The 72,089-nt window shown below is 31.5% G+C and overlaps 1 protein-coding gene across 1 annotated transcript; it reads left to right on the top strand.

The window, feature by feature from the left end:
• The first annotated feature begins 7,666 nt into the window (after positions 1–7,666).
• Positions 7,667–30,888, top strand: LOC127699906 (uncharacterized). Its single transcript, XM_052203297.1, has 10 exons — positions 7,667–7,774; positions 13,593–13,784; positions 14,027–14,124; positions 15,118–15,220; positions 15,659–15,787; positions 23,546–23,725; positions 24,778–24,903; positions 27,523–27,588; positions 27,949–28,024; positions 30,094–30,888. The coding sequence occupies exons 1-10, from the start codon at positions 7,711–7,713 to the stop codon at positions 30,575–30,577; spliced, it is 1,518 nt and encodes a 505-aa protein (XP_052059257.1). The 5' UTR covers positions 7,667–7,710; the 3' UTR covers positions 30,578–30,888.
• Positions 30,889–72,089: the final 41,201 nt, after the last annotated feature.

Raw genomic sequence — 72,089 nt, forward strand, 5'->3', positions numbered from 1 at the left:
GGTCTTTAGTTTTCTTAGTAATGTTTTATATACTGTTGTTTGTCTCTTGGTCTATTTCTTTTTTTGCCATGGCGTTGTCAGTCAATTTTCGACTTATGAGTTTGAATGTCCCTTTGGTAGTTTTCGCCTCTTCTTGATAACATAACCGTTTGTGGCTCTACTTTATCACTTTGTACGATAATGTTTGCTCATCAATGCTTGCTCAGCTTCCCAAAAATTGTCCTGTTTTACACCAAAAGAAAGATGTTGTTTCAAAATAACCTTATCTTAATTTTTTAATCACAATAATTATAAGAATCAGTTTATACGCAAACAGAATTAAGATAACAATAATTTTCAACATTGGCCATATATATATTCATTTTCTTCATATTTTGCCGTCATATTTTTTTTTTAAATATTATTCAAATCAACAGGTGCAGTGATTGGTGGAATATTAGGTGCATGCTCTTTGATTATTGTGTTAGCTGTGCTTGTTGTATGTAAAGTGAGGTGAGTTACACCTTTTTAACAATAAAATTAATTACTTTCAATGTTTGTTATTGAAATGATTAATGATTAAGGTTTTGTTCAGATGAATTCTTTCAAATGATTTAAAGAAAATTGGGTCACTCTTAATCGCTTATTTTATTCAAATCCTCTGTAGAAGTTAATATATACATTCTGTGTTGACTTGAAGGATTATATGCTATAAAGTGCAGTTGTATATTGCAAGTTTTTTTTTCTAAATATTTAATGCATATAAAAATAAGAAGATGTAGTATGTTTGCCAATAAGACAACTCTCCACAAATGTTTTTCTGTTGAACACGAGAGACCCTCATTTTTATATCATATGGTGTATGGATTCCTTTACCTTTACCTATTACCTTGCTGTATATGGAACAGGACAAACACACAAAATATATGACAGATCTGGTTGTGATGAACGTGTTAAATTTGGTAGAAAGTCAGTCCAAATTTTGTATAATAGATGTTCCAGTCATCTGAGTAAAAATTCCGCAGACAGAAGTTCAACACAATTTCAAATACAATTTAACACTGTTTCGGATTGTATATATATCAAAAGAGACTTTTATATTTAAAATAAAGATAAAACTTGTCACATTGTACAGAAAATGTTATCCAGTGATTGAGATGCATTCTAAAGTTATCCTTGATTAGAAATAAGAAGATGTGGAATGAGTGCCAATGAGACAAGTCTCCATCCAAGTCACAATGTGCAAAAATTAAACAATTATCTGATTGTGCCCCTCTTCTTCCCGTCTTGTTTCTTTATTATTATGAGGCTGACTTCATACAGGAACTTTTTAGGAAGAAAGATAAGAAGTTGGCAATATCCTTTAACTCTACGTTCCGTTATATAGATGATATTCTCTCACTAAATAATACAAAATTTGGTGACTATGTTGAACAAATCTATCCCATCGCACTAGAGATAACGGATACTACAGATACAGTTAAGTCTGCCTCATATCTTGTCTTATATCTAGAAATTGACAATGAGGGTCGGTTGAAAACAAAACTTTACGACAAAAGAAATTATTTCAGCTTCCCAATTGTGAACTTTCCATTTCTATGTAGCAACATTCCAGCAGCGCCTGCATACGGAGTATATATCTCCCAATTGATACGATATTCCCGGGCTTGTGTTTCCTATCATGATTTCCTTGAAAGAGGATTGCTGCTCACAAGGAAGCTATTAAACCAAGAGTTACAAATAGTGAAGTTGAAATCATCCCTTCGTTAATTTTACGGACGCCATTACGAGTTGGTTGACCGTTATGGAATAACCGTTTCACAGATGATATCGGATATGTTCCTTATGTCGTAACTAAAATACCCTTCCCTATTCACGAATATGACTTACCGAATTAGACTATTTACCGGATTTGCAATAACATAAGCAACACGACGGGTGCCACATGTGGAGCAGGATCTGCTTACCCTTCCGGAGCACCTTCAATCACCACCAGTTTTTGGTGTGGTTCGTGTTGCTTAGTCTTTAGTTTTCTATGTTGTGTCATCTGTACTATTAATTGTCTGTTTGTCTTTATTTTTGGCCATGGGGTTGTCAGTTTGTTTTCGATCTATGAGTTTGACTGTCCCTCCGGAATCTTTCGTCCCTCTTTTATAGGTCAAAGTACGGCCTTCAACACGGAGCCCTGGCTCACACAGAACAGCAAGCTATAAAGGGCCCATAATAACTAGTTTAAAACAATTCAAACAGGAAAACCAACGTTCTAATCTATATAAACAACAAGAAAGGAGAAACATTTAAGAACTACATCAACAAACGACAACCACTTAAACAGGTTCCTGAATTAGGACAGGTGCAAACAAATGCAGTGGGTTTAAACGTTTAAACAGGCGCCAACCTTCACCCTAACCTGAAATAGTAGTGTAACATTACAGCATAGAACGACACAATATAAAATATCAATTAAAATGGCTTAACTCAATCAAAAAGACATATTAACATAAACAAGTAAACATACACTGAACGCATAAATTTGATCTATGACACAATGTCAAAAAGACAACTATAACCTTGGACAAAATGGCCTTAAATAAAATAATTAAATTTAAATATATTAATTTTGTTGTTAGGGGTACGGAGATATTTTTTACAAAATAAATCAATTTATTGTCATAGTAAGAGAACAGCAGTTAAATTTATCGTCATACTAAATACGTATCAAAGGTGATACATATTGAAAATAGTGAGACGAGATAAAACACAAAATAAGTAAACATTGAATAACAAAAATGCATTACAAATTGTGTAACAGGTCAAATTAACACGAACGTACGATTTGAGAGTATTCGCAGTTACTGGAAGCTAGTTAAAAGCCAAACAAAAATAATAATAAAAATCATGCATCAGAAACTAAAATCAATTAAAACACATCCCTAGGATTTAGTGTTTAAACGCCATGGACAGTCAAAGAAGACATGACTTGTGCAATGCCAAAATAAAAGTATCGACAGGCAGTAGGATAGTTTGGATTTAACCTTATAACAAATATGTATAATGTTATATATAGATAAAGCAATATTGAGTATATATGTGTTTCTGTTAACCAACTACTTCGCGAGATATTTATTTTCTCAACTTTCGCTTGTAGAAAAATAACGTGAAAATGTCAAAATTGGATCTTTTCTTAATTAACTACATAAAATTAATTTGAAAATGTAAAGTATCCGCGAAAATAAGTTTGTTTACAGTATATGTACATGTACACTGTTGAATAATACATGATACAGACAATACAAGTTTATAGATTCAAAATAGTTGGGTTTTTTTTATTTATCAGGCCATTAAGTTCTATTTTGTACCTTTATCATGTTTTTGTGCTTTTGGCTTACAGATCAAAGGGGATTTTTACAGAATTGAATACTCATGATTACGAAGACACTAGTTGTGTGCATTTTTCAACGACAACATACGAAGACCTTGACAAAACAAATCATAAAAGTTTAACAGCAACAACAGACCAGCCTTGTGACATTAATGAATCCAGTGCACCAGTATATGAAGAAGTAAATGAAAATAAGAAACATGGAAACATTATATCGAAATAAGAATATGTCCGACGTGATATCATCAATAGAAAATCATAATTTTTTCGTTGTCTGAATACAGCCGGATAAGAGAGATGGATGTTGGTCAGATATCTGATTTCCTCCAAAAATGAAAATTACGTTATATCGAAATTTATTGAAAGAACCGAAACCTTGTAACTTTAACTACTTTGAATAAAGTCAGATTCAAAAATCAAATCAAATCATTATTTAGTTTGTTTTATCACAATGTCCATCCATACAAAAAATAAGATACCTATAGTATTGAATGTCAAGTAATCATGGGTATAATAAATTAACTCAATTATCTCACCTTAAATCAATATAAATCGTTTAAATAGCGTTTGCAAACATTTGTGAGCAGTTAATTTATGTGTAGTGTAATACATTTAGATATGCGCGTCTGCTTTGATCCGCTAATGAACTATTGCTTGTCTTTCTCTGATAACGCGATTTAATAGTCTAGCACTTCAAATCAAATTTTAGAATACGTACGATTATGAATTCGTTCTCATGATACAATTGTATCTCGAATAGCCTTCAAACATTAGAGATCACCTTGTGAGGATACATATGTTTGCAGTGGTAAACTCGTGTTTATTTTTCATGACAAAAGCTAATCTGCATTGAATATAATTTCAAATTCTTATATTCGTATATATTCCCCATGTATCTATACATAAACCGTTGTCAATAATATCAGGTGTGTACATAAATACATTGGCTGCGTGTTTCGTCTACATTATTTGCATACTATCGCCACAATCAAACCAGTTGGAAGGTCATGTCAATACACCTCATCACTATCTGTTTACTAATTATAGTATATTTAAAATTACAAGGCTTAAAATTTAATAAGTGAAATGCGCTGTTTGGCCAATACAAGTCATCAGACGCACTCAATTCAAAACAGTTGGAAAGCCAAATCAATAACGAAATTTCAGAGCACTGAAGAAACAAACAATTAAACGTTCTCGTTGAATTTGAGGTCACAAGGAAAAATGTTTGACGCCATACAGCGAAAGTGATTGTTGTATGATGCTATATGTTATGTGTACTAAAATATCCAGTCAAGTGTCGCAGCATGACCACACAACAAACTTTATAGGTATCGGGTCATCGATAAACATATGCAGAAAACAATCATAATGCTAAAAACTTGAGCAACAACACTGATATATATATGCAATATATGTCAACGAAAAACATGAAATAATAGCATCGTCAAAGACAAGAATTGCAACACAACAACGGATTTGGTCAATGTGAATTTTTTTCTTCTAAATACAATAAAACAATCTGAAAATTCCTTGTAAAATTTTATATTTCTACCCCATTGTGGTATGTTCAGAGAGAATATGCCTTATTTTCTATACGTGTTCATCATTGAAATTTTTGGTTGTTATATGAAATTCATACATAAAGGAATTGATAATCATAATTAACTTGATCATAGTGCTCCTAAAGTGTTTAAGTATTTATCCTTCCTGGTTTTAAAATTTTAGGGGTTTGAGCGTTTCTGATGAAGGTAATTATAATGAAGCGCTTTAGACTCAGGAAATTTATTAAGATCAATTTGATTTTATAGACATGCGCTTTAAGTATCAAATTGTCCTAAGTCTTAAGTTCATGATTTAAGGCGACAGTAGTTTATTGATGCGAGTAACGATTAAAATATGAATTACTACATATCGATATGCACAAATACATTATAAGATAATATTACGAAAATGAATATAACTCTCAGATTTGACACAAATTGCTTTAATTTTATTTTATTTTCGTAGTCAACTTGTTTTTCAAATTGTTTAAGGTCGATATGGTGTGTATCATCAGATGTGCATGCATCCTTTTGACGCGATTCTAAAGTCACTCAAAATAATAAACAAAGTGCCAAAATATTTATCACAGATCTGGTACTGATTCCATATTGACATCCTAGCATTGTTCGACACGACAGAGGTAAATTATAACTAGTGACTTCAGAACATTCAAGATCTTTATAAAACCAACCTATTCCCGACAGGAACTGAAGAACTTGAAACATGATACGTTCAGTAATTTACCGTAATAAATTATTGCACCAGATGCGCATTTCGACATAAATGTCTCATCAGTGATGCGTGAGGCCAAAATATTTGAATATCCAAAACCATTGAAGAGTTGATAAAACAAAAATGGCCAAAAAGCAGAGCTGAACCCGGAAAGATATCAGAGCTATGTTATAATGCATACTTTAAGGCTTTATTTTTTATTTTCTTATAACTCACCGAAGGTTGTCCGGATTGATCAAATGAAAGACCGATAGTATGAAGTTTTTTTTTAATTATATGTCAGTACCTAAACAACTATGTAAAGGCCATAATGTATAGAGGCAGAAGATACTAAAAGGATATCCATAAGTTGATGACAATCTGACATCGCCATGGGCTAATTTTCTTTTTTTAAACGACCAATTCACAAACACCAGTATACATGACATAACAAAGAAAGCAATGGCAACATTTCTTTTTTTAAACGACCAATTTACAAACACCAGTATACATGACATAACATAGAAAAACATAAAAATGAGCAACACTAACTTCGCCTAAAACCGCTGGATCACTCCTATGAATTACTTTGATTAGTTATATCAAGTCATAAGGCAATACGCAATAGTACATTGTTAACATTATTTATATATAAGAAATCAGTTTTGTAAACTTGTCATGTAAGTTTTCTACACATGAAACTTGGCCGATTGTACGATTTTAAAATCTAAACGCGTTTTTCATGACAAGAGAGAGACATACTGTTTACGGTAAAAACAACATAAAAATTAAAAATATTAAAAAGCACAAAGAAGAACACTCAAAACTAAAGCAAGAGCAACACGAACTCCTTTTATTCAAAACCAGGGATGATCTGAGGAGCTCCGGAAGGGTAAGCAGATCCTAATGTACGTGTATTACAGAAGCACTGCTAATATGAGTACGAACTCGATGATAAGTCTAATAAGAAGATTTCACATTCAAAGAAAAAAGTATTAAGGAAACGACAATAAGAACATGTCGGTTGCCCTTTGTGAAACAGATATTCTATAACGGTCAAACAACGACGGCGCCCGTTAAACTTTTGAAAGAATGACTTTAACTTCATCCTTAGTTTAATAGCTTCATCGGAGGCAGCAAAGGAAATCATGATAGGGAATGCAAGCTCTGGAATATATTATCAACTGGGAGATAAATACTCTATATGCAGACACTGCTGGGATGTTGCTAAATGGACATGGAAAGTTAACAATTGGGAAGCTGAAATCATTTTGTTTTGTAAAGGTGTGTTTTCCACTGACTCGACATTAATAAGACGGTATGCTATACATAAAAACACACAAGATCGGGTAGCCGACAAATGAAAAAAACATGTTTGTCGTCCATCCGTAGGCGTGAATAAGCTAATCAAGATTGTGCACAATTTTGGGAGTTTGGTTTTTATATGCTCTTTTGTTTTGTCATTGATTTGATCTCCCATCAGTTTAAAATCAATCGCTTCTGGTGATTCTCACACAGACGAATATATACACATATGTCGTAATTAATGGTATATATATATTTCGTCGTTAGTAAGATGTGATTGTTATTCTGATCTACATGATAGATGGTTGCTGCTTACTTAGAAGCAAGGGTTCCTAAATGTAAAAGTGTTGACCAAAGTACAGTTTGTGTATTTATTTGATTTTGTTAAAAAAAAATAGCGCATAATCCGGTTTACAGGAAAAGCAAACTGCAATAGCATGCATTTATATATGCGTCAAGGTGCCTAGCAAGATTTTATGAGGTAGTCGAATGATCAAAGGGTTTTACAGTATACAGTGATTGACAGATCAAAATAGCTAACTTCGTTTGGGTTAAACTTAAATGATATGAACATTATAAATTGCAATTTTACTAGTATATGCTTCAGTAGTTTCAGTTATCAAAATATGTAACATACATGGGAAACCAATGAAAAGTTATTATAAAACTTCCTTAATGCGTAACCTTTTGTTAACACGAGATCTTAAACAATCGACTTGATTTGAATGACTTTTATTTACCAGATCTACTTCCGTGTTTTGTGGCTGGGGGTTATACAGGGGTTTTAAATGAATGAAAAAATGTTGTGGATTATCATATTTGCTTTTGTTATAGATATAAAGTGTGTGAATGGTAAGTACACAAAAATGTTTTATCATCAATCCAATATGATATTGTCAAAAAATGTGTATATCAAATACAATGCGCTGGTCTTTATTTATGGTGTTAAGGATATAGGTGAATAGTTTTGTAAACAAATCTTTTACGTATATTATTGAAATATGTTTAAGAAAAGTGTTGCCCTCTTCAGTGAAAATATTCAAACCAGAAATGGACTATCCTTATTTAAAAAAATGTTTTATTTTCATTGTTCACGAACATTTACTGATAGCCATCTGTTTACACCTTATGCAATGCTTCCTCATCTGTTCATGTTTTTATGACTACTCTTTTTTTATCAATTCAATACAAAATTAACAAATGGTATATTCAAATCAATGTCAATATATACTCGGAAATATTTCTTCCGATTATAAATAACTGAACAATTGATAATTGTCTGTAATATTCAAGAACTACAAAAGGTATATTAATCATTCCTTATGTATCCTGTGTCGCTAAGTTGCCCAACATCATAGTTTTTGAAAAATAGCCAATCGAATGTTTATTTCTGTTCCTGTAATTAATACTTTTGTCCCTGGATGCTTATGTATTTCTGTATTGCTACATCACAGATCACAAAAGATGTGTATAGCTTGCAGATGTAGAGATATGCATATATTTTATTTACGACTTGTACTGAACAGCTGCATTGTATAAAAACTTTCATAATTGACCATGTTTTATGATTACATAAATAAACGTGTATGCACTGATGAAATATTGATCTAGTAATGAACGTCTGCTGTGTTTAATAAAAAGCCCACCAGTAATAAGTTCGCTTTTGATCACAAATACATGTATAGTAATTCAAATGTTGTATTTCATAGTCTAGTAGCGTCGGCTTTCCAACGTTATTTGTAATGCAAACGCTATATGTATTAAGCATCAAACATAGCGGACGTCATCTTTTATCATAATTACATGTTAAGTTGAAACTATAAATCTAGCACCCTTGGTGGGTTTTATACTATGTTTTACCGCTGTCTTAAATGGTAAAAGTACTTAATAAAGCTCTGACACTTTAATGCAGTTGACAAGGAAACAAACCATGAATACTTATAAAAATGGTTGGTTTGACCAAACATCTTTATATCTACCACGGGCCTTGGAGTTTAGTTCGAACATACAATTTTTTACGGCCTCTCTGAAGCCACTGGCTAATTTTGTTTAAAATTTGACATAAGGAATGTAGCAAACGGCGGGAATATTAAAGAACAAGTAAATACTAGTAGACAGGTGACAAAAAATGTTTTCACGTCCAAATAGAAGGAAAATATTTTCTCATTACTATGAGATATTTTTATTAAATCTCCATCCAAAGGAACACTACACAAGACAGTCAATGGTTCTTTGTTTATTTTACAATGTAACACTACACAACAATTTGAAATGGAATAGATATTGATTTAGGCCAATCAGAATGTATTATTAGCACTAACGGCCATGTTGGATGTCCATCAATATAGCAAAACCCACAACATATTCAAGGATCATATGATTATGTAAGATTTTGTGTTTTATTGAGTGTGTGAGGCAGAAGGAGTTTTCAGATAATATGATTAAAAGATTGAAAGATAACAAATACAATTCGGTTGCACCACCCAAAACGTTCAAACTTAATATTGTTATTTGCTATAAGGTTTAGGTTACTTAGGTATGCATTTTATGTCATAGCTTTTGTTTTATGGAGTTATTTGTTCAAACTTTACTTTATATGTTTATGTAGGTTTCTATTGTTTTAGTTGTTGTAAAAAATAAGTATATGTAGGCTCCTGACTTGGGATATGCTAAGAAAGAATACGGGAGTGGGGGGGGGGGGGGCGTGGAATACAAGTTTGTGATCGTTTAACTCTCCCCTAACAGTGGACAGTAAGGTAAACAGCATAACATCTGAAAAAGATTTGAAAATCAGTTGTCCGTGTGACTTTTTATGTTTCTTTGATACATATGACGTGTTTCTGTACTTTAAACATCCCGCCATTGTGTTATTGTTCTATTATAATTATTGCATAGTTTGAACAACAAAATTATTTTATATTGCTACCTGTGTGACGTTTACATTCTGACGTCAAACACGCTATTCTACGCCAGAGTTAATTTTAAAATTACGATTCGGTCCCAGAGCTTAAAAATTCTCGATCCTTTATAGGTTGATTTGACATACATAAATAAAATAAAATTATATAAGTAAGTAATGAACGAGGTTCTTCAATGTAATATATGCTTTTTTGTGCTTCTTTGTTAAATATTTGTTCGTTTTTGTTGTGATTAAGATTGTGACATTCTGTTGACTGATATACCCCTATTTTACATGTTTACCTTTTATGTCTGTTTTTTTTCACGCATCGTTGTCAATATAATGGAATTTGATGCGACTGTCATACAAGTGAGAGGTTTAGCGCTATAAAACCAGGTTCAATCCACCATTTTCTACATCAGAAAATGCCTGTACCAAGTCAGGAATATGAAAGTTGTTGTCAATTCGTTTGATGTGTTTGTGGTTTTGATTTTGCCATTTGATTAGGGACTTTCCGTTATAGATTTCCTCGGAGTTCAGTATTTTTGTGATTTAACTTTCTTCAAATTACATTTTTTTTTATTGTTACTTTTGTATATTTTCAACTTCTGATATCTTTTTTGTTTGTTGTGATGTTGGATTGCTGCCTGCATGATGTAACTGGTACATTTTTAACTCTTACCAATAAATATGCAAATGAAACGTAAATGCTACCTCTAAAATCTAGACGCTATTTTATTTCTTTGAACAGTTTGTACTTCTTATATTACTATACGGTAATTTAAGATTACATTTTTATATATTTTTATATTCATTGTTAGTTTTATCTTTTCCAGTATTATACGTTTGTTCCGCCTTTGCCGTATGATCTCAATCCCTTTTCTAACAATATTTGAAATTTCAACACACACTTAATTTGTTTATTAGATAAACATATGTGAAAAAAATTGACTTATAAATCTTTCTAAAAAAAGAGATATAAAGTGCTCTTGCAATATGATATATAAAGCTTGTGAAATATATTTAAATCGTGTTTGCCGTTAAATGATCTTTATAGCGGTTCTTGCAATAACAGTACAAAAAATGTATAAATATTACCATCCTATAGACTATATGATTTTTTTTCAAACGATAAACGAATTTCGAGAAAGATTTCAATGAAAAACAACCCTGCACAAAATTTATATCCGTCGCTCTTAAATGCATAAGTCTTGTAAAGTATTACTTTTGACAATCCCCAAATAAATTATCTACATTGTATATTATGTTAAATATATACTTATGAATATAAAATATCAACAAAAATATAGGTGTAATTTATTTATTTGCTAACAAAACATACATAAAAACTTCCGTAGTCTGAACCTACATTCCCTATAACTTAATCAAAACAGTTGTACAGTATACGTACACCTCAAAAAGATAGCAACCTAAAAGCCTCTTAGGTTAAAATATGGTCTTCAATAATGTAACAGGTGATTATACAAAATCTTTAGACTACAACACTTACAAATCGGGATTTGCCATATTTTACAAATTCTCCAAATGACAAAAAAAAACACCTCAATTACCATTAGTAAATCTAATTATACATCAATTAGATTTGTATATGTAAGGTTATGCATCTTGTTCTCCTCTAAAAAAAGGCCTCTGATAAAGCCATTAAATCCAGATTACAACGTGAGGGGTTAAAATTCAAGACACTCACATGTACATTGTTATTAGGAAAGAGGTAATGCCAATTTCCCCTGATTTTAATTGAACTCAGGGTCATTTCAAAAAGTCACTCCCCATCTTAATTTAACTTCACAGTATATTAGCTATGACCTATTTGTAAACAGAACACTAAATTAAAAACGCCTGAAATTATCTCCAAATTCGTCCAAATGGTTGTGACGTCTTGAAGGGCTAATTTAGTTACTTTTTCTGTGAGGTTTACCTACGTCGTAGGAAGGTGTCAAGGAAGAGTGATTGGGTTGATCATTTGAGACTCATAATTGTTTGGACTAGCTTAATAATTCACCTCTGATATGAAGAAATGAGTACAAAATAAAACAGTATGAAATGTATGTATCAAATAGTTTACTAAAAAAAGGGCTCTATACTCTGAGCAGAAATTGATATAATTTTATAAAATTAAGCTGGTATTATTAATAGAGCTACAGAAAGTATTTTTGTTGTACATACATGTAGAAAAAAGAAGAGGCATGTGATGTTGTACATTGTACAATGTTGTTATTGCAAAAGTATGCATGTACCAAAGTATGTTCCTGTGGATAATTCAGATGAATTGGTATATGTAGACGTGTGTGTGATCTTTGAATATATTGGTGCTGTACTATGAACCCCATGTTTTAAATGTTTACAAACATTTGATAGGTAAAGGTCACGACACAATATTTATTTGGGTCAAATCAATAACGAATCTATTTAATAATTAAGTTGTAAACACAAAATTATATTAGTACAACAACTTACCTTTTCGAATCATTATTCCAAATTTTCAAAACATTAAATAATATATCCAAACACCAGGATTGAAAATTATGTATTCTCATTGAAAGATTGAAAAAAACGTGCGAGGTCACTGACCGCATTTCGTTTCTGATACATTACAGATAGTGTAAAAAACCAATTCCGGAGTAAAGAACAATTTCCGTAAAAATACTGACAAACTTGTGTAATTATAGATATTGGAATAATACAGATATTATTATAAATATAAATAATATACAAATTTTGTATTAATAAAGACTGTCTGTAACAGTAATTTATTTATTCAGATATTTGTACCAATGTTATTTATTGTTAATTCTACTGAATATTCTCCCTGGATATTTAGTAGTAAATTTAGCAGGGAGACTTGATGGAATGCTGTACACCAAGTTTTATTGTTAAAACAGCAATATGTGCAATAAAGAATCAATTTGAGTGTTAAAAAGAAATTATCTCCAAACGAATTTTTTTACTAATTTTGACAAATGTTTACTGCATTAATACAACAAATGAGTAATAAAGATATTGCCAAAAGCAAAATTTTGTTGAAAGTAAGCTACATATTGTCTTTCTGAGATACATTGGTTTTTTTTGTTATAGACGTATTCAATTATAAATGTTGTAAAACTTTCAACTGTGTACCAAGCTAACTTCAACAGCAACACTAAGTAAAGTTTTAATTTGACGGAATCATGTAAAATATTTTAAATAAATCGGTATATGACATATGCTCTTTTATATTGGACTTTCAGTAGGATAAGTTTTAGATTTCAACCCTATAAGTGAAACAAACACGGGGGTGTTTTGCCCTACCTCACTGGTATGGATGACAAATCTTTACATCTTTGATAACACATACATCTGATAGACTTTTGACTGTTTTAGAAAAAAATTCTGTTCTGTTGACGTTAACATTTGTCTGCAATGCGTATGTTGTCTGCTCTGTATAACCTCTTCCTCCAACACACTAGCATTTCATTCATGTATACACTTTAAAAATACGTAGACATCTCGTCATTAATCTTTTACGAACCAATTGGTCAAAGTAAGGGCAATCAATAGCTGCCGTCTTTTGTCATTCACTTCCAGCTGATTTCAAAGGGAATGTTTGTATTGGAATAGACCGAATTCTCAAAATTAACAATTTCTTCACTCTTGTACAAACACATTACGTCAACACGTAGAAAATGGAAAAACGAAAATGTAATTAACAGTCAATTCTGTATTTTTTTTTTTATCATATTAGTATACAAAGAATGTATGTTTTTATTCTAGCAAATAGTTTTCCATATGACCAAGCTTATCACACAAACAGAAAAACCTGGAAAGCTGCTTCTGACGAATGTGGCAGTAATGGATTAGAGTTTGACGAAAAGGTGCTGACAAATATTAACGTGCTGTATGATAATGAATTCTGGATAGGCATGGCCATTTATCGTGTAACTACACCGTGGATTGAAGTTTTGGGTACGTGATACAATCAAATTGATGGCATGATAATCTAAGCATGTCAAATTTCAAAATTATGAATTCTTACAATTCATTAAAATCTGTTGTATACAATTACAAAATCCATTGTATTTTAATGGCGATCGGTAACGCAGACATAAATAGCAAAAACAATTTTTTTGGGTAATCTTCCCGGGAAGTCAGATTATATTGTATCTTGACAGAATATCTTTTTTTAATTTCAACGTGTCTTTAAACAGGCTGTTATGCCGTGCCAGACGGACAGGATGTCAATAAAAGTCCTTCAATTGTAGTTTGCCAAAACCAGTGTAAATCTTATCATTTCTTCGGTTACAGTGTAAGTATTAAATACTGAAATGAATGCACGAAATTAACGTCCATTAGCATGTTGAACCATTGAATGAGACTGTATTCCAGTTATTTTTGGTTTTTATTGTCATCCATTGTTTTGTTGTTTTTTGTTTTTTTTTTGGGGGGGGGGGGACATGGTATTTTTGATATTTTGAAATCACAGTGCCTTTTTAGCTTATATGTACTACACGGTATGAATTTGCTCATTGCTAAAGGTCGTATAGGACTTTTGTTCGATAATTTTTTGAAAGATAGTGGTATCAATTTCAATAGTCTATTTGTCAATTATGAATTTGGTTCTAAAATTACACAATTTTAACACACGTTATTTCCCCTTCCCAATTTTATACCGGACAAACCGACTGTTAACTATGCAAAAAAAAGGCAACAGTAGTATACCGCTGTTGCATATATAAGTTGAAAGTAAAAAGTGAAATCACAAAAATACTGAACTCCGAGGAAAATTCAAAATCTCATAATATATACGTGTTTTTACCAATTTTTAGCTTAGCTTTACAAACAATCAAATGTTATTTCAAAAAATTGAAGATAACATATGACGCACGGATAGATTTGGTCTTTCAACTATTTATTCCATGTCAATCAAATGTACCACTCCTAAGGTAAACAACTAAAAACATGGATCTCTGATTACTTGGCCAAAGGAGATTTTTTGCCTTTGAGTTGTCAGTTTCTTTTCGACTTATGAGTTTTTAATATCCTCATGATACATTCCGCCTACTGTTTTATACGCGTATGCCCCACAATAATATGCTTTCGATGCAAATTAGATTTTTTATCATGTCATAACTGGTAAAAATTATATCTACACCAAAACATGCAAAAAGCTTTCTATTGACTAGTTATTTCGTATATTGCGGTTTTTGCATTTAAGTATTCAAGCTTTAGTTGTTTTAACTCAAATGTTTTTTTCTTTGTTTCCCTAGATTTTAGATAATATTTTTCATTATCTCTACAGGAGTCGACAGAAATATGTTCCTGTCTGCATAAAAAAGGTAGCTCCTACAATATAACGAATTGCATAGAAAAAAATAATTCAATATATTTCTTCGTTTATAAAGGTAGGTACAATTCACTGTAAATTACACACTTTAGCATAATCACGTACACGAAATAAAAAATATAATCGTTTAACCTGTAAATGTGAAAATAACATAGTCCCACTTATTCTAAACTTTACAAAGCAGTTTTACTAATTTGCAGTTTAAGATATACGATTTCAACAGTTAATTCCAAAGCAAATGCAGATAAATACATTAATTATCCTATATTTGTTGAACTGCATTGTTCTTTGCCCGGACTTTTATTACATTTTATATTTGCCTACTCAGTGCATATAAAATAAGGAAATGTTAATGAGACAACTATCACCAAATAACGTAGATGTTAGCGGTGAAAACCTTTCTGCAGATACCATTGTACATTGTATTTCTAGATTTAATTTACATTATCTTCGAAATTTAAAGTTTTATAATTTTGTAACATATTTCCATATTTAGTATTCAGTGGGAATGTTTCTGAAAATGACAATAGGAAATGCACAACTTTATACTGTAAGGAAGGCAATAATGGACTTACAGCAGCTAACTGTAATGATACTTTAGATAAGACAAGGGCCAGTAGATGTAGTAAGTATTATATAATCTTATTTTTAGCACAAAATATGGACTACTTTTATCTTCAAATCAACAAATACCACCTTAATGCAACATTTAGCTATCAACTTCATTAGGTTGTGTTTAGTTGTCCCTTTAGTAGAATTTAGTAATATATGACATTGGTTACACCAACAATTATTTCAAAATAAATGATAATAAAGGTTTCGTACTATCATACACTTATGAATATAAACGACAATATTAGAAAAAAAAATGAGCAAAATTTCAACTTCATCATGCCATCTCACAAATTTAAAATAACGACTGTTTAATGTTTGTGAAAAAATTAAGATATTTCGTCATTTGTCAACGCATTAAACAATGACTACAATTGCATAACGAAAACTCTCACAATGTTACTGTAACGTGAAGTGTGCGTATCAAACAGGATGATATTTCTTTTTATATATACTTGTAGTGAGAAATATAAAAATACGGATATTTTAGTATGATAGGTAAGGAGACAAATATCCAGCAAAAACAAGAGAAATATGACGAGAACAACTTCATGTCACATAACGGCTTTCAAAAGTAAGCAGAACCCATACCGTACAGTGCTATAAAAAGGTCACAGAATTGCAGAATATGAAATACACAAAAGACAAACCAAACCAACTAAAATAATAAACTTATCTTGTAACAACCTTCATTCTGTATTAAAAAGAACTTCACTCCAAAATATTAGTCTCATGTACGTTACCCCATGATAATGTATGCTTTTGAAAAACCATGTAAAGGAAATAACATACTGTTAAACTATGAAGAAAACAAAAAAACTCATAGTTAAATTGCAAATCTACAAGACAACGCCACTGCTCAGTTTATTGAATATGTTACACATGAACATTCAACAAACACATATGTATATATATACAAATATATACTTCACACAACATAATACCAAAAAGAAAAACAACCCTCCAGTCCTATCAATCTTATCTTATTTATAATTAAAAAAAAGGGGGAACTAATTAAAATAAATTAAAATTTACCAAGTAATTTGAGAACCGATCGCTTTGGTGCTGTCGTGCTGAATGACCGAAACCCCCGTTTTGGCGGTAAACTGGCCGTAAGATAGGTACGACACCTGTACATAATGAAAAAGACAAGAGAAAATAATTTCACTCTAATTCACCACGTTCAACCGTATGAAATTATATTTCTCTTGTAACAACCTTCATTCTGTATTAAATGAACTTCACTCCAAAATACTAGTTTCATATATGTCACCCAATGATAATGTTTGCTTTTGAAAAACCATGTAAAGGAAATAACATACTGTTATAATATGAAGAATACAAAAAACTCATAATTAAAGTGCAAAGCTACACGACAACGCCGCTGCTGTGCCAAAGAAAGGAAAAATCGTCTGAAAAATAGAGATTTATTCAAAAATATATCTAGAGACACAAATTTAGTGAAACCAACATTCTGTCGGAAAAAGAGTCCTTCACATAACTATATTTCGCAGTCTCCGATTTCCATCGTCCATGCCTTTTGAAAAGTCTATCATAAATTCCAAAATTACAAGCTGCAGATGCTCCACCGGCTCTCAGATTATAGAGACCAAATTTGATGTTAGACACAAACAGACTGAAAACTTTTATAAAAAGCTCCCTCATTCTTGTATATGATAGAGGTTTGTTGTCTTTACGGAATGTAAAACTATGCTTAGATTTCGTCAAATTCCGAAATAAATATAAATCACAATCTGTTTGATTATAACTCCATTCCAAATACCTCTCTAAATTCTTTACGGGGCACAATTTATTCCCGGTTCTATCGATAATTATTCTATCGCCATCTCTGTAATAATCAGTTTTACTTTTCTTCATAAAGACGGACATATGACTTTGAAAAGTTTTTAAGATTCAACAATTCGGACACACGTAAAAAGCGAATATACGATAACAAGCAAGCACAAATAGTACGCTGGTTATATAGATTATATTCACAATAAAACTTATCAAACATCTGCAAACGCACTACTGGAGTTATAGGCTCCTTCTTCTTAATCGGAACTGATAGACATCTCTTAGCTCCTTCCAGAATATTTTTCACCACATCAGAATCAATAGGAGAAATTTCACTTGTAATTTTATGTGCCCATCTAATGCTATAAAAAGCTTGATTGAAAGGACTGGGCGTATAATATTGTTGCACTAAACATGCTAGATATAAAGCCACATTAATTCGTTTGGCCTGTAAAAAAAATCACTAGATATTCCATTCGATAAAGCCCATTTTTTCCATCTTTAAAAACCACAATAATAATTTTGAACTGTGTTGCTAAATTTAATCTCCGTTAACAGATCAGGAAATAAGGAAAATTTGTCAACCAATGAAGCAGGTTATTCTAACAGGTCGTTTTCGAAAGCCTGCAAAAACATACGTTAAAATAAAAATACATTAGTACATTATACATACAAACAGTTTATGTAACTTAGTACTTATTTACTAATGTTTTATACACATCTTCTTTCACTAAAATGTCATTCAGACTGTCTAGAAAATATGAATTTAACACATTTAACACCGATATATAGCTGAAATAAACCACCACAAAATTGAAAGCTTTAAAATATTAGTAGCTGATAGGTTCAAAAACCATTTTCAAAGCCAACACCCTAAAGGGTAAATCAATATTTCCAAATACTGATTTATTTCCTTTACCGGGAGTACAGAATTCCTTGTTAAGTGGGTAAGTCAATACAGGCCTTCACCTCTTTAACAAACCCATCATCAGTGGGAGATAATATCAGTCAATATCTTGCCGTTTTCCATAAAGGCAAAACAATTGTTCCATGCGCCATACATAGCTTCATGTAACGAATGACTTTCGATACTAAACTGACGGGAGATACAAACCAGCCGTTCACACCATTCCAGTTAATAGTGAATGAATCAATACCAATCGACTTCACCGTCCAATAATGGGAATAAAATACAGGTAACTTGTGATTGTCATCTCGTCTATCTCGTGGGGTCCCCACAGGCAATCTAAATACGTAAACAAATGTTCCCTAATACCCCAATCGTCGTAATTAATAATACGACTAATGTAATCCGCTTTCTCATTGAAAGATCTAGAAACCTATTCCGCATCGATAGATATATGATGTGTCAAACAATTTTTTTCAAAAATGCACAGAGCAATATCCTGTAATTCAGGTTTTATACTACCTTTGGTAACAATATTGAATACGTTCTGGTTGTCACTGAACCATTTGATTCGTTTAGTCTTCAAAATATCTACCACAGATAAAAGAATATGTTTACCGGCATTGAGCTCTTTCCACGTAGAACTCTTAGTAGACTTAATAGGCGTTTCTACAATGTAACAGCCATATCCTGTAGTACTAGCATCGCTGTAAACTTCAGACTGACATGCAAAATCAGAAGTAAATTTTTAATATTTACTCTCCCTAAGTTTTCTTTCAAGAAATTAATTTGTACTAAACTTGCTTTTGATAACACGATACAACTATTCCATGAAGTCTTCTCTAAAATATCAATACTTAAATGTTTAGACATATCATAGGCAACATTGCATATGACATTGATACTATTTGTCTCACCAAAGAGGCAACCAATTTAGCGTGAGCTTTTCGGTATTTTAATGTGTAATATTTAATGTCAATAATAGTTTTTAGAACCTTTTGAACTCTGTTCTCCGGTATTTTTACCATACCTGGTAGCTGTCAATTAAATAACCCAAGAATACCAAATGTTTCATAGGTGACCAAATATCTTCGTCTGTGTGAGTACCTTAACCATCATCTAAGTACATTAAAACAACTTGTTTACCTTCACCTCTCCATTTCTTAATAAGTGGTTTGGTGATCTTGGTAAATATATAACAAGCTGAAGATAGCCCAAAAGGAAGGACTAAAAATGTTTACCACTTCACAGTGTTTTCATACTTCCAAGAAAACCCCAAAAAATCTGTATGTGGTATAAAAATATTTATATATGGATATGCTGACACAACATCAAACTTGAAACAGAAAGAATTGTTTGTAATAAATTACAAGGCTATGCGAATATCTTCAAATTTTACAATAGTTTTCCAAAGATATTTATTTACATGTCTGAGATCTAAAATAAGACGTTTCTTTTTACTGTTAGACGCAGAAACTGTAAGTGGATTTATAATACGTAGTTGAATGTCACATTCTTCAATCAATCCCCTAATCAAAGATCGTGCATAGCTTCTGTGACAAACTCGCTATGGATGATTGCCGATCGATTGTTTTGTAAACATATAGATGGTGGAGTACTGTAAAAAGGAATTTTGTAACCGTTCAAAATGGTGTCCAAAATAAAATCATAGTATCCTATACTTTTCCAAAATAGATAGTGATTTTTAGCCTGTCCTTAACAATGATTTTGCTTGGCCTTGTTCATACTCGTAATAATCATTAGCTGAAATTATCAGATTCATTGATCGAAAAACCTGACGCAATATTATCAGGTAAAAAATTCAAACTATACTCATCTTTTAATGAATTTTGGTTTCGACATGGTGCCGGGTCTTGGGTTGAAAGGACATTGGTTTATCCAGTGCTGGAACGGTCCACACCTATAACAAGCTCATTGGTGTTGATTTCGTCGCTGATTACCACTCGTGCTGGCTTGAGCATGGTGCAAGGCTTGTCCGTTGTACCATGACTGGGGGTCAAGAAAGGGCTGATTTTTTGCTGGAAAAGTAGCATAAAATTGAGAAGGAGCGCTCGATACATAATTATTGTTAGGCTTAGCAGTAGCCTGTTTTTCCTTTTGAATTGCGTTTACGTAACGCCCTGTTTTCTGCTTTATTAATTTTGCTCTCATCGTCAGAGTCGCTTGCTTCTGGGTTAGTTTCATATTGTCAAACAGTCTCCCATCCCCCTTTGCTGCTACTGTATCGGTGATTTTGATTAGTTTGTTTCGCCTTTTGATCTGTCAATAACTTCCTTGATTGTATCTCGTGCGTAATCAACTTTTCAGTTATCAATTGCCTTTTTTTACTTGGGAAGTAACAGAAACAGTAGCCCCAGAACTTCTTGTCTTAAATCTGAAATGTCTTTCCTTAAACTAGTGTAATATTCACCTTGGTTTGTTACAGCTTGCATAACATCTCTAAGCGAAACCTCATGGTCATCAATTTATAACTCCTCATTTTCAGCCATTACCAACACATTTTTACCAAGTAATTTTAGAACCGATCGCTTTGGCGCTGTCGTGCTGAATGACCGAATGCCCCGTTTCGGCGTGAAACTGACCGTACGATAGGTACGACATCTGTACATCATGAAAAGACAAGAAAAAATAATTTCACTCTAATTCACTTCGTTCAACCGTATGAAATCATATGAATCACGTGTGCATAAAGCAACCAAAGAAAACCAATAGATGACAAGCTCTTGGTTTTGTTTTTCTTTGTTGACATAGTTGTTTGTTTTAAAAGTGATTAAGATTATAACACAATGTTGACTGCTGTACCCCTAAATATTGACATTTTTACCTATTATGTCTGTTTGTTTTGTTCACACATTGTTGTCAATATACATGTAATTGATTTTTTTGTGCGACTGTCATACAAGTGAGAGGTTTAACTAGCTATAAAACCTGGTTTAATCCACCAATTTCTACATCAGGAAATGGATGTACCAAGTCAGGAATATGACAGTTGTTTTCCATTCGTTTGATGTGTTTGAGCGTTTGATTTCGCAATTTGATAACGGACTTTCCGTTTTGAATTTTCCTTGGAGTTCGGTATTTTTGTTAGTTTACCTTTTGCCGTGGACATGCATTTACTCCGTAAAGTGTAAACGTCCCCAACATTAAATTAAACTTTGCTACGTTCCCAGTAAAAAAATCCATGCTTACATGTAGTTTTAATCACGTTTTGATTAAAAGCAGTATATAATCAATGTAAGCCAGTTAAGGGTACATAAACAAGATATTCAAAACATGAATTTTAATATGAATGATCTAGGAGGAAACATTTGTAAAAAAAAATGTTATAATATTATTAATAATTAACTTTTATACTAATTTATTTGGCGTAAACTCAAAGTATAACTCAGGTATTAAGAATAACCTTCAGATAGTCTTTTTATCCGCATTGAGTGACTCAACAAGAAACTTGGCCATTAATAAATTTATGACAGCAAGTCCATGTGCTGAAACAATTTATTAGTGTGTGCAATGAAAAAGGCTAATAAGGAGAAAATAAAAAATCTGCATCACGGCAAAACTCTTTGACACTGCTAAAATGATATTATAATGTTTAATCTAGACTAATGTTGATTTAGTTTTTTCTTGATTTGTCTCCGCACTATATGACACTACTTTTAAAATTTTTCTACTGTACACGTGTGAACAATTCGTATGTACATGTATTTAAAACCAATGTGCAGATGAGATCAAAGTTAATGTGAAATAGTGTTCATTACTTGATGTGAACACAACCATAGCGTAGTCGCAGTTACTACGGTATGGAATTTGATGCGACTGTCATACAAGTGAGAAGTTTAGCGCTAAAAAACCAGGTTCAATCCACCATTTTCTACATAAGAAAATGCCTGTACCGAGTCAGGAATATGACAGTTGTTATCCATTCGTTTAATGTGTTTGAGCTTTTGATTTTGCCATTTGATTAGGACTTATATCTAGAAATTGACTATGAGGGTCGGTTGAAAACAAAACTTTACGACAAAAGAGATGATTTGTGCTTCCTAATTGTGATCTTTTCATTTTTAAACCAAGAGTTCCAAATGGTGAAGTTGAAATCATCACTTCGTAAATTTTACTGACGCCATCGCGAGTTGGTTGACCGTTATGGAATATACTTTATACAGATGATATCGGATATATTCCTTATGTCGTAACTACAATCCCGTTCCCTTTTCACGAGTGTGACCTACCAAATTAAACTATTTACCGGCTTTGTAATAACATGAGCAACACGACGAGTGCCACATGTGGAGCAGGGTCTGCTTGCCATTCCGGAGCACCCGAAATCACCCCCAGTTGTTGGTGGGGTTCGTGTTACTGTTGTATCCCTATTTGTGAAATTTTTACATATTGTGTCTGTTTGTTTTGTTTACGCATCGTTGTCAATGTAATGGAATGTGATGCGACTGTCGTACAAGTCAGGGGTTTAGCGCTAAAAAAACCAGGTTCAATCAACGGTTTTCTACATAAGAAAATGCCTATACCAAGTCAGAAATATGACAGTTGTTGTCCATTCGTTTGATGTGTTTGTGCTTTTGATTTTGCCATTTGATTAGGGACTTTCCGTTTTGAATTTTCCTCGGAGTTCAGTATTTTTGTGATTTAAATTTTTACTGAAAGTTTGTTTATAGCCCTATTTTAACGCATAAATAGATGATGTTTCAAAGACTAAAACAGAGATAAGTGCAACAATCTTGAGTGACTACTAAATAAGCAGTCTTGGTAAAGTATGATCTTGTTTATGTCAAAATAAAGTATATCGACAGGATTAGGGGCCACAAGACTAGTGTTCATAACTGTAAAGCAATATTTATTAAAATGTGTACAATCATTACACTATATTTTCAAAATCAACTGTTAAATTCGACTAAACATAAGGTGTTATGAGATCCAAAAACAATTTGATTTACCTAATACTATATTTAGTGTTTCACCTTAAATTCTTTGAATTGCATAATACTAACTTCAGTCATATATTTTATCTCCCTTGCTTCAATTTTTTCCAAGATGACACACATATTTCCTTTTGGGGCATATCGTATTCAAAAAGCAAACAACTGTGCCTGGATAGACAGCAGCTTTTACTATCACCAGAAACTTATTGCCAAATTCAAGATAATGAAAACGAAGGACATCCTTCATGGACAAACGTTTTTAAAGCGGAAACCGAAGCTAAGTTGACACAAGGTAAATCAATAAATATGTTATAGATAATGCATTTGTAAGGTTTTTCTTGTCTTATAACATACCTTGTGGTGTCAGGATTGATCAACCGACATACCGGCTGTAGGGAGGTTTTTTTTAGGGCAATCCTGACATCCCAAAGTGTGAAATACGACATGAAATACCTTAAAATACGCATTTGCTGGCTAATATACCGTAAAAATATAAAAATATTTCAGTCAAATAAACGGAGTACAGGATTTTTTGTGATTAAATCCTTTATAGACTAATAAAGATGGAAAAGTGTACAGTAAACCCCGATAGGCAACAACACACGGTTATTATCAAATGGTTTAAATGTTTTAACTATAGTTTGCATTTTAATCAGGAAATATAATTACCTTACACAGTCCATTATTGTATGCCTTAAAACAGATTTTATTGAAACTTGGTTTCGTCCGGGATGAACTCCATAAAAAAAAATTATATGTATATGATGAATATTTGAGTCATTTTTGGGGATTCAGATAACAAGGGCATATTTCTGTAGTATGATAGTAACGGATGTTACAATGTTACCTTCATTAGAAGTTGGTGGACAGTGAAGACAGAAACAATAGTATTAAAACATTTGACATTTCTACCCTTTTCACAAGTACAAACAAGTACCACTACATACTTAAAGACAAATTGAAAAAGTTAGTCTTGCTTTGTTTAATGAAAAAGAATAGTCATCTCGATACATGTATCTTTTCATAGGGAGAGATAAATCGTACTTTGTGAAAAACATTCGGATTCAAACAAATAATTATCCGAAACTGACAGTATCATTCTGTTTGATTCTTGATTGACAACATATTTGTTACATTTGGGCGGCTTTTTCAACAAACAGTCCGCGTTCGCATGCTAACTCGTTTCTTTATTGGCATGATGCAGACTTCTTGCAGGAGCTTCTTTAAGAGAATGTAAAAAGTTTGATTATCCCTTTGGCAGAAATGCCTCTTAAGCAATAGTTATTCTTTATTAGTACATATTAAATAGATATAAATATATGACAAATTTTAAATTATTTCCAGCCGAAGCAGGTACCAGACTACCGCTTTACTGTTTAGCAGGCTCGTTTACAGGAATGGTTGAAAAAAGAGTGCTTAATATTACTAGAAGAGTTTGTAATGACCAGTTAGAGTTTCTGTGCAGAATAGGTATATAAAACACGTTCACTAGTTCATTGCACTGTTATATGGACAACATTACAGAACACATATGGGTAAAAAGGTACACTTCAATTCAGGTATTAGGTGATAAAAACATGGTCTTCAATTCCTCTGTCTATATCGTAAACCTGGATATGTGCATGTATCATAGCTCGTTTTAAAGCTGGAAAATTTTCATATTATATGTGATTCGGGGTATCATTATAAGATTATATATACCCTTCATTTAAAGGATCAGGAAGAGCACTTTGTTATAATGTTTCGCAGAGTAAAAGTTAAATTTAAGTACATAAATGCAAATATGGACATTCGTTTATTGAAACCAATTGTGCTCATTTATCTTCCGGTACAACTTCTTCAACAATCCAAAAGCAAAGTTTGATTGATATAGAGAGACAGGGGAAGTTTCAAGCGCAACTTTTCATAAAGGTCCCATTGTTTTCGTTTTTGCTTGGTTTTTGCTTGTTAGAAAGGTACTATTTTTTTCCGTCCAATATTGTATACTATATGCTACATGTGTCATTTGGATAAATGATGCAAACAAGAGAAAATTTGGCTCATTCGTTTTCTAACCAGTAACTCAACGATAGAAAAAGAGTTGTAAGAAAGACACAGACAGGTCGTATCGGTCATGATGTTGACATTATAACTTTTAAAGTTTTGATTCTAGTCGTTCTTCTCCATAACCCTGATGGAGTAGATTTTACGTTACAAGCGTCAATAAAGTTGGTGTACAGGTAACATTATTCCTTAAGATATTTAAATCATACGATTAGGCAAAAGGTAAAATAACAAAAATACCGAACTCCAAGGAAAATTTAAAACGGAAAGATAAATGGCAAAATCAAAAGCTCGAACACATCAAACGAATGAAAAACATCTGTCATATTCCTGACTTGGTACTGGTCTTACATACTAGAAATATGACAATTGAAAAACTGATAATTACGTATGTCATGATTCTATTATGAAGTTGTCCGTCTGTATAAAAGCAAGGATAACTGTTATGATTGCGTATAAGACATCACTTAACCAATGTTCGATTGAAGTGGATATTAGCATTTAAAGGTAGCCGCACGGCCTTCAAAAATGAGAAACATATGACGTATAGTAAGCTGTAAAAGGTACTGACATGGAAAATGTGAAACAATTCAAACGAGAAAACTAACTGTGTCAATTTCGAGAAAAAGATTTAGATATGAAGCCGACGTTTTAGTGTCGATAGTATTTTCAACGTCATGTTTACTGGGGTTTATGAGATATGAAACAACTCGGAAAAATAGTTTCTTTTTTGAAGATAGGTGTAGGTTCTGTATCATATGAACTGTTGTCAATACAAAATTGAAGCATTCAGTATAATACTTTATAATGTTTTAGTGTATATGTTGATGGAATGAGTGTAAATAATCTCAAAGTATGATTTTTGTTACCCCAACCAAGAAATGTGTGTCTATGGTTTTCATTTTTGCAAAATAGGCAAAAGGTTTAATATTATTGCAAAATCGTAATTATCTAATTTGTTTATTGATAAGCGAGTAGTTCTTTAGAATTTTAAAGAATCCAAATATGATAAACCCCACTGGTTGATTAAACTTTGTATCATTATTTTTGAAGGCCATCTGTAACTATAGACAGAATGGTTCTCAGGATTATAGAAGATGTTTTGTAAAACTGTTATATAAGCAGTCTGCGATAAATCGTTCTTTTTAAAAATGTTTGTGCAGGCTTAGTACCCAATATAAGTACGGCTGGTTTTCATCATCCTGTGGCATCATGTTCATGCCACAACAGGGGACGACAGATTGTTGATTGTTTAGACCTTGTGAATGTGGGCAATGGTGTACCATTATGTGTATAAGCAAAATTTCTAGATTTGCTGTGAATTCTTATGTCTTGTGTTTGTTTATTCAAATATTACTTTTGCAGATAGCATGAGTGTTTGAAAATATAACAACTGTAAATCGTCCAAAACCTAAATAAAACGGAAATAAAATGACTTTTACATTCCAGAAAAGCCCTTCGGACGCACAAAAAAAAACTAAATAGTTTATTTCTTTTTTTTGAGACAAATATGCATCAAAAAACCTCCCAAATTGCAGGAATTGGCCGTTTGGTGTTTTGTTTTAAATAAAAGTATGCGATCAAGATAAAAGGGATCTTTTTACTTAGTGAGATGAATTTCTTTATTTTTATAATTTTTAACCTCAGTAAATACAGATCTACTTCCAAACATTTTAAGGTGCATGGGGTACTACAAAAACAAAGATATCACAGGATAAGAATGGAAAAAAAGCAGTCGTGTACAATTTTAAGTCAGAATTTTTTCGGTTTACAAATCCTTTTATGTTTCTCCGATGTAGCAAAAAAGTAATAGACGATTACTCAATTTAAAGATACAAATCAAGCTGAATGAAACAAAAACTGAAGGAAACACTACATAAACACATTTCTGAGCATATTTGAACACATTCTCACTTGTCTTTGGGTATAACAAAATTAATAATGCTTTACACGAATAAAGTAAACTAAGAGAAATCGACATTGTAGTAACATAGAAAAGTGAAAACATGATATTTTGTATACAAATTTGTTAATCATTTTTTCTAGGTGAGGTTTCTGCTACAACAACTACTATTAAAATAGAGAAAGACCAAAACGCCAGTTTTGATATAGGTATTTTATTCTTTAATTGCACATCTGGCTTCACCAGCTTGCTATTGTCTCTCATATAACCGAGTTCTTTTGTATAGTGGTACAAACTAGAAAGTTTGTTGGATTAACAGCTGCTTACAGTTATTAATAATAATCAAATATAATTTGCAATTCAAAACATAGACATCTGGGAGCACAATTTTTTGTGCAACTTAACTGAACATTTCAGAAGAACGAAAATGTATCAATGCCTAAGAAATAAGACCGTCAAGTTCTGGTTCATAACAACAAATTCTTATTCACCTATTTTTATATTTCGGTCGGGTATAAGTTTTACGTATTGTTCACATATGTGTCATAATTGTTGTCTTTTCTTGTTAGGTCCAGTAATTGGCGGCATTGCTGGTGCAATCGCAGTATTGGCTGTTTTGTTAGTGATGATAATCTGCAAAATACGGTGATATTATAAATATGTGCTATATTTAAGTATAGTGTTTTAATTTGCATAACATTTACTGTTATAAAAATAAATCTGAATTTGCTATTGGTAAATATATTTTTTATCTTGGTTTAGTTATTACCTTATATGTTGACGCACTATTGCACACGGATCTGTATTATCTTTTTACACAGCTGCAAACTGAAGTGCGTTGCTGGAAACCAGTATCCATTTAATTTTCCATTCTTAAATTGACTAGATTTAACGTCGTTTTAAATAATTTAATACGAACTGAAAAGTGTAACAGTTCATTTTAATACTTTCCTGTTAAGATTGTCAAACATGTGGATTTTGTAACTAGTGTGTTGTATTTTTTTTTTAATTTAATCCCATAAATCGTTCTTTTTAAGCAATCTGTTAATGGATAACGTAAAGTGTTACCGATTCGTAGGTGTTTTGATTTACACGGCCAAAATCATTGTCAGTATTTACGGTCGGGGAGGATTTGTGATTGTTTTTAAGGAGGAATATCGTAACAAACAAAATGATAGGGTCTTACGATATGTATGTGCACATTAAACTATATTTCAGGTTAATTGAGCTCCGATCCGAACGTCAGACATTAAACATTGTAAAAGTTTTATAGGCAATAAACACATAAAAAGAACCAAGGGACGATAAAGCAAGACGAATGGAGAACCTCTTTCATTCGACTGGAAAACATAGAGTAACTTTTAGTTTGAAAAGCAGATGTTTTTAGTATCAAATCTGATCAGTATATCCGAGAAATATATGATATCAATACACAAAGGTTGATATCTTACACCAAAATTATAACATGCACGTTGAAAATTTAACGGTTGAATTATCACTACCTTGATGTGTTGTACGCACTGTTACACATGTTTTCTTATCATTACTGCATTATAGTCCCAAATTACTACCTGCTTATTTAATGTAATTGATTCAACTTATCCATTTGACTTCATTTGCGTGTTTGAAGTATTCTTGTGGTAGCTGACGTTTGTGTTACGGTTGATACTTGCATCTGGTCCGCTGTGTTTGAATTAAATGAAGTATGGGTAATGGCCGGGAAGACAGCAATATGACTATAACATTAAAAGATTACAAAGACAAACAATGAATAGTTGTTGAACTTGAAACAGGAAAATGAAAAATCAACTTGTTTAAAGATCTTGTAACTTGACTATTTGTTTCCTTGAAACATGGCGTGGGAACCAAAGTCTGAAATACTACGCACATTTATATGCATTTCTTATTATATTTTGATTATAGGAACTAATGCTGCATAATAGCATAACACTGTATTGGATATTGTTAGTTACATGGTGTGCTAGTGACCTAATACGATATATATGGGGTCATTAAATTCCATATGGGGTGAGAGCGAAGCGTGAATCCCCATATGGAATTTAATAACCCCATATATATCGTATTAGGTCACTATTACACTAGTACACTGTTTAACGAATGTATCTTACCGACTATTGTAATATGTGGTATTTAGACCAGTAGCCTATCAAAGTGATTAAGTCTTCAATACTTAGTATTACGAACACACTTCCATTGTTTTATTCGAAAACAAATGCCATCAATAACAACTTGTTAGCTTTAGATTTGTTTTATGAATTCATTTCAATCGTTCATCATCAATTTCGACGTCTGTTGAAACATTAAGATTTTTCCTCAACACCGTGTTGTTTTTATAATGGGACGTAACACCACTCCTAACCGTGTATTGAAATAAGCCCCGCCTAATAATCCCATATGAAGTATAAGCTGTTGCTTTTAACTAATCATATTCCTGGAAATGTATAGGAGGTAAGATAATAAACTATACAATGATTTTCTGCACTCGTCGTGAACTTCGAGTGCACCGACATTTGTATGTGGCGTTTTGTTGCTAACTTCCAAGTTTTCCGTATAATATTTTATGGACTTGTCGATAACTTCCTTCTTTTTTTAATTGACATTATTGTCTGTTTGTGTTCTACCCAATGAATATCCCTTTTTTCATCATCTATCTATTTTCACAGATGCAATCTAACATTACATGTTATTTTTAGGTCATGTGGACTTTTCAAAACGATTAATACTGATAAGCAAGAAGTCCAATTCTCAACAGAGTTCGATGAGCATTCACAAAATCCAGCAGTTAGAACAAGTGTGACGCCGACATCTAACGAATCATATGAATTAGCTTCAATCAATTCTGTCCACACATATGCAGTCGTCAACAAAATCAGAAAAACGAATTCAAAATTACAAAAATCTGACAAAACTTACACTGAAACATCATACAGAGAATATGATCGATTAAATGGGGTATCGAAACAGCAAACAGATTCAAAGGAAAATTTATATGACAGTCATGCAGGGATTCGTAATGAAAATGACCCAACATACGACAGTTCCAACCATGGGGGAAGGAAACTTCAATTTGATAACGATGTTTATGATCATACAGACACAGTAACGACAGACGTAAATGACTACGGTTATTCGTCAACTCTCAAATCAGAAACTAGAAACGAAAATGATGTATATTAGAAAACCGTCTAGCGGCAACAGTTAACTTCCAGAAAAGGATACTGGTAATGCAGTACTGCGGAATATGAACACAATAATATATTTGATGATATGGATTTGCTTGTAACCCTGATTTCAAAAAGTGACAGATTTAGTAGATTTATATCTTCTCCAGGTTAAGTGTGCTCTTTATATTAACCAGGCATGACCTTACAGTCATCTTATACATTTTATCGTCATCATAACTAGTTTAAAGCAATTCAGATTCAGAAATTGAATAGTCATTATTTTCATTATTTTAAATACAATGTTAATTCTAAGATACTTTAGGCTGATACAACTCAGAGCATGGTAATTTATTTTTCTATCATGTTATTTTTTAACAGACATATCCTAAACTGCTTAAGATTTGTCTGTAATTTGACTATATAACTTACTTTTCACTTTATAGTAGTATTACTAAAAAATAAATATAAACAGAACTTGAACAAAAACCAACCTTTTTCGTGAAGAACAAACAGTTAGCATTTAATTCTTCAAATTTACAATTTCGAATAAGTTTGATTTTAAGACACTGGAGGCTACAATTAAGAGTTTTCCTAAGTATCGAAAAAATAACGCACTTGCAATTACTTATTAAGCTCTAATATAAGATATAAGATAAGATAAGAAAACATTCAAACCACAACTAACACTTCGTTGTAGATGAAACTTTTCAAAAGACATGGACAAACATTGTTTATATATACCTAGAGTGAAATGACTTTCTTTTGAGGAATTAACCCGAAAGATACCAAGTTTCAATGACATGTGTTTCGAGGTATACAATAATGATATGTGTAATGTCATAATTATAACCCTGTTGAAAAATATTGTTATCCTATTTAAACATACTTTAGCCATGTACATTTGTAGCTCCAAACGTTTATGCATCCCCGATTTTCAAATGTTAAGGTCTGGATCAATACAAACTACGACCAAGAGGTTATTGTTTTTAAGAAATATAATACTGATGAAACTGTGATTCACAAATTGAATTAGAACTTTCCAGCATGCTAATGTTTTAACACACATTTCCTTAAGATTTGTCTGTAATTTAACAATATTCACTTTATGACTGTAATTCTAACAAATAAATATACACATAACTTGAATAAAATACATTCTTTTTCGTAAACAACGAACAGGAAGCATTTAATTCTGCATTAATGTACAATTTCGAATAAGTCTGATCTTGAGACAATTGAGGCGTGGCTCGGTACTTATACATCCCGCCATATTGTCATTGTGCTTTGGTAATTTTTTGTATTCTTGTCTTTCATTTTTGCTTATGTGTTTTGTCTATATGGCTTTTTGTTTTTCTTTTTTGACATATTTGTTTGTTTTTACTGCTCAGAGTCTGAAAAGACCATATTTTGTGCTCGACCAGTAAGTCCAGCACAGATTTTACATGACAAGACTCGACATAATCTCGACAGTACTAAACTGTACTTAACTGTACTCGACTCTGGTCTCGACCTTACTTAATAAGTCTGATTCAGTACTTGAAAACCTTGGTATAGTCTGATATGGTCTTGACAAATGCTTGACCAGTCTCGGCCAGTCTTGACCAGTCTGGACTTGTCTTGACCTGTCTCGACCTGTCTAGACTTAGTCTTGACCTTTAAATTTAGTCTCGACTGGTCTGAATCAGCCCATCTAACTCAACTATATATTGATCTTACAAAATTCCAGGTTATTTGGTAGATTGGTTCATTGCTGTCAAATTTAAAGATTTAATTAATAGGTAAGACAAGCTAGAATTTTCAGTTTTGATTATATTCAGAAAGTCACCTTTAATTTTATCTATAACTTTTTCAAATCAACTTGGATTTTCATCAAATTTTAAAGCTATTTCAATTATACATTGATCTTAGAGAATGCCAGGTTGTTTGGTAGTTTGGTTTCTTGCTGTCAAGTTTAAGGATTTGACTAATAGGTAAAAAAAGATAGAATTCAGATAATCACCTTTAAAATTTTTTATTACTTTTTCAAATCAACTTGGCTTTTTATCCAATAGAGACAAAAGCACAGCATCATCCAATTATAAGGTAAACATATACTGACTTGTATTTTTCATACACGGTAACCATTCATTTGTTTCTTGTTCATGCATTTACAGTAAAATTTGTGTGTAGACTAGACAGTGATCTTCTTCGGGTGTAGTTATTCTTAAACGCAAAAAAAAAAGAATATTCCACTATAATGTTATCGATAAATAACGATACACATCCTGCAATTAGTTGCAATTTTTTCTCGGTTTACGAGTCAGGTAAGTTTTCCTTGTCGTATCACACGACTTAAAAGATGCATTTTCTATAACGCAATATTTATTCTTGATTTTGGCAGATAAAAAGATATAAAAGAAAAGTTCTTTTTCACTATATGATGCATAAACATGTGGATAAATTAGGTAAACCGTATAAATTTGCATTGACGTTAACAACTTGACTACACATTCTCTAGATTGGTAGGTAAGTACTGCAATTTCTACAGCCCCACAAAGTAAAGGATTTCTTTATTACACAGATTATTTCGAAAATGAGGATGTATGAAGCAATTAATACCACGTTGTAAACATAGTTACGTACTAGTACACTTGGTACGACCAAAAACCTGGTGAAATTGTTCAAATAAGGCCTTTGAAAATTGTGGAATTAATTTCTTTTGAGTGTTAATAATTTGTTGGAAGTACTTGATAACTTGCAAGCTTATATTGGTGATCTTTTCAAAGTTTTGATTTTTCAACCCTATATAACACTTTGCCTCATAATCTTATTAAGAAAAAAATCGCACACCTAATGAAATGAGCATTTAAAAAAGTCAGAATGCGAATGTATATGTTCAAACTCTTTTATGTATTCTTTTTGTAACAACAAACAAAAGGAGTTTGTCCTGACTCGATAATATGACTTCCCTTGAATTCCTTGAATATGGGGTGGGGATTCCGTATGTCGTCATGTTATCGTCAAGTAATCGGAATTCCAATGGAAACTAACTGTGCACCACTTATTGCGGGCCTCTTTCTGTATTATTATAAGTTACAATTTATGACTAAAATCAACAAAAACCCATCAAAACAACATCTGATACAAAAACTTAATAACACTTTCAGATATTTGGTAGATATATTGGCTCTCAATAATGACGACTTCAGTATGTACACTAAAGAGATTTATCCTGCTGAACTGACTTTGAATAAAGCTAATATTAACAATGAACACTTCACTTTCCTGGATCTTGATATGTCTTTCTTCCACAGGAGGCTTAATACCAAAATTTATGATAGAAGAATTTATTTTTCATTTCCTATTGTTAATTATCCATTTTTAGATGGTGACTTTCCCTTGTCACCATCTTATGGTGTTTAATGGTGTTTATGTATCTCAACTTTTTCGAATCGCTCGTGTATGTAACAACGTATTGGATTTTAACGACACAAATCTCTGTTTTACTGAAAAATTATTACACCAATGTTTTCGATACCACAAACTAGTCAAAACATTTACTAAATTTAATCATCGATACAAGGACATAATTCGTAAATATAAATTAACATGCAGATATCTTATACGTTCAGGTATTTCACATACAATCTTTTATTTTAATATTCTATACAAAGCACAAAAATGTCGGCATTCACCTCGAAATCTAACCAAACCTTTAAACAGACTTATTCAGAAGGGATATAGTTACGATACTGTTGTCAGGTCAATAAAGATGGCATATATTTTGGAATTAATATTGATTCACTCATAGTGTCTTTACGTCGGATATAAACACATCTATTCTTAAACCAGTTGATGGCATGATACAGGTTATGTTCTTCTGGTATAATTTATGATGGTATGATACTAATCCCCTGAAGGGAGGAATTGTGCTTGATTTTTATATGATGAAGACATAATCTTTCAATCAGTTTAATTGAGGTCTGGAGCTGGCATGTCAGTAACGTTTTGTAATATTTTGTTAATTTATGTATCATTTTGCCTAGTTTCTTTTGTTACCTATTCTGACATCGGACTCGGACTTCTTTTAAATTGAGTATTCCTTTGCGTATTGATGTGTGTTTGTTTATTTAACATTGACTAGAGGTATATGAGAGGGTTGAGATCTCACAAAACATGTTTAACCCCGCCGCATTTTTGCGCCTGTCCCAAGTCAGGAGCCTTTGGCATTTGTTAGTTTTGTATGTTTTTTTAAATTTTAGTTCATTTATATGTTTGGAGTTTAATGTGACGTCCATTATCACTGAACTAGTACAATTTTTTGTTTAGGGGCCAGCTGAAGTCCGCCTCTGGTTGCGGGATTTTCTCGCTGCTTTGAAGACCCATAAGTGGCCTTCGGCTGTTTTCTGTCCTTCGGTCGGGATGTTGTCTCTTTGACACATTCCCCATTTCAATTCTCAATTGTAAAGTAAATTTGTATAAATGTCAGCGAGGGAGCCTCCATGCATTAGAATAAAACATACATCAACAAAAGGGTTACAGAATGCTTATCTACATACGCAAAACAAAGCCATATATCAAGTTCTACCACTAATGATTAGATTTTTGTGACCAAAAAAACCTGGCCAATAATATTAAATTCTTTCATTTAAAAAACTGGAAACATCAAAATCAAAAACGATTCATTGAGAAAATCATAAATTATATAATGCCAATTTCTACAACTGCTGTTTAGACATTTACAATAATAAACGCGTAGTTAAATAGATTTTGTAATAATTTCCCTTTTTTCAACATTTAATCATAGGAATTCGCTCATGGATTTATTTCAATTGACTTAATAGCGACATATATAGTATGTTTATTGTTGAAATGACTTCAGCTTCAATCTTTTTTTTTTTTCGTCAAATAGAAATAAATACTACTCAAAACAGTGATGATATGAGAATGTTTTATACATCATTCATTTTGTAAATAATAAATGATAAAAGAGCATACTAACATTGCATCAAACTATCTTTTTTTTATCACTTAGTGTGTATACCATGTCTCACTGTAGGCGTCTTAATCAGATACAATATATCTGTAAATCATGAACATGTGTGAACAATACCATGTACTATAAAAAAAAAGATGTTGTATGATTGCCAATGACACAACTCTTCACAATTGACCAAATGACATAGAAAGTAACAACTATAGGTCACCGTACGGCCTACAACAATGTGAAAAGCCCATACCACATTGTAAGCTTAAAAAGGCACCGAAATGAAAAATGTAAAACAATTCAAACGAGAAAACTAACGACCTAATTTATGTACAAAATAATGAACGAAAAACAAATATGTAACACAACAACAAACGACAACCACTGAATTACAGGCTTCTGACTTGGGACAGGCACATACAGAATATAGTGGCGTTAAACATGTTAGCGGGTGCCCAACCCTCCCCTAACCTGGGACAATGATGTAACAGTACAACATATGAAAAACTATAAAAATCAGTTGAAAAAGGCTTAACGCATTAGATGGATACAAACAGAAATACTAAGTACATTTTACAAAAACACAGAGTGGACGTGGTCGGGTACTGTACATCAAAACAACAAAAAGTGACAATAAGAACAGATCTGAGACTACTCGAACTTACTACATATTAATGCATATGTTTATGCTTGATTACAAATGCTTGTAAACTTGTTTACAAGAGGACAATGCGTGTTGTCACGGAATTTCTATTGACATCCTTCTTTACTAGCTTTTCATTGTCACGGTAAGTTCAGATATTACAACTTGATTAAGAAACATTAAGTACAGTGTTGTCGGAGTATGAATTTCAATCTGTTCTGTAATGCTTTGTTAAAGTTGTTTGTCTTTCCATCGAATTTTTTTTTACAAAAATATTGTTAGTTTCTATCGATGTCTGGGTTTTGAATGTTTCCTTGCTACAAAAAGAAATAACAAAAGTACCGAACTCCGAGGAACATTCTAAACGGAAAGTCTCTAAGCAAATGGCAAAGTCAAAAGATCAAACACATCAAACGAATGGATAACAACTTTCATATTCCTGACTTGGTACAGGCATTTTCTTATGTAGAAAATGGTGGATAAAACCTTGTTTTATAGCTAGCTAAACCTCTCACTTATGACAGTTGCGTTAAATTCCATTATATTGACAACGATGTGTGTACAAAACAAACAGACAAAATAGGTGAAAATGTCAAAAATAGAGTTACAGCAGTCTACATTGTGTTATAATCTTATAATCACCATAAAAACAAACAAATATGTCAACAAAGAAACACAAAAAGGCATAAAGACAACGGACATGAGCAAAAACGAAAGACAATAGATATAAGAAGATGTGGTATGAGTGCCAATGAGACAACTCTCCATCCAAGTAAAAATTTATAAAAGTAAACCATTATAGGTCACAGTACGGTCTTCAACACGGAGCCTTGGCTCACACCGAACAGTAAGCTATGAAGGACCCCAAACAATTACTAGTGTAAAACCATTCAAACGGGAAAACCAACGGTCTAATCTATATAAAAAACGAGAAACGAGAAACACTTATGAACCACATCAACAAACGACAACTACTGAACATCAGATTCCTGACTTAGGACAGGTGCAAACAAATGCAGCGGGTTTAAACGTTTTAATGGTACCAAACCTTCGCCCTTATTCTGAAACAATAGTGTAACATCACAACATAGAAAGACACACTATAAAATATCAACTGAAATAGCTTAACTCAATCAGAGGACATATTAACACCATTGAACATACACTGAACAAATAAATTTGACCTATGACACAATGTAAATACAAAATAAATAAACTAAGGGAAGAATAATAAAAGTAACATGTTATATCGGTAAGAAATGTTAAACAGTTAAAGAAAAACAATATGCTCGAACAAAAATACCATCCATTTGCAATAACTTTAAACACAGGTAAATGAAAATAATTTTGTTGTTAGGTATACCTGTACAGTACCAATAGAGAAAGGAAATATTTTTACAAAATAAATAATTTTGAATACAAAATAAATAAACTAAGGGAAGAATAATAAAAGTAACATGTTATATCGGTAAGAAATGTTAAACAATTAAAGAAAAACAATATGCTCGAACAAAAATACCATCCACTTGCAATAACTTTAAACACAGGTAAATGAAAATAATTTTGTTGTCAGGTATACGTGTACAGTACCAATAGAGAAAGGAAATATTATTACAAATTAAATAATTTTGATGTTCATAGTACGAAGTGAAAATTTATAGTTATACCAAACACTTATAAAAGCTGGTATATAGACCAGATATAACCCTGAATAACATTAAATAACAAAAAAGCAATACAATTAGTATCAACAGGTCAAATAAAAAGAAAGTACGATTTGAGAGTACTCGCAGTTACTGACAGCTAGTTAAAAGCCAAAACAATTAATAATAAAAAATCATGCATCAGAGACTAAAATCAACTAAAACACATCTCAGGGATTTAGTATTTTAACGTCATGGACAGTCAAAGAAGACATAACTAGTGCAATGCCAAAAATAAATGTATCGACAGACAGTAGGATAGTTAGGAGTTTAACCTCTTTATAGATCTAAACGAACGTGGATGTGCCTTTATACATCCCACTTGAAAAAAATACAAATTTAGTTATGTTTTAATTTGCTAATGACAAAATCGATATTAGTGCCAATGTAAACTATATTCAAAGATCTAATTACAACATTGGTAAGATAACCTTTACTAATAAGCCTGTTTAAAGGTTCGATGAGTTTACACGGATCACATAGTGATTTCCGCGCTTTAAGTACAATATTACCGTAAAATTTAGGATGTGAAATACCGTTTTTAATCAGTTTTCTACAAGTACAGCCAAATTTACTAATCAAATCTTTGTATCTATGAAAGAACTTAACAAAAGTTTTACGTAATTTATGGTAACGAAATCCTTGATTTAATAATTTACCAGTGATGCATTGATTACGTTCGTTAAAATCTATGACATCACTACACACACAGGCATAACGAACGAGTTGGGATATATATACACCGTATGATGGAGCCAAAGGAACATCGCCGTCTATAAAAGGAAAATTAACAATAGGGAATGAAAAATCGTCTCTTTTGTCGTAAATTTTCGTATGGAGTTTTCCTTTAGAGATTGAAATGTCCAAATCCAGAAAAGGACAACTACTGCTGTTTATGTTAGATTTAGTTAAAGTAAGTTCTATTGGGTAAATTTCGGTAGTATATTTAGAGAACTCTGGATTATTTAATGAAAAAATATCATCTAGATAACGGAAGGTATTGTTGAATGTATCAACCAAATGTAACAATGACGTGTCTTTACTGAGTTTGGTCATAAACTAAGATTCATAGCAATACAGGAATAAATCTGCTATTAAAGGGGCGCAGTTAGTGCCCATAGGAATACCTACTACCTGTCGATACATTCTATCGCCGAAACGTACATATATGTTGTCCAGGAGAAAATTTAAAGCTTCAATCATATCTTCACATTTCCAGTAAGTGTATCTAGCATACTTTCCTTTTTCGTTACAGAAAAAGGCTTTAAACGAGTTACAGCAAATAAATTTGTAATGAGATTTTTCAAAAGACCATTTAATTAAATATTAAAACTTTTTCTTGATAAGATTGTGTGGAAGTGTAGTATGAAGGTAGAAAAATCATAACTGTCAACAGAATTAAAAGGACCATCAAAAGCATGTATTTTATCTAAAACCTCTAAAGAATTTTTAACACTCCAAAAATAATTAATACCATTATTTTCATAAGCTTTATTACAAAAGTTAATAACAAGTTCTTTGATAGTAGTAAGGGAGGTAGTTAGAAGCACTGATAGATTAGTAGTAGAACACCTACTAGATGCAGAGATGAAACGGAATTTAAATGTTTTTTTGTGCTATTTAGGTAACCAGTACATAGTAGGGACTTTCAAATGTTCGGAAGAGGCCTTTAGCTGGGTAGTGGCAGTGATATGCTTGTTTACAATTTGACTCTCTGTGGAGCGTACGGACCTGAATGTAGATGAATTTGTAATTTCGTTTTCGGTCACACCACCACTACATTATTTGCTGCTGTGTCTGCCTGTACGAACACAAACCGCTTTGCGAGTACTTGGAGTTTATTTTTTATTCTGGAAATGAGAATATCGTGGACCCTATTACTAATTTCAGAATTGTTTTCAAAATGAGATATACGAATATTAACAGTATTCATAATTTTATTCAAATAACTGTCTAGAGATTTTTTATCAGATTTTTCACGTTTACACCATTTTTTACAGTAGACAGACAGAGCGTCTTTAATGATCTGACGACACTGTTTCTAATCTATTTTAGATGGAGGACGATATTTCGGTCCTTTCTTAATAAAAGTTATGACCTCACGGTCTTCGACGATGTTGAGGTCTCCTGTAAGGACATGACCATAGGGAACATATCTAAAACTAGATGTTTCACAATCTCAAGTGGAAGGAACATTATTTTCTATATTGACGTCTGATGTAACTGACGTATAATTAAAAATCAAACTTCTGCTGGGTTTTTTATAAGAATACGAAATAATAGGTGGTTCTATATTATCAAAATATGGAGGTATTTGGCTTTGGATGGTAGAGTCATTGAATATACTAGATAAGTTAATAAAATCAATATCTCTATTTATATATTTTAATTTAAGAAAATGCCGTTTATGATTTTCAGGTTTATCGATACTAGGAAATAGCCTATGATGACAAAAGGCTGTAATAATACGGGTGTATTCATACATTGGGCTAAAAAAACAAATTGTATCACACTCCAGAAAAATAGCATATAATTTACTTATTGGTATCTGACCCAGTTTGCATAATACTTGATGTCTGCCATTATTTTTTATTATAGATAACAGATCAGCAAGTGTATAATTTATACGATGTTTAATACGTTGATTACGGTTTTTTGAGTTTGCCATGAGACCTTTTATTTCTAAGTCGTTTATCGACAATATTAATGACATCGATTGAAGTTTTAGTTATGTTCCCCTGTCCTAATATTTTGTCATTAAGACCGAGAGGATAAGCTGTTTGAAGTCTATTTATCCAAAATAATTCGCGAACTTCACGTGATTTTTCAAATTGCTTATGTGATTCTCCTGGTTGTTTCTGAACGGTTTCAAGTGGTTGGAATTTAATAAATTTTAGATTGTGATTATGCTTATCTAAATGTTGATATATCAAACTGAATGAATTTTTTAGGTCTACGAAAGCGGTAAAGGTGTTCTTGATTTCGTTTGTAATACGCTCGTCCCGTCTGTCCCACATATTGAATACCACACTTAGGTTGGGTTCAAGTTACCACATATATAAGGTTTTGAGTTTTTCAGGTAATGTCACAGGAAAAGGAGAGCGAAAAAGCTCTCCCGTTCACTGTTGATCGTACAGTATTTTGTGAAGTTAATCTAAAACAGGTTAGTCACTTTTTGGCATTGCACGGGAAAATTTGTGGATATCCACGCGCATTTTTGTTAAACAATCTGGCTGTAGAGGTATTACAAATACGTTTGTTTAAGCACGTGGATATCCTAGAAGTTGTGTTGTTAATAATTTTCTTTCCATTGCGTAAAATCATGATAATTAAATAGGGGTATAGGAAAAATAAAAAAGACCGGAGGTTGTAACAATGAATAAGGATCACAATTACGGAATAGGAAATAATAGGCAAAGCAGTAAAAGAAATCTTACAAAAACTGTTATATAAGGCCCGACATAAAGACTTAAGTATTACAATACTGACATATAACAAACACAGGGCAAAAACAGAGATTGTAAGAAATCTTAGTAAAACCATAGCAGGGGGCAATAATAAAAATAGCAGGCGTGGATGAGTATTTATACATCCAAACGCCATAATATATAATTGACAATTAAGAACAAAGATATAAACATGTGAAAGCTCTCTCACAGGCAAACAACCCATAATTAAAAAATATAAGGGCATACACCACAAGCACGGGGACACATTCTACTGCATCCACACAGTACGAGCAACAAACCCTGCAGTAAATAGATATAAGAAGATGTGGTATGAGTGCCAATGAGACAACTCTCCATCCAAGTAAAAATTTATAAAAGTAAACCATTATAGGTCACAGTACGGTCTTCAACACGGAGCCTTGGCTCACACCGAACAGTAAGCTATAAAGGGCCCCAAAAAATTACTAGTGTAAAACCATTCAAACGGGAAAACCAACGGTCTAATCTATATAAAAAACGAGAAACACTTATGAACAACATCAACAAACGACAACTACTGAACATCAGATTCCTGACTTAGGACAGGTGCAAACAAATGCAGCGGGTTTAAACGTTTTAATGGAACCAAACCTTCACCCTTTTTCTGAAACAATAGTGTAACATCACAACATAGAAAGACACACTATAAAATATCAACTGAAATAGCTTAACTCAATCAAAGGACATATTAACACCATTGAACATACACTGAACAAATAAATTTGACCTATGACACAATGTAAATACAAAATAAATAAACTAAGGGAAGAATAATAAAAGTAACATGTTATATGGGTAAGAAATGTTAAACAATTAAAGAAAAACAATATGCTCGAACAAAAATACCATCCATTTGCAATAACTTTAAACACAGGTAAATGAAAATAATTTTGTTGTTAGGTTTACCTGTACAGTACCAATAGAGAAAGGAAATATTTTTACAAAATAAATAATTTTGAATACAAAATAAATAAACTAAGGGAAGAATAATAAAAGTAACATGTTATATCGGTAAGAAATGTTAAACAATTAAAGAAAAACAATATGCTCGAACAAAAATACCATCCATTTGCAATAACTTTAAACACAGGTAAATGAAAATAATTTTGTTGTTAGGTATACCTGTACAGTACCAATAGAGAAAGGAAATATTTTTACAAAATAAATAATTTTGAATACAAAATAAATAAACTAAGGGAAGAATAATAAAAGTAACATGTTATATCGGTAAGAAATGTTAAACAATTAAAGAAAAACAATATGCTCGAACAAAAATACCATCCATTTGCAATAACTTTAAACATTTTTCATAGTACGAAGTGAAAATATAAAATGAGATGACAAGAATACAAAATTTTACCATAGTACAATAATACAATGACGGGATGTATAAGTACCGAGCCACGTCACATGGATATTACCAAAATAGACTAAACACTAAAAGTATTTATTTACAAAGACAAATAAAAGAATACTATAACACGTTATTAAGATGATAACAACTTCAGTACCTAGAATCTTTACTTCAAGACCATCGTGTATTATTGTAAAGTTGATACGGAATATTTATCAACAAGGTCTTGGTATCTTCCGATGAACTTTTTTTAGAAAAAGGACGAGACGTTCCTTGACATACCCTTGGTTCATCAACTTTCTGCTCAGACACTGGTGACGTTTTACAAGTCTCAGTAGCAGCTGCAAGCTCTTTGATACCGAATGAGTAAGGAAATGTATATCCCATATGCAGGTGAAGTTGATATGTTGCTACTAAGGTTAGGCAAATTGATAATTTCAAAACTAAAATCGTCTCGTTTGTCAAACAACCCACGTTTTAGGTAGGCCAAGCTTTAAATTCAACACAGTTGTCTCTTACTAATACGATCTATCTAAATGATTGTTGTATTAAATCTTTCTTACAAAATAACATAACACATCGGTTACAATTGTTACAAATATATATATTTGAATTATCACCCATTACAACAGACAAAAAGAGCATATCTGCAAAGTCAACCATCCGCTTGCTACTATACATTATGTACTGCGTTACAACCCTAGATAAAGCCGACGAGGAAAGGCATTACTCGACTAACGAGAAGTGTTATAGACTAGTTGGTCCAGTTGTCTAGGGCAGGTGTTCGAATCCCGATGAAAGAAGAACAAAAATAAAGATTAACATTTTTGGGCTAAATTTGAAACGAAGTATACATTAATTATTGTGTTCGCCCTGTATAACCATTGGTTATCCGATGGGGAACGTCTGTTGTTAAGTTGTCACATATATAGATGTGTATATATACTGTGCAAGAAGCATTCCTAATAAAATTAAGCAAATTAAGCGGATTTCTTGCACCAATGATTCTGTGACAAAGCAATTACAAGACCTTGCTGACCATCTTATAAACAGGGGCTACAAAAATACATTGATAAAGGCTTCTCTTGTGCTAACAACATCAGCTGAGACGACGTTTATGTGTTGAGTAATAAAAGAAAATAACGCATGAACCAGTGTTAAAGGATAGCTATACTACTATGGAATGCATTTATATATGCGTCATTGTGTTTGTTTAGATTTGGCAAGACAGCCGAATGATTATAGGGTTATTCAGTATACAAGAATGATATACAATATACATTGTCATTATACTTGTATATGCATTATCAGTAGTTTTAGTGAACAAAATATGTAACACACAAGTAAAACTACTGAAAAGTTATTCAACTTCCTTAATGTGTCGTCATCTGTAAACATTAGTTCATAAACAACTAACTTTAAAAGATTTATATAACTTTTATGTATTACATCTACTTCATTGTTGTGTTACTGTTAGTTTCAAGAGGTAATGACAATGGCTGACGACATGTTGTGGATTATTCTATTAGCTTGTGTTTTTGATATAAAATCTGTGATAGGTAAGTAACGAAAAAAACAGTTTTAATTCAATATGATATTGTCATAAAATCTCATTGTATACGAAATTAGCTGATTGACTTGTTCTATGCTGTTAAGGATTTAGGTGAAATAGCGTAAAAATTCTTTTACATGTATTATTAAAACATGCTATATAAATGTCCTCGTGAATAAAACTGTCCAGACGGGAATTTGACTATAATTCTTTACTTTGTTTAATTTTCCTGTTTACAAAAACTAAAGATAGATACATACATGTGTATAATTATAAATCATTGTCAATATATATCGCATCTTTTTTTATTCTACTTCCAAAACTGAACAAGTGAAAACTATTAAGTCATATGTGTCAACTACAAAAAGAATATTAATCATTTCTTTGTGTATTTTGTGTCGCTGGATTATCCAACATCTTCTTGTTTAGTAGTTAGCCAATCGAACGTTTATTTCTTTTCCTGTAATTGTTAATTTTGCTCCTAGATCCTGATGTATTTCTGTATTGGTACATCACAGTTGATAAACAGGTGTTTAGTTTGCAGAGTAGAGATATGCCCATATTTTATTGGCAACAGTTTTGTCTGATATTGAAGACAATTATTTAAATCTTTAAAAACACATACATTTCATAGATTTTTGACGATTTATGAAGACCAAATGATGACCTTAAAATGTTTCACCTCTGTTGCCGTTTGTCTTCAAGGCGTACTACAATCCAGGTTTTTTTTTGTGCTGCTGTGTATACCCACTTCTTCCAACCTAATCGCATTTCATTCATGTACAAAACATAATCTCCACAAATTTACATATACTCTAAGATACCGCTTTTAATCTACCAAACTTATTGGTCAAATTAATGTTAACAAATTACCTGCTGCTTTTATCTTTAACTTTTGCCTCTAATGTAGACCATGGTATGCATTGAAATAGATCAGTATTTCAAAATAAACAAAAAAGTTTATAATAACAAAATTTTATAAACTTTAAATGTCATTGCATAAAAGCATAGAAAGAAAGTATATTTATATTTTTATTTTAGCATATAGTTTTCCATCTGATCAGGCTTTTCACACAGACAGTAAAACATGGAAAGCTGCTTCTGATAGATGTGACAATAATGGATTAGAGTTTGACGAAAATACGTTGAAGAATATTGCCATGCTGCAAGATAAAGAATTTTGGATTGGAATGGCTATTTACCGTATAACTACATCATGGATTGAAATTCTAGGTAGGAAAAAGCAGAAATAAATTAATCATGTTAAATTTCTAAATGATAATGTGTATAGTAGTAACATACAGAATATCAAACCAATGAGATACATTTTGTTTTCACTTAACCTAATGATTTTACAAAATGCAAAACTATTGATAGCTTTACCGGATTTGTAATAACATAAGCAACACGACGGGTGCCACATGTGGAGCAGGATCTGCTTACCCTTCCGGAGCACCTGAGATCACCCCCAGTTTTTGGTGGGGTTCGTGTTTCCTAGTCTTTAGTTTTCTATGTTGTGTCATCTGTACTATTATTTGTCTGTTTGTCTTTTTATTTTTGCCCATGGCGTTGTCAGTTTGTTTTCGAACTATGAGTTTGACTGTCCTTCTGGTATCTTTCGTCCCTCTTTTAAAAAGACTTTTGGAAATCCAAGCTCATACTTCCAATCATTCCGAAAATTACGTCTATTAATAAAACAGAATGTCATTATCATATTTGGCTGCAATTGTCCAAAGGACACATACGTCTGCTGGAAACTCTGGACAACGGGAACTTTCATTTCTGGTTTAAATAAAACAAATTAGTGTAATAATTTCGTAACTTTTGCTTTTAATTCATTTTACACTTGAATGTTGAAATCATGTACTACTTTATTCAGACATAATTGAATGGTATTCATTATTGTGTTGAATCATTATGTTGCCATCTACGTGTATTGTAAGTTAGTTTTGTTTTTCGATGATTGTCTTATTGACGTATATCCCAAAACAAACCAACAACCTTTATTGTGAACAAAGAACCTGAGCAGTTTGGGTGATGGTCATTCATTTATCACCTGTAATCATCCTGTCAGTGTATGTATTTGTTTTCATATTGCTTCTTATGCGATAGGCAACTTTTATGATAACTTGGAATTAAGTTCCATAGTTCATTAACTATACAAAAAAAGATACACTCGGAAATAAACAAGGGAACATATCTTAATAGTATATATACATTTATAAACATATGAGATATACTCGGTATTTTGATAATAATCGGTATAATGTTTTTAGGTATATTTGGGGTGGAGTTTAGATTTCATGGTCTATAGTTTAAAAACATGTCTCAGCACACCCCTTACACTTACTCTGTAAATTACTAAACACAATATAAGTGTCTTTCGTCTTCAACGGAACAGCTTTTATACAAATCATTACACCAAACGATAGTAATGAATGTTCAAGACTCGAAAATTGAAAATCACAGCACTATTGTACTCTTTTTTATTCTCATTTCTTTACCAAAGTTGTATGCACTTCTTATGTTTCATTCGTCAAAGCATTGCATAATTTGCTACAAATCACACACATAAATGTTTCATGTTGCTAATGTCTGATTTTGACGGTGTTAAGGTCAGTGTGTTTCAAACAGGTTGTTATTCAGTGCCAGACGGACAGGATACTAAGAAAAGTCCTTCAATCGTATCATGCCAGAAACAATGTGAATCATATCAGTTCTTTGGTTACAGTGTAAGTATTAAATTACTCTAAATATGATTTTCCTGGTTTCTTAATTTAATTGTTATATTTAATTCAATAGCGTTTGAATAAAACAACAACAAAATAAAACAAACAAAAATCCAATGAAATATAAAAATTCAAAATAAATAAATACCTAAAAGAATACAAACCAAAACTGAAATGCAAATAACTTTTATACCTTCATATACGTATGTCAAATAGTTTATTCGTGCCATAATTGATGGTGAACGGGATAAGTGTTCTTTTCCTATATTGTCAATTTTCCTTTCTTCGATTGTGATATTCTGTTGGCCCTTGCTAGTGGTATGTATATATCACTGTTGGGTCATAATGATGCATAGTTACATTATTTTATAGACTGATTTGAAACTAAATGTTTTGTGTCTTTTTATTAATTTTCTACATTCAAATTCTGAAATATTTGTTTTGGCATTACATAAAATCAATTATTGTTGAATTGTGTTTGACTTTTCCTTATGATCTCGTATTGGTTGATTTGGTGATAAGGGTGGGGGTTGAGCGCTCAGAAAAATGTTTAACCCCGCCGCATTCTGCCTTAAGTTAGTAGCCTGTAGTTTAGTTGTTGTAGTTGGTTCAGCTATGTCATATTTGTTTTTCGTAAATTGTTTTGTTATAAACTATAGGCCGTTAGTTTTCTCAATCGAATTGTGTCATATTTCATCATGTTGGTGGCTTCTATAGCCGATTATACGGTTTAGGTTTTTCTCATTGTTGAAGGCCATATAGTTACCTATATTTGCTTTCATCTACTTCATTTGAACTTTGTTGGATATATCTCATTGGCAATCATACCACATCTCCTTACTTATTTCTATACCAAATAAGGTGCACCACCAATTCCCAATTACATATATTTGATTGTTTTGTTAATAACGGAGATAAACAGTCGATCGGTCATTCTGAAATTGTATACAATCTTCTAGACCACAAAAGGCACTCTACTCAAACCTAAACTAAATAATGAAACTAAATACAGATATATCAACACGACAGTCTAAAGCTAATTTATAGTTCCAAGATCAATCAAAAATGTCAATCAAGTTTAGTAATAGTTGGTTTAAAATCCAATGAATCAATTGAAATATATATAAAATGAATGCATGCACACAGAAGTACATGCAAATGAACGACGGCTGTGTACACAGTGTCACTCATGTTAGAAGCTTAATAAAAGAAAACACCACCTTATCTTTTTCAGTTTCATAACTCTTATTGCAATTACATGAATTTGTTTGATCAATTAAAGCGAAATGAATGCAGCAAATGAAAGATCATAAACACGTTTAACTCTGCCACATTACGTATGTTTTTGTCTTTTAACAGAAAAGGTCCCTATGCTTTCCTATTTGTTTTTTTTTCCAGAATCTGAAATCCGAAACCTTTTTTTAACTTTCATTTGGAACGCATTTTGCTCATTGTTGAAAGTTGTATTTGATGACTTGAATTTGTTCAAATATTTGTCTTTTGCTATTTCATGGATAGTTGTCTAATTGACAATTATACTTATACCACATATCATTAACCTAATCTTTATATTCGAATTCGTCACAATAATATGTTCTTAGTTCTCAGTTCTGCTTGAAATTGGGCTTCATAGTGAAAAATTTTTTTTTTTTCACCTTTTGATAGTATTTATAAGTTAAGTAATCTTAAAACTTTAATATTGATAAATTTTATCCAGACAGATAAACTTCTCCTTCAACTTGAATAAATTGGAAATCTACAGATACGGTACCAAGTATCAAAAATGGAATAGATAATCATTTCAACTTGTTGACCTCTGTTGTTTACTTTGCGATAAGTGACCATTAAGGTTTTGGTCTCAAATATCAGAATATATCTCAAAACTTAGACGGTTTATTATGATTAATCATTTCTCAAAGATTTTATCCTTATTCTTTATTTTATCTCAGAATATCCATCTTTATTCTTAAATTTCCAATTTCAAATATAAATATTCATGCTTAAATTATTAAACTCGGATTGTTTTTTTGGGCTATCCTTAACTTTCAGTACGACATTTCATTTAATTACAGGAGTCAACAAAGAAATGTTTTTGTCAACATAGGCATGATAATGAACGAAACTCCTTCAATATAAGTGGTTGTATAGAAGAAAATGATTCGATCTATTCCTTCGTTTATAAAGGTAGGTATCATTTATTGTTAAATTTGAATTTTAACATGATCACATACACCTATTTCAAGACAATAATAATCGTATTACATGTTAATGATAAATGGAATATAAAGTTATATTAACCATATTGGTGTTTATAGAAAATACGTAATTAATACTTGTTTTTAACTTTGTTTAGACAATTTAGCCGTGGCGCTGTCAGTTTATTTTCGACTTATGAGGTTGAATATTCCTTTGGTATCTTTCGCCTCTCTTCAACTCAAACACAGTTTTAAATCTATGATAAGCATTTTTTTCAAAGCAAATGAATCTAAGTTCAGCCACGTTTTAACATTTTACTTTAGTTGTTGAACTGCTTGAATTTTGTACATTTTCTTAACACATTTTTTCTTTCATATATATTTTTTCATTTTTCCTCTCCGTGGATGCCTTGTTTTAAAACAGGCAAAGTTGGTCTTAGACTGATTTGGCTATTTTTTAGGTTATTGTTTGGTCATATAGCACTTCAATTGTTTAGGTTCTTATAAATCCTTGGCTTTCAATTATTTGGCTTTGAGCTTTCCTGATGGAGGTAAATCCAGAAAAGCGCTTCGGACGCATGAAATTTATATAACGTGTTGTCTTCTTTTTTTTTTATTTTTATAATGCCCTAGAATTGTAATTTTTTTTTTTTTTTTTAACATTTTACCATATATAGTATTTACTGGGCATGTTTCTAACAATGGCGATGGGGAATGTACGACTTTATTCTGTAAGACAGGAAGCAATGAATTGAAGTCAGCTAATTGTAATGATGAAACAAATACAGCAAGAATCAGTAGATGTAGTAAATATTCCATATTATTTGTATAAATTGATTTTTGCGATCACCATATATTATATGCATAAGAAATTTAAATGTGCTTTAAATGACACCTACAAATTATGAGAAACAAAATGTGCACGAATTTAAACCTAAACGACCTGTTCTTAACATGGATCTGCACCTTTTTTTAAATGATGAACTGCTATTGTAATACCGTAAGTTTGAGTTGTTAATATTTTTCTGCAACTTTCTATTTCTATGATATATGTTGTTTAAATATTCGACGATGGATTTTTCTTCTACTTCTATGAAAGACTTCTTATTCAATGTTCTTTAATATTTCAATTTTTATGCTTGTGGTTTTAAAATTTTTACACGAACTATGGATTATGAATTATCTGGCAGAGAGATGATCTGATTTTAAAGCTTTACGTAATTATCAAATTTATTTTATACACTAACATTGGCAAAAGATGTTAACACAACGGTTCAGAATTTGATTGCAATTCACCTTTTGACTTCAGTCCGGAGTATGTATTTGAAAATGTTTTCAATTATTGCACTTAATTCTTGAAATTCATTTTACTAAAAATCTTTTAAAAGTTAACCTTTACAAAATTTATAACCAGAAACCTTCGATGAAATCATTATGCACAGCCTGACTTTACATCATGCCCATCAAATCCTATATTCATATATAATGTTAAGCACGAATTTTCATCATTTTACTTATATTTCTTCTAAGATGATGGATACAGAGTTGGATGGGGTAAACCGTATTTAACAAGCAAACAATTGTGCCTGGAAAGATTTCAGCTTTTACTTCCACCTGAGACTTATTGCCAAACGAACAATCATACATTCGAAGGGATCCCTTCGTGGACAAACGTTTTTCGAGCCGAAACAGAAGCGAAGCTGATAATAGGTAAAACAATAAATAATATTATATTTTAGATCATGTTTTTTTGTACTGTTACCTTTAGAAAATATAAATAAATAAACAAATACATAACAAGAAAAGTAAATTTTCATAATCATTTGTTTTTAAAGTTAAAGGAAAGTTTGGAGGAGTTTAACTCATTGTTTAAGGTTTAGTCTTCATATTATTATAAGTATTTTTCAATCCAGAAAAGTGTTTATTAATCAAATTATAACAACAACTTAAAGACAATTTTATGACATCCCTATGAAATAAAATTATCTTTTGTATCAGGATAAACATTATGTACACCAGTTGCGCGTTTCGTGTACACAAGACTCGCCAGTGACACTCGAATCAAAAACTTTAAAAACACTACGAAGTGGAAGGGCGTTGAGGATTTATAAATCCGTAAGGCAATCTATTCTTGGGAAAGAAAATCCTTGGTTTTTTTTCGAAAAATTTTGTTTTGTGAAAATTTTTAAAAGTTATTGTTAATAAAATATCAATGATAATGACCAATAACAAAAATGGTAGATGTTTTAATCATTTCATTCCAACTAAATGTTCAAAAGTTCCAAAAGGAAAGTTAATGGTGTCAAAATAGAAGATAACTGTATCGAACTTGAATGATGACTATTCAAACTGTAATAAACGGTGAAATAACAAAAATACCAAACTCCAAGGAAAATTCAAAATGGAATGTCTCCTTTCAAATGGCAAAATCAAAAGCTCAAGCACATCAAACGAATGCAAAACAACTGTCATATTCCTGACTGGGTACAGGCATTTCTTTATGTAAAACATGGTTGCTTAAACCTGGATTTATAGCTAGCTAAACCTCAAACTTGTATGACAGTCGCATAGAATTTCATTAAGACATCTTTCTATAATATGCCTTTGAAAGGAAGGAAACACATGATGAAGATACTCCAATTTTTATTCAAAATAAAACTTATGGAATTTGTCAGGTTTTCGTAAACATTCTTAACAAAACAATATTATCAAATGAATAAAAACCCACATTTTTTATTATGTTACAGATATTTTATATACTAGTATAGAATGGGAAATCGAAACGGGGAATGTGTCAAAGAGACAACAACCCGTATATAAGGTATATTAGCTGAGCAAAATTGACGCCACACTAAGCTCTGAAACATACAAAGGTAACAAAGTGACAAAACACACCATATATTTATACCTCATATGTATAGCGAAACAAACGTTTGTTTACAATAGAAACTAAACTAAAATTTGGGTGAAAAATAAATTCATTTAATTAAAACTCAACTTTTAACATTCCTCAAATTAAACGTCTGATACCGATTCAAATGTACACGACATGAGTTATTGTAATATAGTGTATCATGTACGCTTTCTACTTAACATAGATAGTGACTGAATATATAATTATTGTTGACACATGTTTACTAGTATTTGTATACTGTTGTAAAAGGACCTTGTAAATTGTAATAACCTGTTTCGGACTTTGTTGTTATATTTTAGCTATAAAATAAGTTTAATCTATACTTTATTAATACTTCTTTATGAATGCATATTTAATAAGTACATATGATAAACCATTATTTTTTTCCAGCCGAAGCAGGTACAAAAGAACTGCTTTATTGTTTAGCAGGGACGATAACAAAAAAAGAAGTGCTTCATATAACCAGACGAGCTTGTAATGACCAGTTACAGTTTGTGTGCAGAATAGGTATATAAAACACATATTATCTAGTTAATTTTTTCATATATATAACACATTATGAAACCTTGTTGAACCTAAGGTAAATTCTTGGGTAAAAAGTAGGAATTAGTAGTCACATTTTCTCGAATTTATGTTTATATCATAAACGTTTATATATGCATGCATGACAACTAGTTCCATAGCTTAGACGAATTTACATATATGTAGTTCAGAATACGATAAGGGATCATTATTTTCACAATTCAACGCACTAGGATCGAAGAGACCTTTGTCATACTGCTTCACAGAGCAGAAGTCCAATTTTAGTGACATATAAATATGCATGTATGGCTATATGTCTTTTGGGACCAATTGTGCTTCGCCATTTTCAAGGTACAGCTTCTTAAACAACCCCTAGCTAAAGCTCAATTGCCGTAAAAAAACCGGAGAAAGGTTCAATCACAACCTTTTATAAAGGTTTCGCTTTTTTATTTTTTTTGCTTGGTTTATACTTTTTTAGAAGGGATCGTTTCTCTCGGTTCAATATTTACATCTATGTGCATATGTGCATATTGGATAAATGATGAAAACAAAACAATATGTGGTGCATTCTAGCGAGTATCGCAACAATGGAAAGAGAAAAAAAGACTCTGATGAGTTGTGGTAACGACACAGTGGGTAGTATTGGTCGCGATATTCCCATATAACATGTGAAGTTTTGATTTTTTTCCGTTATAAGCGTCAGTGAAGTTGCTTTACAATAAACTTTCAAACGCGTAACGTATCCATTGATATATTTAAACATCATACGATGAGGCAAAAGGTAAGTTTCAAACTAGGATATTGCCAATCGAGAAACTAAAATAGTCACGTGTTTTAGAGTAACAGATCTTCCACTTGTGTCAATTCCAAGAAAAAGATCATGACATAAAGCCAACATTCTATTTTTGTCCGTTCCTTTAATGTCATATTCAACTATGGTGTATGAGATAGAAGCACGCGCTGAAAAGTGGGTCTTTGCATGATAAAACTTCTTCTTTATATCTGAACGTGATATTAAAGAACACGGAAATATTGTTTAATGTTTGAATGATTGGTATAAGTTCTTTATGATATGAACTATTATTGATCAATAAGTCCAGCATTTACTTTACATAGTTTTAGGTTCATTTGTTGTTGGAATCAGTACTGTTAATCACAAAGTATGATTTTTCGTGACTCCAAGTAACACGTGTGTGTTTTTAATTTTTATAATTGAAGACGTCACGGTAAAATGAAGAGATGTTTTCGATCTTTCTATTGGATTTGAAGCAACATGATTTTACTGATGTTCAAATCTCATAAGCCGATTAACGAGACACAAATCAAGGTATAAACAGAAACTGTGGGAAAACTCCACTAAGTCAGAAGAAGATTTGATAATAGTAATTATTGATTTGTATCTTTCCATAAACAAATTATCACATGTCTAAATAACAAAAATATAGATTCCAAGTTTATTAAATTCACCTTAAATGTTTCAATCAAAATGGAGAACGCGGTATAAATATTGTAGTTACATAATCTTTTCAAAAAATTTGTTCACCATTTTTGTAGACAAAGCATCTACAATCTCTAACCAAAGCGTAATTACAACAACGTCAATGGAGAAAGATTCTAGCACCAGTTTTGATATAGGTACCTACATTTACTTAAATTACCAATCTTATTTTGCCAGCTAGTTATTGTTTTTAATATAACTGAGTTCTTTTGTTTAACGTGTACAACATAGAACGTTTGATGGATTAACTTCTAATTATAGTCCTTAATAATGATCTAGTATTATTTGCAACTCAATGAATAGACATCTATAAGCACAATTATTTCGTGCATCTTATCTTATCATTTTAGAAGAATACAAATGTACCAATCCCTCTCAGAAATAAGACCTTCAAGTCCTTTTATATATCAACAAAGTTTGATTTACCTATAATTGTATTGTGATCGGTTATAAGTGTTATGCAATGTCACACATATGTGTTTTGATTGTTTACTTTTATTGTTAGGTCCAGTTATTGGTGGCATTACAGGTGCTATCACACTATTGACTGTTTTGTTTGTGATGATTTTTTGTAAAATAAGGTGACATTATATATATGTGCTACTAGTATATTTAAGAATAGTGTTTTAATTTTCCTTAACATTTACTGTTATAAAAATAAATCTGAATTTGCTATTGGTAAATATATCAAATTTCTTAGTTATTCACCCAAACTTAAGTATAACCTTGTGATTAACTAAAGCATATGTTGATGCACTATTGCACACGGATCTGTATAATTTTTAAACCGCTGTAAACTGTTGCGCGCCTGGAAACTTCTGATTTTCCCAGGGTATGTGGCGTTTTGTTGCTGACTCCCTAGTTATCAGTATGTTATTTTATGGAATTGTCGACTTCCTTCTTTTTTCGATCTTTTTTTTTTTGTTTACAGTATTGTCTGTTGAGTTCGACTTAAAGCTATCAATATTGCTTTGGTATCTTCTTCCTGTTTTCACAGATAGATCTAACATTACATGTTTTTTTTTTTAGGTCATGTGGATTTTTCAAAACCGCTAATACGGATAGACAAGAAGTCCTCAACATAGTTCTATGAGCATTCACAAAATCTAGTAGTTAGAACAAGTGTTATTACACCGACATCTAAAGAATCATATGGCTTAGCTTCAATCAATTCAAGCAATACGTATGCACGCGTCAACAAAATCAGAAAAACGGATTCAAAATTACAAAATTCTGATATAAAACGTATATTGAAACATCATACGGAGAATATGATCGATTAAATGGTGTATTGAAACGGCGAACAGATTCAAAAGAAAATTTATATGACGACAATGTAGGGAATCGTAACGAAAATGACCCAAATTACGACAGTTCTAATTTTGGAGAAAGAAAACTTCAATTTGAAAACAATGTGTATGATCATACAGACACATTATCGCAAGACGGAACAACGATTATTCATCAACTCTCAGATCAGAAACGAGAAAAGAAAATGATAAAGTAGTCTAACAGCAACATTTAATTTCCAGAAAAATATAATTGTAATGCAGTTCTGAGGAATACGAATATAATCATATGTTACGTCTTTTATTCATATAGTTTATATTCTATTTTATTTATTTTCAAACACCATCTGGTATGGAGTATAGTTATTTAATCATTTGTTTTTAATTTAATATATCTTAAAATTACTATATAATTAATACTATATATATGTATATGCTCTGAAACGGGCCCTTTAATTGGATTCAATAAATATTCTTATTCTTATTCTTATTATTCTTATGTTACGTCTTTTATTCATATAGTCCTGTTTGTTACTCTGATTTCAGTTGATGACTTACTTTGTGTGTTTATCCCTGATTCATGCTTAGGTGACGATTCCCCTATCAATCAGACATCCTTCTTACGGTATCTTAGATATTTCTTCGTCATCATAACTATGTTCAATCAATTCAGATAAAGAAATTTTAATAGTCATTATTTTCATTTTTTCTCCGTGGTGCACATATCAATACATGAGTTATTTATAGATAATTTTAATTAAATAATCCAGATCGGTGTTTCAGATATCTAATGAATAGATAAAAGTGTCTATATTTACATTTCACCAATAAAAGAATTTTTTAATGCGAATAAACTGACATGCTTTTGTTTTGTATACTTGTATGTAAATATTATTTACCTAAATGACATTTAAATCGTATTCACAAAAAGTAGATTTTTTTTCAATATCAACATAATTTATGTCATTTCATTATAATCTTGTTAAACATAATCAAATACGGAATTTAATATTATCAAACGAAAGTTATAGAAAATAAAAAATGCTGTACCACATACGGCTAAGGCCATGTGGCTAATAAAATCTTAATGTTTTGAATTTGAATTTAAACATTACGTATTAAACAGAAATGTTACAGACATTTTCCTTAATATTAATATTTTATGTAAACACAATTTTAATTCAAAGTGATGTTTCAGAAAATTTACAGAAGTTTTCCATATTATTAATATTCCATGTGTACACACTCAGGCACTAAACTTTGAACCGTCTGTGGAATCAATCCAGTAAACACTCATTATAGATACCAGGTTTATAACTTTTTACGATAAGCGAACGGTTCGTCTATAAATTATTTCTAGGTACTGACGTTGTTTATCATCTTAACTACGTGTTATAGTGTTCTTTTTATTTGTCTTTGTATATTTTTAATCTTTACTGTTTAGTCCATTTTTGGTAATATACTTTTGACGTGGCTCGGTATTTATATATCCCGCCATTGTGTAATTGTGCTATGTACTTTTTGTATTCTCGTCTTTCATTTTTACTGATATACTTTGTCTATAGAGTGTCAATATGCAATTTTGTTTTTCCTTGTGGAAATAGTTATTTGTTTTAAAGTGATTAAGATTACCCCAATATTTGACATTTTTACCTTTTACTTTTGTTTGTTTTGCTCACACATTGTTGTCAATATAATAAAATTCTATTCGACTGTCATACAAGTGAGAGGTTTAGCTACTTACAAAACCAGGTTTAATCCACCATTTTCTACATAAGGAAATGCCTGTTCCAAGTCAGGAATATAAAAGTTATTTTCTATTCGTTTGATGTGTTTGAGCTTTTGATTTTGCCATTTGATAAAGGACTTTCCGTTTTGAATTTGCCTTTGAGTTTGATTTTGTTTTTGTTATTTTAAGTTTGAGACTTATTAGACGCACTCAAATCAAATCATTCTCAAGACATAATCAAATACAATATTAAAGAACAATAAAAAGCCAAATGTTTGAAAAATGAGGTAATATTGCTAACGCCATCTGTGCCTTGGGGCAGAGAACCCTTAATCTAATGAAGTATACACATTATCTTAGTAACACGTAACGATCAGAAAAAGATCAGCTAACAAAACTGACATCACGGTTATTAAGTACAGGGGCATTTGTTTTTCTTGTCATATCGATAGTAAAAGATAAGTTTACCTATACATTTCTAATTTATTGAATGTATAATATCGCTTGGACGAAGCTAGTAGGATGTTGTTATTTGTTTCACTTTTTATCTATGAGACAAAACGATTTCTTTAATTACTTATAACTATAGTTCATTAACCTAGAATTTCTAGATAACAACATTGACAATACCGATGATTGTGTTCATGCAATCACGGGAGATGGTGATTTAATTCCAGTTCAATATGAAGTAATATTTCGGATCAGCTGCTTTTTCACAAATCAAAGTAATACCTCAAGGTAGTGTAAAATATCTCTTGTAGGACGTTTATTAGATTTCATTGGTAACTTTTTATCTGGAATGCTAGCACACTACTGAACAACGCGTTTGTTGTATACACAAAATACAGTACAATAAGACTACCGGTCCAGATTATGCGTAATAACTGACCCTAAACATAGAGAGCCCCTATCAAAAAGGGTAGGTATGATCTGAATACTTTGAAAATCAAAAGTGCATTATGGCGTGTGACATAATGTTAGGAAGAGTGATGTGTAATAAAATATTATGAAATTATTTAGAAACTACTAAGGTTTTAATTCCCTCATGCAAGTCAACTTTAGATAAAAATTGTAATACTTTTTGTGTCCTATTTTGTCATATAGTTCCTAAAGTTTTTTTCGTTTTGATACATCCTCGACTTTCGAATGTTTAAGTCTGAGATTTCTAGAAGAAGGCAAATCTAGAAAGCGCTTTGGACGCACGACATTTATATGTAAAGCCCCAAACAATATTGTGTTTGTTTGTAAATCACATAACATAAACTGTTTGATAAATGAACTAAGTATTGACAATTCATTTGGAAACTCAACATATACCCCATGACACTTACTAGAGCGGAAATCCTGGATAATCATAGGTCTGTTCTATGTTTCTTTGGATATCAACCAAAACTGAAGAACTGGATCTTCCATCATATTATTGGATACCTAAACTACATAAGTGTCCTTACAAAAAACGGTGTATTGCTGGGTCTTCAAAAAGAGGGACAAAAGATACCAGAGGGACAGTCAAACTCATAGATCGAAAACAAACTGACAACGCCATGGCCAAAAATAAAAAGACAAACAGACAAATAATAGTACAGATGACACAACATAGAAAACCAAAGACTAAGCAACACGAACCCCACCAAAAACTGGGGGTGATCTCAGGTGCTCCGGAAGGGTAAGCAGATCCTGCTCCACATGTGGCACCCGTCGTGTTGCTTATGTTATTACAAATCCGGTAAATAGTCTAATTCGGTAAGTCACATTCGTGAAAAGGGAGGGTATTGTAGTTACGACATAAGGAACATATCCGATATCATCTGTGGAACGGTTATTTCATAAAGTGCTCCACGAAATCTCTTTCTAAATTATTAGCATCAATTTTATCAGCAATCAAAGCCGGGCCTCAAAGTTATTGTGAAACTATCTATTCGGGGCGTTAATCAGATGTGGATATCAAACAATTCCAATTAAAACATTTGACTTTTCTACACTTTACACAAGTATTCCCCATTTCAAACAAAAAGACAAATTGAAAGAGTTCATCCTGCTTTGTCTCATAGAAAAGAATGGCCAACGTAGATACAAGTATCTTGTCTTAGGGAGGGATAAATCCTAATTTGTAATTTAAATTACTCTGATTCCAACAAAAAATTCTCTGAAACTGACATTATTAAGATGTTTGATTTCTTGATTGAAACATATTTGTTACGAGGACCTGTTTTTCAACAACAATCGGCATTCCCATGGGAACCAACTGTGTCCCTATTCTTGACGACTTTTTCCTTTATTCATATGAGTCTGACTTCTTAGGAAGAAAGAAAAGAAATTAGCTGTATCCTTTTACTTTACCTTCCGCTATATAGATGATGTTCTCTCACTAAATAATTCAAAATTTGATGACTATATTGAACGTTTCTATCCCATCGAATTTGAGATAAAGGATACAACAGATACAGTTAAGTCTGCCTCATATCTTGACTTACATCTAGAAATTGACAATGAGGGTCGGTTGAAAACAAAACTTTACGACATAAGAGATGATGATTTCAGCTTCCCAATTGTGTACTTTCCATTTCTATGTAGCAACATTCCAGCAGCGCCTGCATACGGAGTATATATCTCCCAGTTAATACGATATTCCAGGGCTTGTATTTCCTATCATGATTTCCTTGATAGAGGGTTGCTGCTCACAAGGAAGCTGGACAGTGAATTCAGTCAGATATAGTTATTCCTAAACGCAAAAGAAAGGAATATTCCACTTTAATGTGATCGATAAATACAAGGAGCTGCCAATAGTTGCAGGTTTTTTTTACGGTATACAAGACAGATCAGTTTTTCTTGTCGTAAAACACCCATTACAATATACATTTTCTATAACGCAATATGTATTCTAGCTTTTGCCAGATAAACACAAAATATCAAAGATATGTTCTTATTCACAATTTTATGAAAAAACCTGTGGTTAAATTAAATCGTAAAAATTTGAAAAGTGCATGGACTTTTAAAACTAACTACACATTCTCTGAAATGGCAGGTATTTACATTCCCACAAAGTATAGGATTTCTATATTACAAGCGAATTTCAAAAAGTACGATTTTTGTAGCAATACAAACCATGTTGTAAACATACAAATTAAATTTGAATAAATGTCAGCGAGGGAGCCTCCGTGCATCAAAATAAAACATGCATCAACAATAGGTTTACAGAATGCTTATAATTATTCTCAAGAAAATGCAATATATTAAGTTCTACGACTCATAATTAGATTTTGTTTTAATAAGACACAGAGCCAACAACAATAGATTATTTGATAAAAAAAACAGGAAATCGAACAAAACAAACAAAGATGCATAAAGAAAAATTTATATATCATATAATGACAGTTGTTTTCCATTCGTTTGATGTGTTTAAGCTTTTGATTTTGCCATTTGATAAGGAACTTTCTGATTTGAATTTTCCATGGAGTTCGGTATTTTTGTTATTTTACTTTTTGTATAAAAAAAAAAGTGATGAACTTTTAATTATGCTGTTTCTGAATTAGGTGAAATAGCGACAAAAATAATTTACATGGATTATTTAAACATATTAGATAGAAGCCCTCTTTAAACGATCATTTTGATGTAAACAGCTTATTCTAACATTTACGCGAGGTTAACAGGGTTTTTTTTTCTTAATTTCCTACTTTTTTAAACATGTATTTATGAAGATTCATTCCCATTGATTATTCTTGCGTCATATATTTTGAATTGATTTCAGCTTCACTATGTTTTTCGTCACTACTAAATACAGTGATGATATAAGCATGTTTATACATCATTCGTAGAAACATATGTAAATAATAAATGATTAAACAGCATACTAACATTGTATCAAACTATCTATTTTATCGTAAAGTGTGTTTATCATGTCGCACTTAAGGCGTCTTAATCAGATACGATATATCTGTAGATCATGAATGTGTGTGAATAATACCACGTAATGCATATTTTTATGCTTGATAACCAATGCTTGAAACCTTGTTTACAAGAGGGCAATGCGTGTTGTTATGGCATTTCTATTGACGTCATTCTTTGCCAGCTTTTCATACAGTCACGGTAAGTTCAGGTATAACAAATCGATTATGAAACGTTTACAATGTTGTCGGAGAATGAAAGTATGACTTTAATCCATTCTGTAATGCTTTGTACAATGTTGTAAACCTGTTTGTCTTTCCGTCGTCTTTCCGTTTTGCAAAGGTGCTATTAGTTTCTATCGACTTCTGTGTGTTTCCTTGGTACATTGCATCTTCCACCTGTTTTTTAACCATTTTGCCATATCTACGTAATATGTTACGTAATTTCACGACTTATTTTTTACCATTAGAAAATCGGACACTTTTTCTGGACTATTTCATGTGAACTCATGCAACATAGTTGTGTCCAAAACTGGCTTAATTATTTAATAATTTAATTACATATTCCTTTTTTGGTAAGTGTTATGAGTAATGCATGCATCAATTGTAGATTTTCATTCGGTGTTACCTATTTTAGTTTTGCTGTCCCCACGTGGACTGTTCACCTGGATTGAAGCATATAACACTTGTAAAGTCAACAGTGGATATCTGGCGTCTAAAATAAGCTACAAGTTAACAACCAATTCCACAAACTCGTCTTTGGTATGGACTGGAAAAGTTGCACTTCAGTCAAAATGGTTGCAATTTATTGGTAAGAATTGTAATTTAATGCAAAAACATAAACTGTGTTAATTTCCTAATGTTTAAACGTCAAAGAAAAAGTGTATGATAGTGATGTAAGTTGTATAAAAGTATTCTAATGTTTTATTGGGGGACACGAAATCAAGTCAGTCTTTTATTGCAAATATGAAAACACGAAATCATAAGTTGAATAATTCATGTTCTCCAAGGGGTCATAAATGATATAAGGGTTGATTTGGGTGTATTTCACAAACGTACTTAAGGACGTCAACATTAAAAGGACAATATGACGAACTATTAAAAAAAATCCGATTATCGTTCTTTTTCTTGACTTTTCGTAAAGCATCATAAGGAGCATTTGATAGTCCGCAAGTATGAGATTACCCGCATATTTGTATCTGAGGAGCGTACAATTTCTTACAACCGAAACGTTTTATAAGAAATAACACAAACATTCCCATCTGGGGCTCATCAAATACCTCTTTTCTCACATTAGTTGAAAATCTGACGCACATTTTGATGGTTGCCGATGTTAAATATTTACCAAATGAATAATGTTAGGTCGAACAAAAATATAACATTTGTATAACAAACACTGTTTCGTGGCAAACGTAGGAATAATTTATATATAAATTGTGCACAAGATGACGAAACTAACCAAGATAAAATGGAATCCGAAAAATGTAAAACATATGACAATATAATATCAAGTCACGTCAGAAGCGTCGGTAGTAACAATGAGGTGTATGAAAAAAATCCCAATGGCAGATGCGAAAAACTTTAATCCTTTTGCCAGGCTTTGAACAATAAAATGTTCTTTTCAAACAGGGATTTGATTCTGAATCAGGTGCTGTTGATGTCAAACTGACATCTGTCCTTTATAAAATACTGTATAATGCGTCAAATTTAGTAAAGGTAATAATGTATTCAAGCCGTCTGGAAAATATGTATGCGATCGATTGGAATCACCACATCCGCCTTCTCAAAATGAAAATGCAAATTATTTCAACTTTTCCTAAAATACTAATTTAAAAAGTTAAAAAGAAAATTTAGCAGGCTATAACTAGTAATCGATTCAAAACTCAAATACGAAGTTGTAAAGCATTGAAACGAAAAGTTTCAAAAATGTGAGAAAAATGATTAAGGCCGTCGATGCCTGAGTCTGCAGATAAAAACCAGTGTTCTAAATGTATGAATTCACAGAAAATGATCGTGCATAGTATGGGATTGTATATAGATCTCATAAAAAAAACCACATTTTTGTCATTTTGTATGTAGAGTTGCAATGCACCTATCGCCTGCGTCTGCAAATAAAAACCATAGTGTTTTATTAAAAATGAATTCACAGAAAATGATCGTGCATAGTATGGAATTGTACATAGGTCTCGTCGCAAAAAAAATACATTTTTGTCATTTTGTATTTAGAGTTGCAGTGCACCTATTATGCCTATGTCTTTAATATTACAACGAAGAATTTTCCCAAATTAATTCCGATTTCAAAAGTGTAACATTATAAACCATCATATTGTTTTTCATATTGCTTATTAAGTTTTGAATTTTTAAATATTTTGGCCTCGAGCTTCACTGAAGAGACAAATATTGTCGAAATGCTCATCTGGTACATACTGTTAATGTTATTATCATACATGTATATATACACACACACTCAAACCGTTGAATTTGGCAAAATAAATGTATAATTAAATATGTTTAAGGTTGTTATTACTTTAATGATACAGAATATTTTCCAAGTACCAACAATAGCAAACTGTGAAATGGAGTGTAGTAGGTACAGATATTTTACCTACTGGGTAAGTAGTAAAAAAATATGCATAGACCATGTTGTTTTCTTTGGGGTTTTTTTTCGCAGTTTGATTATAATGTTTAATTGTGTCGTTGATTGTAGCTGATTTGTAATGTATTCGTCTGATTTTGTCCTTGGGTTGATAGGACATCACCTTGATTTTTACAGTACAATTGCTTGGTAGTTCCTTTATTTTATTGTAGATAATGTAAAAATATCGGTGTATAAAGATAATTTCATTGGTCTTTTCATCCTGTAATAATCCGAGAACTGATATTGTCTATTATCGATGTTAAAATAGCTTTAATTGTGCAACTACGGCTACAACTTTTCAATTTTGTAGAAACATTTGAATACACTAAAATGTTCGCTGGATTATTTATTAATATTGCTATTTTTTTTTTGTTATAACTAAACATATCAAAGAAACAGAGAATTTTGTATCTATTATCTATCTTTTCGTCTATCTATTTCATGTTTACGAGTAAGCAAGGAGTAGATTTGGTAGAGTCGGGAATGTTTTTTTATAGAAAGACATCTGCGGAATGCAGCAATCAGCATCATCGTCCTTTCTTCTGGATCATTGCGTTTAGCTACAACGTCTTTATATACAGTCTTTGACACTGAATTGAATAAGGTTCACCGTATATGAGTATATTGCAAGAAATTAAGAAATAAAATATTCAATAATCACAATATTGGATTATATGCATATTGATTAAAATAAAATAGAATCAAATTTAAAACCAGGCACATGAAAACCCGCTGTGTGAATGTTTGTCGCAAAAACCAGAAACAATTGCAATGCCTCATTATTGTGACAGCCTCGAAACATACACATATGCAATTGTGTATGACAGTAAGTACTAAATTTAATATTTTACAAACGTCATATCTTCCCTTTTTAACAAAGTATACATGAATGGCGAAAAAGTGCCAAAGAATTAGTTTTTTTTTTCTGCATTTGACTATTTACCATGTTTATCATTATTTATTTAAAAATTTGTGTATTGAAGAAGATGTATGAATTATCTTGAATTCACTCCAAAAATCCTCTTGTTTTTTGTAATATTTGTAAACTTTGATCATATGTTTAGTTCCTGTATGCTATGTATTTGTATTTTAGGATATTCACGATCACCCATGTATGAAAATAAAACATGAAATTGTATGTATAGCTCATGTGTTTCACCTTCTGCACAATTAGATGGTCCTTATGTCACCAATTGTACGTCCACTACAATAAGAGGGGTTTGTGGTAGGTTTCATAAAAGTATAACATTCGATTTAAAATTAGAATTACAACAGTAAAGTTATGAATAGTGGAGTAAGGAAAAAAGAGATTATTTGGTAGTTGTTGCAATTCAATTTTTTTTTGTAAAAATCGGACACCAAAACAGTGCTATAAGTTAATTTGCCATGAAGATCATTTTGAAAATACCTTCATCATGATTTATAAAGGCTGCATAAATTAATAAGCACGTTAGGATATATATGACCGAACGAGACAGAAAGAGACCTAGATCAAATAAGAGATTGTTTAACTGTAGCAGATACTCTCAAGTAAACAATATACTTAAACGCCAACTTTTTTTTTTACTTATTGTCATCTGTTTATCTTTGTATATTAAATAATATCAAATCGACATAAACCTATTCATTAATTAACTAGATAATGGTGATCCGGTTGAAGATGAAAATACTGGACGGCATAAAGGTTTGATTGACTGTATTGAAAACCACGGGACATACTTTCTAAAAGATTTTCGACAACAGTGTTCCTATGTTGAAGCACCTAGCTGGACAATTATATTTAGACAGCATTATTCTTTTCAATACGAAATACATACCCATGATGGTAATTGTGTATACAATATTTATTTCAGTACCTAAAATGAAGCGTCATGATATGTGTACAAACTTAAAAAAATAATGCTATACATTTTGAACAAAGTATGTCAAACAAATAAAAAGTGATACTTGTTAAATGAAACTCCCAAAACACAAGAGCATTCAAAGCAAATCTTGTTCATGTTGATCTTTCTCAACAAATCGAGTATTTCTTGTTATTTATATTAGATTTTAACTTAACTATGAGATTTGAACTTCGGTAAACTACTGTTGCCTTTATTTATTACAATGCACACTTTGTAATAATTGGTATTTAACTGTAATTATATATTTTGGCGTTGATGATGTACATATTTTTATCAAGTTGTTTACAGCTGTATTGCAATATTCTTTTTAAGATGAAATCAAGAACATCCCACTCAAATGAGTTGCACAATTCATCTTGGTCGATGGGAAAAGACAAAATGTCAAAAACATAGTATATATACATGGACTGCGATACAAGATTGCCTTTCATTATCTGCAAAACTGGTAGGGATTATCTGGTCTATTAAGTTCAAAAGATGTCAAGAATGTCATTATCTATATATAGACGGAATTATAATACGGTTGTCTAAAATAACCTTAACTGGTTATTTTCAAGAACAATTATATAATGTGGAAGAATATACAAATGCAATAAAAAACCATCCAAACCCAATTTTCATCAATTTTGAACATAATTTTAATGACATGTTAACAATCACTTGATTCAGGTCTGGAACAGCTACTTCTCCATGTTAAAATATGCTTCATTTGCAACTGTATTTATCTACAAATTTTTCCAGATTCGTCACATCTTGTTACTATTTATCCAAATTATCCACCGTCTACAACTAAAAATCTAAATTATCATAGTAAGTATATAATCATAGTAAGTGTATAATATTTTCAAATCATGGTTGATCTTACTGGATGCAGTCAAACGAATCTCATGAGGTGATTTGAAAAGTGTAACTTTAAAATATTTGCCAGTTATAATGGTTGACCGCTATATTGTATCTTTTTCTGTGATGTCGACGGAGATTTTTAAATTGCCGAAATCACAATCAGGTTTTCTTTTCTTCGAATGAGATATCATCAAATTAGACACATAACCGAGTTTGTACCTACATAACCGCATGGATAAAAGAGGGGCGAAAGATACCAGAGGGACAGTCAAACTCATAGATTGAAAATAAACTGACAACGCCATGGCTAAAAACGAAAAAGACGAACAGACAAATAATAGTACACAAGATAGAAAACTAAAGACTAAGCAACAAGAACCCCATCAAATCATAAAAACTGTCATATTCCTGACTCGCTACAGGCATTTTCTTATGTAGAAAATGGTGAAATAAACCTGGGTTTATAGCTAGCTAAACCTCTCAATAAACTACCGATAATCTGCAATTTTATCTTAAATACAAAATAAATATAAAACATCACATAGAGTGAACCTTTAGGTGTAATGATGGTGTACAAATGAAATAGCGTCTTCCATACGACGGTTTGTACACCTATTTGTAATACCTAATACATATTGCTTACAAAATCTAAATGAAAGGCAACAGTGCTGATTTTGCAAACACTTAACATGTGGTCCGAGTACACAGTTATTTCGTAGTGCATTTCTTTTAGAGAATAAATGAAAATTAAAAAAATCCCACCTGCGCTTTCTCAATAATATTTTTACAGTGTGTTGTACTACTTTTGGGAAAAATTATATCAAAATTATAGAAAACTTCATCGGCTCTAACTCAAAATATGAACAATTTCATGTTAAGGGGGTCTTCAAATCTTTTGACAGCTTCCGAAGTGCTAATTTTTAACATTTTGCAGCTGGACCAAATCACTACTTTACTTTAAAATTCATGACCCAAATTTTTTTACAGTGTCACTTCACCCCCCTACTTACTATTTGAGTCATAAAACATGGAGAAATAAATTTGGAAGGGGTATAAAAAAAATCGACAAGTAACACACTGTCCACACTAGGGACTATATTCGTGGACAACGAAAATCAAAGGACGATAACTGTGTACCCGGACCATGTGTGTCAACATACGTTTTGATGTCAGCTGGTTGTTTTTATTTATTTTGAAATGGAATTCAAACAGCAACTTTAAAAAAACAATATCAATCCTTCTATACATTAGTGGAGAGATTTAAGGTAGATCATAGGTATATATTTCTGAGATAGAATTTTTTATACTTTGTCAAAATGAAGATTTTACTATGCTTTTTTCAAAAATATAATATAAAGTATGGGTCACCGTGCTATTCTTCAAGCTATGAGTCGTTGAAAATTGCCTAAATTTGGTTAGATTGTTCATGAAAAAACACATTTGTGTGCATAAAAAGAAATCTATGAGATAGAATTTTGAAATAAATTGTGAGAAGATAGGTTTTATAATATGTTTTAAGAAAATAAAAAGAAAAAATGGTGTCACCGAACTTGTTTTCTTGCTACACGTAAAAATTAAAAATTTCCCTATCAATCTAGTATAATTTTTTACTAAAAGAGTTATCTCCCCTTAAATGGCTAAGTTGAAAAAATTGATTCTAAAAACGCAAAATTTGATATTTGTTTAAATATTTTGAATAAAACAATGCATCACCAAGTTTTCCTTATATAAATTAACAGTCTACCCAATGAATTGCAAATCTGTCTCCAAATTTGTACATTTGAGCAAATAACTAGACCGATTGTGTACTGCGACTGTACAATCCAAGATGGCAGTATACCATGAATCTACCTTAAATGTATGAAATCAGATATAGAAGTTGCCAAAAAGAGTAAATATATCGGAATTAAGTCAAATATTAGTTTTCAATACTACTAAAAAGTACATGCTTGCAACTAGAATTAAATTTATACCACGCATCTCTGTTATTGCGATAAATTGTCAAAAAGTGTTTTTAAACACTTCTAATATGACGTATATATATAATTGTTATAAAAGCTGCCATGTACGCCAATATGAACATTGAAAATAAACATTTGCAAATACATACCACCGGATAATTTTGTATATATATGTTCTGTTTTTAATACTTAAAAATTGTTATATTAAATTATATTCTATAGTTGATCTCTCCAAAATAAATTTCTTATTCATTTTAACACGACATATCAAAGCACTATGCTAAAACATTAATTAGAGGTATTTGAATTAAAGGTTGAAGAATGTGTGTCTCACTTGCCGCAAATACACAATGAATAATTTCTTAACAATTGAATACAGATTGTTATTCTTCTTCAAATGTGTTTACATTTACAAATATCTCTAATCCCAATAGTACACCGTCTACGGCATGTAAGTATAGTTTTCATTGTACGTATAAGATCAGAAACAAAATGTATATTATATAGGTAGTAAAAATACATAATTATTAATCCAAATAGAACAGTCCTATATTATGCTGTATAATATATAGTTATCGTTCAATGTACAAGAAAGTTCGCATCATAAAGAATAATTTCGAACAGTACAAATACTCGCTCAAGATTATACAAACCCATAATGAAAGTGACATATTTTGATAACATTGAAAATGGAACAGTTTTGGTTTAGTTCAAAGAGAAAATCAATATAATTCTGCAAATATACATTATTGTTACTATTTTGGTAATACAGAATGCATGTTCATGTTATAATCGTTATTCCTATACTCGTGCATGTACATCTTTATACCAATTCTAATACTAAGTTACTTAATGACTGGTCGTACCATTAAAATGATATTTTAAGCAAAAAAAAGTAAGATCAATCACTGTTTTATTTTCCATAAACACTACTAGTTGGTGAAATATATCCATAATATCCACTTATACCAGCATTGGTGTATTATAAATTTCTGCGTACTTTATTTGACCTTATAACCTTTTTGATTCGAATTAAATAATGACTCTTTTATTTACGAAACGCACAACTAGTGTACAAAATTTCAATCCTTGTAGCTATGATAAGTTTATCTATAATCTTCTTTTTCACATACCTAATATATGTATTATATTCTATATCATTATCTAAACTGTTCATTATTGTGAATCTTTTTAGTCAACATTTATAAAATTATACTAACAAATATATTTATACTAACAGATCCCTCACACCCTACTACTATGCTATCTACAACCAGAAAACACAACTCTAATAGTAAGTGGTTACCGATAGACTGTACTGAATACAGATAATCATATTCCCATGATTTGATATTCTAATTGACGTCTGAACGTTACTGCAACCATTTACATATCCGTCTTTGATTATTGATGGCATTATGTTGCTATTTTTTTTTGTCTCTTTTTGGAAGATTGTGATGTGACAGTGCAAGCTGTGATTTGTATTTAACATACATATATTCTTGCTCAACGAAACTGTCATCAGATAACAGAGAGCACAATCACCAAAATGGCATGCAATTACCATTATTTAGACAAAGACAAACATCATTCAGACAGAAAAAAATAGAATGCACAGACGAAAAAAACACTACGCAAAAATTAAAAAAAGAGGCATAACATGAATATAATGAATATTTACTGGGCATGATCTCAGGAATAAATTTAAGGAAACAAACTAAAATACTGAACTCCAAAGAAAATTCATGACGGAATGTCCCTTATTGAATGGCAAAATCAAAAACTAAAATAACTAAAATGAATGGAAAACAACTGTCATACTACTGACTTTGTACAGGCATTATCTTATGCAAAAAATGGTGGATTAAACCTGGTTTCGTAGCTAGCTAAACTTCTCACTTGATTGACAGTCGCATATAATCCATTGTATTTACAACAATGTGTGAGTTTAACAAACAGCCATCATAGGTTTGGGTTATATATTAATTTATATATATTTTTGGGTCACAGCAGTCATTATTGTGTTATAATCTTAATCACTATAAAAACAAACAACTATGTCAACAAAGAAAAATAAAATATAAACGGAAAGTAGCCCCTGATTCACAAATTGAAACCGACTGAAAAACTAAATAAAAGGAGAGATCCTGTGTGACATTTGAAACTCATAAATCAAACAGAGAGTGACAGCGTCAAGGCAAAAAAATAAACAAGTTCATAAAGCACTACATTGAAAACTATAGACTTAGAAAAACAAAGCCCAAAGATGATCGATGTGATTTTATGTGCCCCAGAAGGGAAAGTAAATCCTGCTCCATATGCGATAATCGCAATGTTACTAATATAAAACATGAGCAGATACGTATTAACTAATGATTTCTCAACTAAGAAAGGGGTTATTGCTACAAATGAATCGATTGATATATTGATGATTGTTTTATGCCGTATGTCGCGACAAGTTACAATTGAAACCTTATTGTTGTCATCTATAATGTAGTTAATTTGAAAGAACTAAATCATAGTGACATCTGTTGTTGGTGGGGTTCGTGTTGCTTAGTCTTTAGTTTGCTATTTTGTGTCTTGTGTACTATTATTTGTCTGTTTGTCTTTTTATTTTTTAGCCATGGCGTCGTCAGTTTATTTTCAATGTATGAGTTTGACTATCCCTCTGGTATCTTTCGCCTCTCTGTTAAACTTCTATAAATAATATATGACTTCGAATTAACAGTAAGATCCCTTACGAGATGAATACTTGTTTCGCAAATTACAAAAGTGGCCGATATGTTTGTGTTAGGTAATCTATTATAATAGTCGCACTATGTGTCTCTTTTAATTCACATTCCGTTTTTATATCTTAATATATTTTGTCATATATTTACAGATCTCTCTCATTAGCACATTGTTACAATATATGAATGTGATGTTTGAAATCTGAGATAAAAAAAAAACAAAGACTACCACTTACATTTCAAACCATCTTTAGTGACACTTAACAACAGGAAATGAGCGGAACACTTCGTCATAAAAACTAACCTTTAAAAAATAAAATACAAAAAAGCAGGAAACATATACTAACTTCCAACAGAGAAAGGAACATTATAAAAAAGATAAAAAGAGTAAACAAATACCAAGATGACATGAAGTACAATGAGCCAGAGAACGACAATCCATAAAAAAAGTGAAAAGAAAACGTTCACATGTAACTATACAAATAATAAAGATGAAATGTCCTTTTCTAATACCTACCATGCAATTGCTTATCATCGTGATCATTGTGCATTAAAATAAGATATTTATATTAACAGATTACTCCTCTCATCCGACTACTGTACCATCTACAACCAGAAAACACAACTCTCATAGTAAGTGTATTGTGATTAAAATAAACAAATAACAGTAGAATGTACTGAATGCAGTCAAACCTATCAACATATTTTGGTTTGTTTGGTCATTAATATTGTCTTTCGAAGGAGAGTTTGATAACATTAAAATTACTAATAATTCATCTTTTCTGACTCCTGCTAAGAGGATCATCAAATGCAATATAATGTTTATTACTAGATAAATATATATATAATGTCTTGTGGATATTATTAGCATGATGCTATATTGTTCGTGTAGATTTATCCACCGTTGGTTTTACCTAAAAACCTAAAGACATAAATTATATCCCTGTACACGTTTTACGTAGATGGTGTTTGCATTTCGTTGAA

This window comes from Mytilus californianus, unplaced genomic scaffold (assembly GCF_021869535.1).
Source record: "Mytilus californianus isolate M0D057914Y unplaced genomic scaffold, xbMytCali1.0.p SCAF_44, whole genome shotgun sequence".
Lineage (NCBI taxonomy): Eukaryota > Metazoa > Mollusca > Bivalvia > Mytilida > Mytilidae > Mytilus > Mytilus californianus.

Coding starts and splice junctions, on each gene's coding strand:
- LOC127699906 (XM_052203297.1), top strand. CDS start 7,711: ATGAATGAAAAAATGTTGTGGATTATCATATTTGCTTTTGTTATAGAT. Junction 15,221..15,658: donor ATATTTCTTCGTTTATAAAG/GTAGGTACAATT, acceptor TTCCATATTTAG/TATTCAGTGGGAATGTTTCT. Junction 23,726..24,777: donor CGAAGCTAAGTTGACACAAG/GTAAATCAATAA, acceptor AATTATTTCCAG/CCGAAGCAGGTACCAGACTA.